A 72,089-nucleotide genomic window follows, 5' to 3' on the forward strand; every position below is an offset into this window, starting at 1 on the left:
AAATTCTAAATAACCCGTAAATAGAAGAAATTAAGTGGGAATTCCATAAATGTTTTAAAAATTCATAAAAATTATTATAATTATAATTATTAATATTTAAAAAATTTATCATTTATTTGTAATTATCTTTCAAAATTCTTTCTTAACAGTAATTTTCCCTACTAAATATGTATATATAAAAAAAATTTAAAAAAAGGTGCTAAATAAATACGTTGATTAGAATTACAATATAGGAAGATGTTAAATTTGAAAATATATTTGTACAATATTTGATTTATAATCTAATTTATCATTAGAAACCAATATAAATAAAAAAGCTTATGAAATACGAGGATTAACCAATAAATCCCATATCATGGATTTGTCATCCATTTATGTGTAATGACTAATTTGTCATTATAATCTCCTTAATTATTATTGTTTGTTGAAGTGTTGTAATTGAAAAAAAAAAAGTACGTTAAAGAGTTTTTTAACAGACCTTCTAGATGTATCCAATGTCACATCATACCTGCTACATTGAAGTGTTACATTTGAAAAAAATACATTGAAGAGTTTTTTTTGGAATATTACATTAAGAAAAAGTACATTAAGAATTTCTTTTCCTAATGTCACATTATACCCGTCACATTAGAGTGTTATATTTGAAAAAAGTACATTAAGAAGTTTTTTAACAAACATTCTAGATGTATCTAATGTCATATCATACCCATCACATTAGAGTGTCACATCATACGTGCTACATTAATAAAAGGAAAAGAAAAATCTTGATATGATATAAAATAAATCTAAAAAGATCTCATACAATACCTATTGAAAACAATAGGACTTATGTGGTTATAAGAAGGAATAAGAAAAAAACAAAAAAAAAAACCTTATAAGTATGCAAGATCCTGAGACAGGACTTTTTGATAAAATTCCCTATGAAAATAATTTTCTAAAATAAATTTTGGTAATAAGTAAAAGCATATACCAATACCCGATTGTCTGCAAATGGGTAGAGTTGGGATTAGCAAGCATGATTTAAAAGTTTTTCAAAATATATTTGGATTTTGTTTATTTAGAATTGGGTAAATTATAAGTACACCCTATGAGATTACTTAAAATATGATTTTGTGGTTTTGGAAAGCTATGTTTGGTTTTGGCTTTTTAGCTAAAAAAATACAAAAAAATAAAATTTGTTACATAAGTCAATAAGATAAAATGTCGCATCTAAATTATAATCATTACACTTTTCTTTTTCAAAAGTCAAAAAAGTTAAAAATAAAAACCAAACGAGGCTAAAAAAGTCGGCTAAAATAGTCAAAAAAAAAAAACCAAAAAATCAAACTATTTTAGCTATTCCCCAACAAAGACTAAGTCTTACTCTTTAAAATTTTTAATTTCATAACAAATAACCTATTTTATTAATAAATTATCAAGTCAATTAATAATTTTTAATGATATTAAAATTTTATTTCAATTAATATTTCAAGAAGAGCAATTAAAAATTTTATTTTTTAATTAATTCTATTAAATAAAAAATTTAAATATAGAAATATTTATAATCTTTTAAATCACTGACAACAATCTATATTTTAAACCATTTGAATTGAATTCGAAAGAAATAATCGAGTCAGTTACTAATAGAGTTTGAGTAATTTAGCCTTCGTTTAGTATAAATTAAAATGAAATTTTTTGGTTAAAATAGTTTCAAAAAGATAAAATAGACCTTTTAACCTAATAAGATAAAATGTCACATCTAAAATCATAATTATTTTATTTTTTGTCTCTCACAAAATTCAAGAAAGTCAAAAAGTCTATCCAAACGAGACTTTTTAGCCCCACGCTTAAATAATCAAAAAAAGCCAACCCACATTCCAAAATTTTGAAATAGGGATAAATTACACTTACATTTTCTGAAATTTAGATTTAATACATATTACTTCTTAACGTTTGGAAAATTATGCTATGTAACGCCCCCAAAATTATGCAATAAATACAACTCATAAGCGGAAGAATAACAGAAATAAGATACATTCATCCATCAGAGTTCAGAATTTGTTTACAAAGATTAACACATGCGACATACATTCACCAATGTTTGTCCTGAACCTATAGCATGTGTTACAATGTTGAGAGAAAAGAAACTAAACATATAGTCAGATGTCCTATAGGCTTACATCTTTTCAAGTAATTGCTTGGTTACACAAAAGTGAGTCCAGCTCAATACAATTAAAGCCCTTAGCTATACAAAAGAGTAAAAAAAACAAAATAAATAAGTTCTTACTTCCCAAAAGTCCCTCCAAGCTATTGCCTTGGCGGAGGCATGTCATCAGCACTTGAAAATATTTTTTCCAAATAGGGTGAGCCAAAGCCCAACAGGAATAATATAACACAATACATGAGATTTAGCAGAGATATAGGTACAATGTGCATACACAATGCTTGTAACAAAACATTCACATTTTTATAAGATTATAAAGTACCAAAGTTCGTATTTAAATTCATTTTCCTTCAATTCATTTCAAATTAATTTACCATTTTTAATTCATGAACCAATTTCATTATTTTTCAACTACCGAACTAAGACTACAACTCAGTGGTTTTTCCAAGTCAATACAATACCACACAAACTCTTCAATTTGCCATTTTACGAAAATTTCGTCAGCGGGATCGGCACCCATATATACACAAGATTTCGTGACTTTTACCCTGGACACTCCGGCCAACTTAATTTCAATGGAGTTCATCCCCTATCTCCTCCCAAATAATATAGTACATCCTATTTTTCCTCCCAAACATCATACATATACAATGTATTAAAACATAGTCATATTCAATGACAATCAACAATAGATTAGTTTCAATTTTCCTAATTCTCATGTAATTTCTACAACAATCATAGCTATCATCTACCGATAGCCTAGTACAGATGTTTTCTAAACTGATATATATAATCTTCTCAATAGATAAATTAATCAAGTTTTCATAGGTGAGAGACAACACGTGCCCAACTCCACCATTTATATCAACAATCCTCTAATTTTACATTACCAATGTCAATTTTTGTTAATTATACAAAATAACTTCACCCCTTTAGGGCAAAACTTCCCATTTTTTTAAATATCAACCCAAGTACCAAAATCAACAAATTTGACACAAAACAACCTTATTTACAAACTCCATAACCATTTATTTTCCGTTCATCAAAAATCCCTCTTTTTATTTCACATCCGAACCTAGGTTTGTTCAAACTACTCCCAAATCCCACCATAGTTATACAACGACAAATAACTAAGCTAAAGCCTACCTCAAAGAAAAGAAAATGAGTAAAGTAAGGTTGAAACTCCAAAGACACCGAAACCCACTTTCGTTTTGATGAAAATATAGCCCATGACGTCCTTTACCTTTTTCCCAAAGTTTCTAGGGTGAAGAACCCAATGGATCTAGGTGAAATAGTAAAGAGAAGATGAGTTTCAGAGAGAGAAACTCAAGATCTAGGATTTTGGAGAGTTTTAGAGAGAAAGAGAGAGAGGAATGAAAAGTGATGAAAAAGGTCATTTTCACAGACTGTTGTACACGCAGTCTACTTGAGTGTTAGACACAATGTTCCGCTCGAGCGTAAGAAGTGACGCTTGAGCGTTGAATACACTCTTTCAACATTTGCAGGTCTGCAAAAATATATTGAGAGTTTGTAAATCCTCTTCGAGCTGAGGAGAAAAATTGCAAAGCCCACTCGAGCGAAAGAATGACCACTCGAGCGAAGGTGTAAAAATCTGGACAACATAGATTTGGAAAATCAAGTAACCAACTTGCTCCAAACACACAACTAAAATCCAAATAACTAATCCAAGGAACAACAAGGGTAATAAGAGATGGACAACAATATTGAATTATGAAACCTGAGTCCAGAACATAATAAAATGTCAAGTCAAAATCGGAGTTACTATATATTAACTCCTCTATTATTATAATTATTTAAACAGAATAAAAATATTGAATTCACGCTCTCTTTATTTTCTTGCTTTGTTTTGTTTTGTTTTTTTTATTTTTATTTTTTTTCTTTTTCTTTGATTTACTTTATTTTTTTAATGTAATTATTTTCTATTAGAATTTATTATCTTTTATATAAGTAAAGGGTATGAAATGAGATTGTCAATCATAACAATAAAAATATAATTTTAAAAATATCAAGAAATGAAAGGTAATTAAACCAAATTTAGATAAATGCTTGGGAGCACTAATTAGTACTCCCACTAATTAGGTGGCAGTGGGTCCTGCCATTAATGATGTGATGTTTTGAATTTGGAGTTGTGTTTTTTTTTTTTTTTTACTTTTTTAATGCATTAGTGTTATTAGTGGTGATACTTTTAGTGGGATGAATCATTGTTGCCAAATTTAAGTAACGTGTCTCCACTACAAAGCCGGGTGGGACCATAGGGACCTACTGAAAAGGAAAACCACACTGTCGCCATGTGGCCGCCTCTTGTTTCACCTGCTTTGTCGAATTCATATTAAATAAATCAATAAATCAAAGCGGTTAGGGGCTTCACGTGGTCAGTCACAGAGATGAGTTTGTGGGGTCTACCCATTTAACTAATCTGCCCCCACTATCTTTCTTCTTTTTTGAACGATCCTGTCTTCTTCCGGTGAAGTTGTTTTATGAGGTCTCGGAAAATAGGTTGGGACTTAACTTATTAAAAAATAAAATAAATTAAGAAATTAATAAGATAAAATATTATATTTAAGTTATAGTTATTTTATATTTTTTATAGGGATATTTTTTTTAAGGTCCCTGATATTATGATTTTATAGTATAAAGGACATCAAATATTTTCATGATGTCTAAGGTCCCTTAACAGGATCTAGAGAAATTTCAGTTCCAGAGAAATTCTCTCCAGAGAACATTGAAATCCAGAGAAATTTTAGTTCCAGAGAAATTCTCTCCAGAGAAAATTGAAATTTCTCTGAGTACCAAATAAATCCAGAGAAAATAGTGGAAAGAAAATTTGTATGGCTATCTAGGAAATTTCTTTGACTTCGCAAATTTCTCTGGCTCTATTAACTACAATTAAACTCATGTCTAACAAACCCACAAACCCACAAATTTCTCTGGTCCAAAACCAGAGAAATTCTCTTCAAACTAGACAAACCAGAGAAATTCTCTGGATTGAAACCAGAGAAATTCTCTGGATTGACAGTAAAGTTGTATTTTTATGAACAGAACTTGGTGATTGCCCATTAATCTAAGAAATTTTTCTGACTTCACAAACCAGAGAAATTCTCATCTCCAATCCAGAGAAATTCACTTAACCCAGAGAAATTCTCCCTCTCCAACCCAAACCAGAGAAATTCTTCCTTTCCAATCCAGAGAAATTCCAATTTCTGTGATTGGGATGCCAGAGATGGAGGCAAATTTCTCTGCTTTAACATCATGGGCAATTTTGTATACATCAAGAAGATAAATAACTAACAAAAAACCTCAATTCAATTCAATGGGATTCTTAAATAAGAATCAACCATATATGTACTAACTAACAAAAAGCAATTTCTCATTTTCTTTCTGATTTTTCATTTCATTTATTTTCTTCCCCCTACCCTTCATGCTTTGTTTGGGGAATAGATTTATGTAGGGATTTGTTGATGGAAAAAGTGAAGGAAAAAAAAAAATTCTACTTCATTCACTTTTTCATTCATTTTTCTTCTCTCTCCTCAAATCCTTTCACTAATCCAAAGTTCCAAACACAAACACCTCCTTTCTTGGAGAATAGGCAAAATATGTCTTCTATTACCTTGGTAGCTGAGAAAGAGAATGCTGGAAAGGAATTTAAATTGGAGAACCAAAAATTCACAAAACTGTTCGAACCACAGAAACATGCAGTTCTTCCCAGATCAGGTTGATTTGTCTTTTGGATCCTCCTCTCCAATCAGATCGTCGTAAGTAACAGGTACCCTCATTCTATCATGAACAGATGCCCGTTTCCTCTCAGCATTGGACTGCTCAAGTTGGTTTTGGACATAAGCTTTCGGCCCTCACGTCCGCCGCGAAGAACCTCGGCAGCATCGCGCGAGAGACGAGCTCGATGTCGCGGATCTTCAGTCTGGCGTAGGAGATGAAGATGAGCACCTAGATCACGAAGGCTTCGGAGACGAAGATGTATGTGATTGCGATGAGAGGAAAGGAGAACGAGGCTGGGAATCTCCACTGGGTAAAGCTTTGGGAAGTGTTGGAAGATGAGGAGGACTAAGAGTCGGGTTGTTGGGGGTGGCAGTGGGTCAGATGATGAAGATAGTATAAAGGACTGAAATTTCTCTGATGTATGTTTAGGGACCTTAGACATCAAAAATTAAATTTTGTGGATCTCTTCCATTACGAAAAGTGGGAGAGGGACCCCACACTAATTTTTCCTTTTTTATAAAGCTATAAAAAGTTAAAAAAATTAAAAAATCAAATTAAAAAGTTTTTTCCAAACGAAATATGAGTCTCACCTATCACATTAGTGGTGTGGGTTTTGCAGTTTGAGAAAAAATTTATAATTGAAATCATGAATGGATGATTGACAAATAATTAAATTACAATTTGAGTAGTTTAGACGGTTTCAATTTACTAGTGATTGAAGAATAATTTTAAATAATTATCAAGCATATATATAATAGATGACATTAATTAAAATAATATTTTTCATATATATAACACTAATTTAAATAAATATCATATCTTAAATATTTCTCACATAGATTTTTATTTTGATATTTCATTAAAGATAATATATATGTATGTATTAACTATAGTGAATGATTTCGAAAGCGAATTATAAATTTCAAACTGTTGATCAAACTAACCCGCGATTAGCTAGTAGATCGATGCAGATTAGGTGGTTTGGTGCAAATTGGGTTGTATCTTGCACAGCTTTATTATATTCTATCACTAAAAACAATACATATTTATAAATAAATAAAAAAAGAGACACAATTTATATTTTAATTTTTTTTACCAATGTGGTATTAATTTTAAAAAATAACAATCAATTTTTTTTTTATTTTTTTTTATTAATTTAACACACTACATCAATACAATTACATCATGTACTGACCTACTAAATAATTCCTCCTTGCTTTCACATATTTGAGATTCCCCTCATGTACAAAAATATTGGTGACTCATCATCAAAAATAAAAAATAAAATAAAATAAAATAAATATTGGTGATTAATTAATAGAATCAATTAATAGTTGAACAAGATTGATCTTCTCTTCCGGATCAAGTAATTTTTATCTTACTTAGCTATTCATTGATCAAATATAAAAATGTTATTTGATATTATTATTGTATCTAAAATTCTTACTACACTTTCTCATGCTCATCTTAAATTAAAGATAAAAGAGTTATTAAGTTTTGAGTACTTTATTTTCCTAATATTTTCAATTAATATTCTCCTAATGTTATTTAATATTTTCATCAAGGTTGATCTTGATGAGGTTATTGTCTGATTTTGCTGTGTAGTTTTTTCGTTTTGGCCTTTTTCTATCTAAAAAAATAAAAAATCTCCTTCTATTTTCAATTAACTTAAAAGAAATACAATGAACTTTGTTAAATAAAATATCAACACACTTATTTGCTTTTTGTTATATAAGATCTATCCTAATTATTCCAAGCCGACTCAAAAAATACATGTATTATAAATAAAATTAAGGATAAATTACAAAATGCACTCCTGAGATTTGTTTAAAATATGGATTACTCCATATGGTTTAGAAAACTATAAATATCTCATTGTCACAATTTTTTATTTAACATAATTAATTAAAAAAATAAAATTACTAACTGCTTTTTTATACAATAAAAAAATTATCTGAATTAATAACTGAAATAAATTTCTAACATCATTAAAAACTCTTAGTTGATTTGATGATTTATTAATAAAATGAGTTATTTTTTATGAAATTAGAAATTTCAAGAGGAGGGATGTAATTTCTAAAACTACGGGGGACAATTTATACTTTAAGAAAATTTTAGAAGGTATATTTGTAATTTATTCTAAAATTTTAATTAGATCGTGTGACTCATTTGATATTTAAATATAATATCGATTATGATTTTGGCACTTGTCAATTTAATTGAAAATGACTAATAGATGATTCGACTATATGCTACTAATTAATACCTTTAAATATAAACTCCATATATTTCAATTTGCATAATGAGCACACCAGCACACAAATTTGTAGAAAAATATTTTATTTATTTTTATTAATTTCAATAGTATAATAAATCTTATGTAAAGTGTGATGAAAAGATTTTACGATTTTAATGAATAAAATAATGTATTTCTTTTGATGAGAGGTGAATAAAACCAGACTCAAAATTGTCAAGAAATATCCTATTAAATAAAATATAATCGTCAACAAAGTGGGTGACGAAACACTTTTTAAAATCAAGTTTGGCTTTCTGTTTGATTCAACTACTCCCCCATTATATGGCTAAATTTTTTGGAATATTGATAACAGGATGGCCATGATGATGGTGTTCATATCCAAATGAATATGTTCTTTGTTTTAAAATAATAATAATAATAGTAATAATAGTAATAATGGTAATAATTTATAGAGTCCGGTTTTTCGGCCGCACAATCCTACCGCCATCCTTGCGGCACCTCCAAAACGACGTCGTTTTGGGAAAAATTTCAATTAAAAAAAAAAGAACAGAAACCAGAGGAAAAATCAAAGGAGGAGAAGAAGGAAAGAAGAAGGGAGAAGAAAGGAGAAGAAGAGGGGAGAAGAAGGAAAGCAGATCCGAGCAAACCAGAGTGGGAGAAGGATGAATGAAGAAGGGAGCAAAAGGAAGGCAGCTAGCTTTCACCCACCACCATCACCGCCCACCTGCTCCTCTCTCTCTCTGCAAAAAAGACCCAAAATCATAGCCAATGAGATAATCTGGACAAAATCTAGAAATCTTGCTTTTGTTGAGAGAATCAGAGGAGATGTGGGGTTGTTTGTGTGGTTGAGAGGGAGACAAACTTCATTTGAGTTTGTGTAAAGAGTTAGGGCGGGTTTGATTTTGGCCCCCCTCCGTCCTCTCTCTTCTTCCCCTCTAGTTTCTAGGTTTGATTTTGGTCCCCCCCCTCCATCCTTTCCCTCTTCTTCCCCTTTGGTTTCTATTCTTTTTTTTTCTTTTTTTTTTAAATTGAAATTTCTCCCAAAACAACGTCGTTTTGCGGGTGCCGCAAGGATGGCAGCACGATTGTGTGGCCGAGGATCCGGACTCATAATTTATATGTCTAGTTGAGTAATGCTAGAAATTGAGTAATGCTAAAGACTCATAAATTTGACTTACAAATTCACCCACAATAATGTAGCAAGAGAATTGGACACTCAATGATTGAATGCGTAACAAATCAAAAGTTAATACCTGACATATCATTATGGGTATAATTGTAAAAGTTTTTTTGTACTCTTAAATATTTTCTTGTATAACAAATCAAAAGTTAACATATATTCTATCACATCATTGCGAATACTTTTTGAGAATCTCAAATATTTTTCCTATCTACGGTTAAAAATGAGGAAAGGGGAGTTATTAAGTGATGATTAGAATGGGTAACAAGTTATACCGTACGAATAATACTAGGGATCATAAAAAAAATATTATGAAAATAATCATGAAAGATTTTCTACCTTTAAATTATACATATAACAAAACACTACACACTAATCATATGATGAAAAATCTTCATAATGCATTTCATGATATTTTTTTCATGATTCATAATTGTAAGAGGGGCTAATTTGAGCCCACTAAATTATTTAGGCCCAATAGCCCAAGATTAGTGGGCCCGAATTTATCGCAAGTCCAAGAATCGGTGGGCCCAGATTTATCGCCATCAAACGGATTGAATCGCTGTAAGCCTCGAAAGGGTTCGGGTCCACGAACCTAGAGACTTACTCGGGCCCGGACTCGAAAGGGTATTAAGCAAGCCTAGAGATCCGAGGCACTCGGACTCGAAAGGGTTCGGATCCACGAACCTAGAGGTCCGAAACACTTGGCTTCGAACGGATTCAGACGCAATCTAGAAGTCGCTCCGTTAATGAGTCCCAGAACACTTGCGGGCTCGGAGCTTTCCGGGGTCTACGTACCAGAACCATGGGCGTAATGGAGTCCGAACAAAGGACCCGATCCCGAGGACGGTGAGTGGAGATAAATTCACTCTTCGGTTAAACTAGCCTATACCCGGGTCGAGGTGGCACGACCCCGGGGGGTCCATGAGACTCGGCAATATTTTGCGGCAGGACGTCCTCTGGGACTACTCCTGACCCTTTGGGATGATTGGGGATCATTGGTTAGGTGTGGCTAAGAAGAAGGGTTCGCCGAGGGATTGATCTCCTCTTCGGGGTTTTCTCATCCTCGGAGAAGTCACCTCCTCGGAGAAGTCACCTCCTCGGAGAGGTCACCTCCTCGGACAAAGTGGTTAGAGAGAATATCCCCCATGTGCCTTGCACATGGGCTCCATCCTACATCATGAGGTGTCTATAAATAGCACCCACCCATAGCTTTACAAGGGATGGATTTTGGAGATTTTTAACTCTTGGGAAAGAACTAATTTCCCTTCTCCATTATCGACCTTGAGAGTGAAAGTGGGAGATCAATGGGAGAGCCTTGCCATTATTCTATTCTCTAGCCATTTTGCCTTCTTCTTCACCCAATCTCTTATCTCCATCATCTCCTTTGTTGTCGTGTTCCTAAGTTGAGATTATTGAAGAATCTAAGCCTCTCATCATATTCTAGAGAATTCGAAATTGTTCTTCAAGGATCTTCGAAGATCTTCGAATTTTCCAACTCCTTTCTTGAACCCTCTCCTACATTTTGGCGACTCTGCTGGGGAGGCGGATTGGTTAATGGTCTCAACGAGATCTGGAATCCACACAACTCCAACAAGGATGGCGGGAGAAAATGAAGTTCACCAACAAGGATCCTCTAATGGTGGTGATGACAGGACCACGGCTCCAGATCAACCACTTTTGCTTGAAGCCATTCAAGGACTTCAAAATGCTCAACAAGAGATTCTTACCACTCTTCAGAATCTCACTCACACCATGATGGTGATGAGTTCTAACTTTGCACCGGCGCCAAACGGAAATCAAACTGTTGGTGGAGTTATTCCCGCCGGAACGCAAAATCAAATCCAAGGAGAAGTAGGCCCCAATCAGCCTGTGGCTCATGGCAACACGGCCACAGTAACACATGCTCAAACCACAGTAGGCGGCAGCAGTTTGCCCACACCCGGTCTCCATGGCGTGCCAAGCCAAGATCCAATGGTGACTAGGGGAGTTTCTGGTGTAATGAACGGCACTCCAACGACTGCTGGTGTCCAAGAAAACATAAGGAGCATGATGGCGCAAAAGGGAGCTATGCCCGTACCTAATCTTGTTACGCCACCAGTGAATGTTACCCAAGCACCAAGCGGGCCTCCTTTGGTGCCGACAACAAATCTGCAAGCACAACCCGGTATAGCGGCGCCGTACGGTGGACTTTACGGGCCTCAATTCAATATCCCATCACCGACTGGCTTGTCTATAGGCGCTGATGGCCAGTATCGTCAAATGTCCTCACCAATGATGAATTCGCAGCACCAGAATGGCCAAGACGCCTCTAGCTCAGTCTTCGGGTACATAAGCCAAGTCCCGGGAATACCACCATCAAACTCTCTCCCTCAACAGTTTCTCACTCTCGCCGATGTGCAGGCCATGTTCGATCTCGAACGGGGCAAGAGGACCTTACCCTCTTTGCCTGATCCAGACGTCAAGCCGCCTTACCCCATTGAGATGCTGAGCTATCCATACCCTGAGGGGTATACAGTGCCGAAGTTCATCAAGTTCGACGGCAAACAAGGAAATGCCCGAGAACATGTTGTGCGGTTCATCGAGACTCTAGGTATTCATGGTTCAAACCACGTCCTCCGACTGAGAGAATTCTCTAAGTCCCTCACCGACCGAGCATATAGTTGGTATGTTAATTTGGCCCCAAACTCTGTCCGAAGTTGGGAGGAAATGGTTAACAAATTCCACTCCAAGTTCTTTCAAGTGGCGGAGAAGGTGACCACACTTACATTGTGTAAAGAGAAGCAACAAGAAAGTGAAGACATCCTTGACTACGTCAAAAGGTTTCAGGACAAGGCCGTGGATTGTCATGAAGCAGTTGAGGAGAGTTATCTGGTTCAAATTTGTCTAGAAGGGGCATTGAGCAGGTACAAAATGTTTCTAGTTAACCACAAGCTACCCACCTTCTCGGCATTAATAGAAGCAGCTCGGAACATTAGCATCCCTCAGGCTCAGGAGTCCGGATTTAAAGCCAGTTACAAGACTAGTTTCAAGTCATCTCGTGGACCTATCGTTGCTGCTGCCTCTGCCCCGGATACCCGAAATTCACAAGGAGGAGGTCATAGGGGCCAGAAAAGAAAGCAATATAATGGTGAAAAGGGGAATGTTTCTTATCCATGTGGAATCGAAGAAGTGAAAGCTCTAGTTAAGGAATGGGTGGCTGACGGAGAGCTAAAATTGCCTTATGTTGAAGAAATGCCATCAAAAAAGGACCGTGAGAGCCCTGAATTTTGTGTCTACCATCGTACATTGAAACATCCGACAGAGAAGTGTTGGACTCTCAGGAAAATCTTCAGAGATAAAGTCGAGGCAGACGAATTGAGGTTCAAAAAGCGAGGGACTCAAGACATCCGAGAACAACCATATCCTCAACACCGAGACAAGGGCAAGAATGTTGCTATGATAGCTTATGAAGGCCCAATGATCGAGGCTATCGCTAATCTCGATGACGATGACTGTTATCTGGACGACATCCTCGAGCCAGAGGGTGAACAAGTTTACTATGGAAGTGCTCTCGATCCAGAGGGCAGAACATTTATGACTCATGGCGAAGATCCCTTTGATCTAGAAGGAGGAGAAGAATGCTATGGAAGAGGAGGACACCATGTTTATGTGGCATCTTATTTTGAGGAGACCGAGGAGATGGTTAACTACGAGCCTCCAAGAGTGGAAAAAGATCCGGATCACTATGCCAAAACCCTGCAAGACTGTGTAAAGTTCAAGCAGTTCTTTGACCAGCTTGGACTTTCCAGGGAGGCAAGAACGGAAATCACCAAGTCTATCATTAATATAGCCGAGGCACACCATGAGGAATGCATGTCGACTGAAGGGTCTATCCCGAGGAAGGCAAAAGAGCAATCTAGTGCCATTACTTTCTCCGAGGCTGATCGGAAGTATCCTTTTTCTCACAATCGCCCGCTTTATGTGACTGTTTTTATTAACGGGGTTGAGTTCAAAAGGGCCTTTCTAGATAGTGGAGCCTCTATCAACATTATGACTCGCGCTACTCTAGAAAAAGCCGGAATCTCTGAAGAACGCATTGTGAAGCAGCCGATAGTCATCACTGGCTTCGGTGGAGAAATGAGAGTTACTATCGGATGCGTAACTGTTGATTTAGCCGTTGGAGAGATTCGCTCGGCCACCAAGTTCCATATTATCGATTCTGAGGCAAATTATCACATCATTCTAGGGAGGACCTGGATGCATAGATATGGGGCTGTACCATCGAGTTATCATCAGTGTGTTAAGGCTAAATGGGGAAAGAAGACGGTGACAATTCAGGCTACAGAAAGGCCTTTCGAGATCCATGAAGCTCATTATTCTGATGCCATCTACTTCACCGAACTGGCTGTCGAAGAAGTTCCCACCACCTCTAAGCCTCGAGGGGTCAAAATTCCTCGTTGGGAGGATATCAAAGATGACAAGGAGCCGATGACAGAATCAAGTAAGCGGGCGATGTCTAGACCAGAAAGTCCGCCTATTCCTCGGAAGGTGATGAAAGTTCGAGAAGGAGGCAAGATGGTGTATTATTTATGAAGGCGCGGGGAGTCGGTTTCTTCAGTCACCGACTCCGAGTCAAAAGAAGAGCCTCCTGACAATGATATAGTAATAAAGCCTGAAGTGGCTCCAGAATGTATGCAAGATGGGCCGAAGCCTCAGCCTGAACAACTTATCGAAATAGATCTGAGTGATGGACAAGATGCACCGAGGCCGGTATTCGTAAGTTCGAGCCTTAGCCCAGAGAAGCGGGAACAGTTGTTAAAGTTGATAAGCCGATACTCAGATGTGTTTGCTTGGTCATATAAGGAAATGCCCGGACTAGATCCTGACCTAGTCTCCCACTATCTTGATGTGTTCCCAAACTCCAAGCCAATTAAGCAAGCTGCTCGAAAATATCATCCAGATCTCGAAGAGAAGATTAAGAAGGAGATTGAAAAACTTCAACAGGCTGGTTTCATCCGGCCAATACAGTACCCCACGTGGTTAGCAAACATCGTGCCAGTAAAGAAGAAGAATGGCCAAATCAGAGTATGTGTAGACTTTCGAGATTTGAACAAATCTTGCCCGAAGGATGAATTCCCTCTTCCTCACATCGACACCCTCGTGGATACTACCTCGGGACACCAGATGTTCTCATTCATGGATGGATTCAGTGGATACAATCAGATTAAGATGGCTGAAGAGGATGCAGAAAAGACCGCTTTTAGAACACCTCTCGGAAACTTCTTCTATACAGTCATGCCTTTCGGACTCAAAAATGCCGGTGCAACTTACCAAAGGGCTATGACTGCAATCTTTCATGACATGATCCATCATGAGGTGGAAGATTATGTTGATGATCTAGTGGTGAAATCCAAGAAAGAAGAAGACCATCTCCGAGACCTTGAGAAGGTATTCAAGAGGTGCCAGAAATTCAAAATGAGAATGAATCCTCTCAAATGTGCTTTCGGGGTGACGGCCGGGAAGTTCCTCGGGTTTCTTGTACATAGGCATGGTATCGAGGCAGATGAAGACAAGGTCAAATCTATCAGAGCAATGCCTCCCCCGCATTCTCAGAAGGAGTTAAAGAAGTTCCTCGGGAAGGTGTCTTATATTCGGAGGTTTATCCCAGCACTGGCAGAGATCTCTGCGCCTTTCGGCTCTTTGTTAAAAGGAGATGCCAAGTTCGAGTGGAACCAAGAGCACCAAAAGGCCTTTGAGAGAATCAAGGCGGCCTTGACCTCGCCTCAGACCATGATAGCCCCGCAGCCCGGGGTGCCTCTAATGTTGTACCTAACTTCAACCCCCAAGTCCATAGGGGCATTATTGGTCCAAGATGTAGATGGAGTAGAACGCCCGGTGTATTACATCAGTCGGAAGATTCGAGGAGCAGAAGTCCGATATACTCCAGTAGAGAGACATTGTTTAGCTTTGGTATTCACTGCCCAAAAGCTCAGACATTACTTCCTAGCACATCAGATTCAGATTGTTACTAGAAGTGATCCAATCCGATACCTCCTCAGCAAGCCTGCTCTAACCGGGAAGGTGGCAAGATGGTTGTTAGCATTGGGTGAATTCGAGATCACATGTGTAGCCCCCAAGGCGATCAAAAGCCAAGCCTTAGCTGATCTCCTTGCCCAATTTCCAAGTGGTGACTATGAACCAGTGAATGAAGAATTAAGAGGAGAGGTGCACGCAGCTATGGCTTCCGAGGAAAGCTTCTGGACATTGAGCTTTGACGGAGCAGCAGCCGGAGGGAAGGGAGGAACCGGGATAGTCCTTACAAGCAAAAGTGGGGAAAAGTTATATTTGTCTTATAAACTGGATTTCCATTGTTCGAATAACGAAGCCGAGTATGAGGCTCTTATTTTAGGCTTGATAGCAGCTGAGAAGCACAGTATCAAGAAGATTCGGATCCGGGGGGACTCAAAGCTGATAGTGAAGCAAGTTTCAGGACAGTTCGTCTTAAAGGAGCCTGCCTTGGCCACATATCGAACAACAGTCCAAAGGCTTCTTGACAAATTTCAGAAGGTCGAAATAGAGCATGTGCCTCGCTCCGACAACAAGTTTTCAGATGCCCTCGCAACATTAGGGGCAAGAGTTGACATTCCAGAGGAAGAGGCAACAATTGTTATCAAGAAGAGAACAGAACCTTCAATAATACCCGAAGACAAAGGCCTTCCGGAGGACTGGAGAGGAGAAGTCCTCGAGCAACTCAGAAGCAAAGTTGGAAAACTGACTATGGCCAAGCTCGCCCAATTCACAATTATTCAAGGTGAACTTTACTTCCGAGGAGGTACCGGATTCCTAGCCCGGTGTATTGGCCAACAAGAAGCAAGCTTCCGGCTACAACAGATCCATGAAAAGTCTTGCGGGGATGGGGATATCAGTCTGTATAGAAGAATCCAAAGACAAGGTTATTATTGGCCCGAGATGGAAAAGGACTCAAATCAATTACAGAGGGAATGCCCCAAGTGTCAGTCATACATCCGGGAGGATGAGAGTTGCTTTGAAATTGATACCCCTGACTGGAGGCAAGTCTACATTGACTATCTCAAAGAGGGAACACTACCTGAGAGCCCGAGGGACATTGCACACCTCAAGAGGAGAGCGAGGCGGTACTTTCTTGACCAGGACAAGCTGTATAGAAGAAGTATTGAGGGCACTCCCCTGAGATGTCTCTCCAAGGAGGAGTCAGATCTAGTCCTCGGAAGAGCCCACGAGATTGAACATCAAGGAGGGGCTCGGCTGTTCGAGCAACTTATACACCTTGGGTATTACTGGCCGACCATGGAGTCAGATGCATCCCATCACGTGAAGAGGTGCCAGACTTGTCAGAAACACGGAAATTTGATCCATGCTCCAGCTGTAGACCTGCATAGTATCCGAACGCCATGGCCGTTCCATACCTGGGCTTTTGATCTGATAGGGCCCATCTCCACATCTTCTAAGGGGTACAAGTGGATTCTCGCAGCCACAGAATTGAGTACAAAGTGGGTCGAAGCAATTCCTCTGAAGAACGCTACGGGGCCTGCAGTTGCGAACTTCATCAAGGAGAATATCATTTGCCGATTTGGAGTACCAAACACCATCCTCTCGGATAACGGCACTCCCTTCATAAACAAAGATGTGAAGAGCCTCCTAGAGACTTACCAAGTGAAGCATCACAAATCCACACCCTACTATCCAAAAGGGAACGGGCAGGCGGAAGCCACAAACAAGACACTGATAAGGATTCTGAGCAAGATGATGGATGAGTTTGGGGGGACTTGGTCCGAACAGTTGATAGTAGCCCTATGGGCGTATCGCACTTCGAAGAGAAAGCCAACTCAAGCAACTCCTTACTCCCTTGTGTATGGGTCCGAGGCAGTGTTACCTATAGAGTTGGAAACGCCATCTGCTCGAATGGCTCTCGCCTCGGGAATGGTATTGGAGCCTCGAACCACCAGATTGGAAGCATTAGAGGAAAAGCATGACAGAGCTGCAAAAGTCATGGAAAGGTATCATGAGTCCATCGCCCGAGCCTATAACCAGACTGTGGTACCAAGGAAGTTTGAAGAAGGTGATCTAGTATGGAAGATTGTAGACCCAATCATGCGAGGACAGCCTTTACCCAAGTTTTCTCCAAAATGGGAAGGGCCCTACAAGGTGGTTCAGGCAAGCTCAAGCGGGTACTACAAACTTGTAAGGGTTGAAGACGACTTCCGAACTGGCCCGCTCAATGCAAAGTTTATCAAGCATTACTACCCATAGTTGGACTCATCTATGTTGAAATTCATTTTCACTTTCTTACTTTGTCTAAAGGTTGTATTTCCCTTGCGTTATGAAGAAGCTGGTTTTCTCTATGGTGTATGTTTTATCCCATCACTTACAGTGAATCTATTATGCTTTTGTCAAGAAAGTTGAAGAACTAATGAGAATATTTCAGCTTTTATAAACATGTGCATATGATTGTTCTATCATTCGAAATAAATATTTTATCAAGTAGAATGAGAAAACAATGCGAAAATATCCAAACAACAAAAATTTTGTCATTTCGTTGCATTGTCCTAGATAAAACATTTTTATCGAAAGGGGCAAGAAAGTAATGATAAAAAAAAAAACTCAATCTTTCCTAAAGACACCTTCGAAGAAGCTGCCCGTCACATCTACATCTGGAGGACAAACAGTAGAGTGTGCCTCTAAAGTCTCCAAGGCCCGAGCATAACCCGACTCAAGTTCACGAAGAGTTACCTTTGTCTCATCTATAGAGGTGCGATAAGAGGCAAGCACAGACATAAGTTCCAGCCGATGACTGGCGTTCGAAGCTATATCCAGGCGCTTCCGAAGCCATGATAAGTCCACTTGGTGACGCTCCATGTCAGAGATCCCCTGATACGCCGTCTCGACTACTTTTCCATTAAGGTCACACAACCGTTGCGTGTCCAAGCTATATAAGATAGTGGCAAAAGACTCGAGAAGAGCAGTCTGAATGAGTGGACACTGGCAAGCAAATGAAGCAAAGGTCTCCGGGTAACTTGAATGCACAAGCTGTAGAACTGAAGCAAACTCAGGAGCTACCCAATAATGGAGAAATGATACTTTGCCAGAAGCTGAAGGAGGAATTGGGGCCGGAAAGCTGCTAGTCTCAGGAATCTCCCCAATGTCTATCGGGTTAGATGAACCACCCGGAGGGGTAACTCCCGGCAGAGGTCCCGAGCCTGAGAATGCCGAACGATAAGGGGAAAGACCAAAAGCATCACTATCAATGTGGAAATCACTGAGATTCAAATCCAAAATATTTGAAGGCACTGGCGATGAAGAACCTCTAGCAGTCGTCTCAAAGGCAGGTGTTCCCCCTTGAGAAGGAGAACCGTGAGGAGTTACAAAGAGAGTCGGAGTAGAGTCCGGGGCAGGTGAAGACGGGACCCCGGTAGCAGCTAACACTGGAGCAGAGTCCGAGGCAGGTGAAGGCAGGACCCCGGTAGCAGCTAACACTGGAGCAGAGTCCGAGGCAGGTGAAGGCAGGACCCCGGTAGCAGCTAACACTGGAGCAGAGTCCGAGGCAGGTGAAGGCAGGACCCCGGTAGCAGCTAACACTGGAGCAGAGTCTGAGGTAGGTGAAGGCAAGACCCCGTTAGCAGCTAACACTGAAGAAAAGATAAGAAGGCCTTATTAGAGGTAGGGAACAGGAAAGTCATTTAAGTAAAGATTTCTCACAGATATAAGTAAATGACAAACTTCAGAAAGAAAGATTACCAGAGGGAGAATCAATATGCAAAGCAGGGGCAACTGAAGGACTCCTAGCATCAACAAAGTCACTTGGTCGTGTAGAGACCACCTGATCGATCTCAATGTCTGATGAAGCCTGAACAGTAGTAGTCATCCCTGAAGAAGGAAGGAGGGCCGGAGGATGAGAATCACCATAAGTGCCAGAGCGAGTCTCAGAGATCTCTAGCACATCCACCTCCACACCATTCCCAGAGGCGCACCTCATCTCTACATCGCCTCTAGAAGCATGGCCCGCGACATCAATTTCTGTGGCATCAGTCCCTCCAGCAATCTCAACATCAGAACGGTGAGCCCCAACAAACTCGTCACCAAGGTAGTGCTCCTCCTCAGCTACGGTAGGGCGATGACGACGCGTGCGTGGAATAAGGTCACAAAAATGATCGGAGGACTCAGCCTCATCATCATCGTCATCTATAACTGCTATACGAGGGGTGCACATCTTCACAAGTCTTGCAGACAAAGGGAGGATGTCGTCCAAGTCTGAGTCCGGCCTGGGGGAGGCAGCATGGCCAGGAGCCACGGTACCGAGAACGTCAACAACCGCAGGATCCTACATAACATGGGCAAATAAAAGTTTTCATTTTAGAAGGTATAGTCGCAAGAAGGAAAGTAGCTTCAAATCAAGAATTTCGGGTACCTCACGAAGCCTTTTGGAAAGGCGAGGAGCGGAAGGACTGGCATCAGAAGTCCTCTTGTGAGCCATCTTCTTAAGGCGGGTCGTCCGAGGACCAGAGGCCTTATTCAAAGGGACTGGCTCTGGAGAAGTAATTGCCAAGCTAGAAGCAGATGCCCGAGCAGAAGGGTCAGTTGGAGCAGATGAAGTGAAGAAACCCTCGTACATGTGGTCAGATTTTCGGCTCTCGGGTAGCCGAAGAGAAGAATCCTTCTTATAAATCAGCGGAGGCAAACATACGGTCGGTCTGCTCTGGACAAATGCAATAAACGCATCGATATTCTTCTGCCAATACCGCCTGAAAGAGGGGGTGAAACCCCCTACTCGGCTCAAGCCTGGCATCGTCAAAGAGCCGGATATGGGAAGCACGGTGTGTATAAGCCGGCGACTGAAGCGCCCGTAGCTCTCTGAAAATGATAATAAATGAGGTGCTGGCCCCGGGGCACATTGATCAAACCCGAATTGACATGCTACACGGTCAGGCCTATAAACGGCACTATCAACGCCTTCCTCATGCCACACCGGTAATGAACTCGGACGGATCATAATCAGCATATCAACAAAGGGTGCAGGGATGTTCTTCGGCAAAGGAAAGGACACCGAGCGGGAGGAACCATGATAGATAAGCGGTGTGGCCACACCCATAGGTGGGCATACATACGGCTGTGCCACAAAGCGTCGGGGATCATCCACCAGAGTATTCAAGGATAAGGTGGAAATGGTACGTGACCACCGTGTAATCAACGGCTGGCAAGACTTCGCTTTCTCAAATGTCCGAGACCCATCAGTATTGAGCACGGGGATGCCATCTTTATCCACTATCTCCCGAAGAACTTCCGCCTCAAATACAGTCGGAGCAGGGGCAAATTTTGGGAACCTCTCGAAGAAGAAACATAGCAGGAACTGGCTGTGAATAAAGGAGACAGGCTCATATCGACCCACGGAGCGAACCATATCTCGATGTAGTAGATCCAGCCGATAGTAGAGATTCCCAAGAAATAGGGGAGCCAAAGGGATCCGATCTCCTCTAAAGAGCCGGACTGCCAAGGGGAAGACGAAAGGATTGAGGGAATCCGGAGGTGTGCTCGGAAGAATGAAGAATGAAAGGAAGCAAGCCAGAAATCCCAAGAAATAGAGCCTGGAGCCATACATCGGACCGGCTTCATACTCCCGAGAGTCAGGGTCAGCATCTCTGGCCAAGGGCTGAAGATCCTTGAAGAAGTGACGGATCCATGCAGTATAGGAGGCACGGTCCGTCCTTACTCGACTAGTCCTCCTCGCTGAACCATCAAAAACAGAACTCCACCGACCACAAGTTTGAAGATTTAGCTTCAGAGATTGGATCAAAGAATCATCTTCGGGGGGTGTCTGCTCAGGGTCGAAGGCATCAGGGCCGGTCACTTCCAGACGCAGCAACATGAACACATCCTCAAGGGTGGGCCCCATCTCGTGCTGGCCAAGTATAAAGGTGTGTGTCTCGGTGCTCCACCGAAGAGCCATGGCTTCCAGGCTAGCATTGTTGCGACGGATGGATAGAGATCTAGATATTTTCACCGGGATCAATAGCCGAGCCTCCTGAAGCCGTTGACAGAGGCTCTTGTCCGAGAGGACATCATCGACCCACTCTTGCCAACCGAAAGGAGGGTTTGAGAAGGCCTTGAACTGAGGATAACAGTATGGAAAGTCCCCCCGCTCAATCCGAAAGCGTAGCACCGAGGAAGGAGAAATGAGGGCCTCCTGGCCAGAGTTAGTGTCCTCAGTGAGACATAATGGAGCCCCCTTCGGAGATAGAAGAGAAGTGGTAGAGGTAGCCGCCCGCCAGAAGGGGTCCTTCCGACCAAAATAAGGAGATTTCCTCCACTCAGATACCGGAGGTACATCCCTCTCTTTCATGAGAGCCGGTTCCGATGACCCCGGGACAACGGGTTTCTTTCGAGAAGACATATGGCTGAAATAACCTGTATAAATATTAAAGAGTTGACCGTATTAAAATTCAGAATATTGTTACATGCAACATGATGGGTTTATCAACAAATTCAACTTCGGACGTCATCAACAATTCATTTTCTTGGATATTCTTCAAGCTCAACAAATTTTAATACCAATGGGTGCATCATCAACATATAGATTTTCGTCTTCTATCATCAATAAGAGGTGCAATGTCATAGGTCGCTTCATGATGAAGTTCAATTGGGTCAATTTCTTAAAGTCACTATGTTCTATATTAAAGGTCCAATTTATACGGGGTTCAAAATTTGGACAGAGTGAAGTTCAATAGTAAATTTCAGGCCCGAGATCCGAAGTATATTACATTGCTTATCAGTAGCAAGATTCAATGGATCATTATGCAAATTACAAGAATGTCCTTTCCAAAGTCCATATTCATAAGTCCAGGGTTTTCCCTCTCCATGTCAAAAATGGAGCTCAAATACTAGTCAACAAGTTATATTCGGCCTTTCCTCGGTGATAAAGTTCAACAAATTATGTTCAAGCCAAGCACCTCAATAAGGTTTCAAGTGCTAGTGCATGTTTCCATATGGCCAAAATCACGGTGTTTGAGCTAAAAAAAAAAATATCATTGGGATTGCCACAAAAATTGAGTCCATATTCAGATTCAGTTTTTATTTATTTATTTTATTTTTATTTTCATCAGATTGCTTGAGCCCTCTACATTGCCACAAAAATATATTTATATATATTTAAATATATTTATATTCGGAAGAGGGGGTCGAATGTCATACTTACAAATTTGGGCAGTTAGAGAGGTGAAGTCCGAAGCCGATACTGGAAATTTAAGCTGAAATCAGAGAGGCTTTACAGACTGTAATCAACAAGACTGGGCTAGGCTTGGGCAAGACCACACACGTTGCGTTGAGAGGGAGAACGTGCGTGGTCAACATCGGATAAGCTGAAGCCGGAAGCAGCGATGTGGAGCTAGGTTGGGCAAGACCACACACGTTGCGTTGAGAGGGCGAACGTGCGTGGTCGACATCGGATAAACTGAAGCCGGAAGCAGCGATTGATTGTGCACAAGCCAAGGCTAATGTGGTTAATCCGAGCTCTAAACAAAAAAATATATATATATGATAATCAGTATATATATATATATATATATTTGCCCAAAGTTTGTCAAGCAGCAAAGTGAAAAAAAAAAAAAAAAATGAACCACCAGCAGATTCAATATAAAGCAAGCACCAGCAGATTCGAAGCTAAAATATATATATATATATATATAATCAATATATATACTTGTCTACAGATTTTCAAGTAGCAAAATAAAAAAAAATGAAATTAGTTGAGAGGAAGACCAAGGCCCACCAAAAATGAAGCTCCAGAATATGAATTTCAGGATTTCATTTCATATGCAAGTCAAGATTCAATGGAAGCTTCAGTTATCTCAAATTCAAAATTGATATAAAACAATGCCCACAAATCTCAAAGGCCCAAATCAAAAGAAATTCAGATTTCATCAAAGCAAGAGGATCGAGAGTGGGTTTCGATAAAATACTTACAGATCTGAAGGCCACGCCCATGAGAGAGAGTGGCCAAGAACAATACAAACCGAGATCGTGATGAAGTGGCGCCGGAGTGAGCAAACATTGAAGTTGGCGAGCTGAACGGGCGATGGCTAGGATCGCGGTGTTGGCGTATTCGGAGCAAATATAATCAGTGAACAATAGCGCAGCAAAGAACAGTAGCGCAGGTTGAGGCGGCTGCTGCGGCACCTAAGGCTGTAACAAGTAACACACAAACAGTGGTGGTCTTCGGCAGAGCAAGACTGAGCTCTGTTCAGAGTTCTGAAGTGGCGTTGCTGGGCCGAAATGAAGCACCGACAGTGAGCAGCGGCTTGGGTCACAGGTGCGAGCCGAACCGTAGCGCAGTGAGGTCACAGGTGCGAGCCGAACCGTAGCGCAGCAGCGGCTGGAGCAGGACAGCAACGCAGTGTACTGACTGCCGTGAGTGAGTGTGCGCTGCCGAGTTGTTGTGTTGGCGACAAGCTGAACGGTGGCCACACACGTCGCGTTGAGTAGGGCGACGTGCGTAATCGGAGCTGGACAGCAGAGGCTGGGAAGTGGTGAAATCGCAGCAGAGAAAGTGTGCCGAAATGGGCTCTGGTATTGTAGAAACAAGTTTTTCTTAAAGAAGAAGAAAAGCTGGGTTAAAGAAAGAAAGAGAGTAGGTGTGGCGGCTGTGTAAAAGATTTTGGTGAGGCTTAGGGTTTTGGCACTTTCCTTAAATAAAAAAAAAAGGAGCATTATCCGTGTGTGCCAAACAACAAAGGCACGTGTGAGCCTAAAAAAAAAAAAAAAAAAAAAAAAAAAAAAAAAAAAGTAATGAATATAAATCAACCGAAAAATAAATAAATAAAATACAATACAGCAGTCGTGAGGACACCAAATTGTTCGGCACACCCATGCATGGAAGCATCAAATTTGTCTTTGCTATACCATCAAATTTCTCCATTCCCTACATCGAATCGGCTCGGTATCATTATTCGGCCAACATTGCTTACTCAGTGCGTAATTATCTTAATATTTGAACTTGCTTTTGAAAACATCTTGCTTCATAATTAATTATTTTCTCTCAGCAACATTGAGATTCAATGGGTTGCAATAGTAAAACTCAAAAATTGGCATTTTTTGGAGTTTATTTATATATTATACATTGCATGTATTGGTGCTAGAAACTTGTGACAGTTGCATATCTTGAGGAGCATAGTTCAAATGATAACAAATGGGTTTCCATGCTCTCTTTCTACAAGATACTTCCATAACTTATCTTAAGAAGAAAAGACTCACGAACTGCCAATAAGTGTGCACAATTTCTGATGCGAAAATAATGGAAACCAACATGTATCTCGCTAACTTTGCCAAAGTGAGACTCCGCCGAAGTAATGCTCAAGATCGAGAGGAAGCACCAGAGCCGCGTTTCGACTAGCAAAAGAAGTTGCCAACTTGCCAACTGAGAGGTTTCGGCAAGTTAAAGAAAATAATCCAACTAAGAGGCTTTGGCAAGGAAAGAAATGTAGGAGTTGTCAATTCATTGTATACTCTGCGGTATGACAACAGCAAATAACCAAATCACATCCATCAAGCCAAAGGATAACTCTACAATTCGGCAACATCATTACCAGCAACATTACTCAGTAACATCCCTTAGTCGACGTCGCCATTGGCCCATCGGCTTACCAATTCACTGAAGCTCGCCCACCACCCTCGACAGCACATTAGTTATTCGACAATGCCACAGTCATGCCACATAGCTACCAACCTATTAAAATTCGCACAAATGCCATTACGGAATTGCCGATCATAAGTTTACGAACAATGGAGCTGTTTGGCAATTCCACGAGGCTACTTGGCAGTGTTACAATGTTCAAGACCATGCAACTGCATTTTGGCACTGCTGTGACTCAACAAATTACTTGACAAATCTACAAAGTTCGGCTTTTCATTCGGCGTAGTACCAACTGATTAACATTATCAACTTTACATCTTGTCAACCGCTTATTAACATTATCAACTCCGCATATTCTCAACTCGGCTTCGGCAATTGTATTCTTCAAAACAGTACACCATAATGCTTATTTGGTTAACATTACTACTCGGTAAGATTGCTCGGCCATATTTATTATTCGGCAACACTGCTACTCGGTTTAGAATCGTCACCCGCCATGTAATGCGGCTGACCGACCAAATGCATGGTCATCAGACATGGTGCTTGGCACACTCCTGTTTTCTTCACAAGCATCGTTGGCTAGATATATTACTTGGCAGACATGTTACTCGGTACATTCTTCGACAACCCAGTATTACTCAACACATTATTTGACAACTCAGTATTATTCGGCACTAATATCTTGGCATAGAACTAGCATTTTGGCTTGCCAAAATCCATATCTGAACATACCACATGCTTCGTATTGGCTCAAAGAGTCCAAACCCACCAACCTAAGAAACAAAGTCTGCCGAAAGTTACTATACGAATCACATTTTTTGACAATTGAAATTTTCAAAGCTATCAAACTCAAGTTTTGACCATACCAGTGTGAAGTATTCATGGAGACGAGTCCAACACAACAAACTGCATCAAAATCGGAGTTCAAACGAAGCCGTACGAGCTCGTCGAAGTTTGCCCAGCCATGTCAATCTTCTACTGGAGAAGATGATTGGATTTGGAGATGGACAACTTAAGAAATTATTGTGTGCATTGCGGTTAAGTTACCTCATGTCATAGCAGCACAATCAAGTTCAAATATATAATGTGCAAAATATATACATAAGGATATGTCATGGCAAAGTGGTTTAGAATTATTATTTTACTCTAAGAATAAAAATTCAATTCTCACCAACAACAACTTTCTTTTTAATTTTTGCTAAGCCACCAACAACTTTATTTTTAATTTTCGCTAAGCCACCAAGTCAAGCCGTCTAACTCAGCAGTATAGGAGCAATTATCCAATGCTTCACGGAGCACAATTCTCAACGATCTGAGCCATCAGTTTTATTTTGGCTATAACTACGCCATCAGGAGTCCGATTATAGCAATCCCATATTCATTTCCAACTATTTGGACCCTTCTGAACACATCCATACGATCCAATTCTATAAATTCTAAGTCTCATATTGAGTTCAATACATCGGCCAATCAGGAACATTAAATACAAAATCAATGGTCAAATCATATCCAATCAGCATGCATTTTCAGCAGCAGGATCTTGGGGTTCGGAAATCCTCTGTCTTCCCCAATCATTCATTTCGTTACCTTGGCCATTTATTGCCCACTAGGACATCTTAGTCAATTTTCTGCTTTCCAATTGGGGCACATCAACCGATCATCATCTAGGTACCTTTGATATACATTCATACTCAGCCAACTTGGTACAAATATTACAATGAAATTTACTTGAGTTACAAATTCCCGGTCTTTTTCACACCGCTCCAAGAAGCGCTTATTTTGGGACAATACATTACACACTTGGCAGTCAACAGTTCGCATTTGGCAATCGGCAGTTCGCATATTTTTACACGCCGTCATTTTACCAAAGCCAAATCTACCCCGCAACATAGGGCAATGCTGCAAGTCCAATCTGCATTCCTTCCGACTAACACCTGTCATTCGAAAGCAATTGGGCAAGTCTACATTGGACTAAGCGCAAACCGAGCAATGCTAATTGGCCCAAAATTTACTCGGCAATTAAATAGTTCACCCAATATCTACTTGGCAATTCCTTACAAGCAGAGCAATATTATTTGTGATTAACACGTCTACCTCATTTGGTACGGGCCATCACTGACACATGATGCATTATTCAAAATCCTTGCAATATTGGCACTTGATCGCTACTTAAAATCAGCAAAAGTCTCCGAGTACAGCATAATCTTCGTACTTGGCATGGAGCGCCATTAGCAAAGGCCTACACCCATGCCCGGATGTTAGAATACCGCAGCTTACACCTACACCCGAAGGTTAGAATATCGCGGCCTACACCCTCACCCGGGGGTTATAATATCACAGGTCTACACCCTCACTCGGGGGTAATAATATCGTGGTCTATTTTTTGGCTAATATATCTACCTTATTTAATCTACATTATTTGGTTTAGGCAATCATTTTCGTGCTCGGCACATAGAAATATCTCTAGCTCGGCACGAAAGTCCATATTTTGAAGCGCTCTTCGCACACGGCAATATACTACACCCTCCCTCGGGGGTTAGAATACTGCGGCCTACACTCTCTCCCCGAGGTTATATTATCGCGGCATACACCCTTGCCCGGGGGTAACAATACCGTGGCCCATCGTTATGATTTGTTTGGAACTCATGTGATATAATTTCGTACTATGATCACCATCATTTATTTAACCTCTCTCCCTTATATACATATATTTGTACATGCATTCATATAGTTATCCATTCATTTATCAAAAGGCCTAACATTTATTTGAACAAGGTAACTCAGCAAGAAAAACTCTCATTCCTTCTACCATAGACAATGAAAGTTTTGGGACAATTGTGGAAGCCAGAAAAAAAATATATATATATATTAGCTTATTGGGACTAACCCAAACAAGGCCTACAAATGGGTCTAACCCAAACAAATAACAGACCCCCTCATCTATATAAAGGGGGGCATCCCAGAGAAAGAGGTAGGTGATCTCTCTGCCCCACACAACACACAAACATTCTTCATTTCTATACATTCATTCTTTTAATCAAAGGACTAACTTTACCATCGGAGTGTCTCCGGTAGGCAACCCTGGTTGCGTGCCGCTGATCATGCTCATCTTTGCAGCTACACAGGGACAAAATTTATCTCTTTCTTGGATCTCTACAATCCATGTGAGAGGATATTTTATGGTCTCACATTTTTGTATTTGCATCATAGAATTCATTTGAAATTAATCTAAATTTGTAAAATTTCTATAGAGAAATTCTAAGAGGAGAAAATAAATCACAAAATACTGGCCCATGGGACATGTTGGTTCATGGTACGTGGACCACCCTCCTACATATTTAATTCTAGCCCAACCTGAAAAATAGATGGGCTCAAGGAAAAAATCTTGAGTTTTTAGTGCGGTGTAACCTTTGTTTAGAAAAACATAAAAATAAATGTGGTGCAGCCAAAAATAATAAAAACATAAACCCGTAAGAAAAATGATAATGTCTTAAAGTTAAACACATGCTTGATCATTAATATATATTTACAAGAAGTAGATTTTCAAGGTTGTAAAAAATGAATTTCAATTCTCATTTTTATATTACTTAAGAGGTCAGACATGAATTGTTTGTTTCTCGTTATAAAATTTTATTGTATAGAATTTATTTTCACATTATGGGACTTTTATGTGTTGGTGGGTGAGATTACCTCCAGTTCAATGTAATTTTTTTTTATATATTTATAAATATATTTTTCTAAATTGACAAATATAAAATTCTGGAACAGAAAAGGATGGTAATTATTATTGCAAAAACATGAGGTTTTTGAGGAAAAGAAAATGGTCTATCCTCACCCTTCAACGTTGGGCCATCTTGCTGTGTCTTCAAATAGAAAAATTATTGGTTGGTCCAAGATACCTCGTGTCCATATCTCAAGCTAATCATAAATCTTCATGTCTTTTAATGTTCCTAATCACTTAACACAAAATCGTAAGTTCTACCCCCTCTACCAATCACAATACATGTAAAGCATCATATAATGCTATCTCAGGCTAATCACAAATCTTCATGTCTTTTAATGTTCCTAATCACTTAACACAAAATCGTAAGTTCTACCCCCTCTATCAATCACAATACATGTAAAGCATCATATAATGCTATTCTGGACCAACCCATAACTTCTCCTCCAAATGACTTTGTACAAAGGTTTAGGTAAATCAAAAATGCTAGAGGTCTCAAAAATTCTACCAAAAGTTTTACCAAATGTTTCACATGGGTGTGGGACTCACATGGGACCCACATTGTGTGGGTCCCACACCCATGTGAGATATTTGGTAAAACTTTTGATAGAATATTTGGAGTCTCTAGCATTACTTGTAAATAAATAATTACTGACTCGTAATCCAAAAATAAAGAAATTACTGAGCGTGATTCCCGAACGGCCTATGGGCTTATTTAGCAATTACAATGGTTGTTTTGAAAATTGATTTTTCATTTTTAGTAAAAAATATATTAAAAAAATAAGAAAATAATTTATTTTTTATAGTATTTTTTAACTTTTTAATTAAAAATGCAACTTTTTAAAAATAGACCTTAATAAGTGCATTAATCCTGTTTTTTTGTTTTTTTCTATTTTTTTTTTATGACAACTTGGATGCAGAGATGTGAACTGAACCGTCGACCACGTGCAGTACTATCACAACACACACACAGACCAATTCACTTTTTAAAGAGTTATTCGGATCATCTCTAATAATTTGTCCAATCTATCATTAATTTAAATTTGATTGAAAAAATTAATTTTTATTCCTTTAACAGTTCATTAAATCTATCATTAAATTCAAAATTTTATTTTTCTTTCATCAAATTATAGACCAATGTATCTTTTATTAAATTACTGTTTATTGCCCTTGAATTTTCACCACCGGATGTCCTTGAATAACCACCTCAAGGTAAAAATTTATGAAAAAATTACACTGACCGGTCGACCTGCCGTACATCCATTCGGTCGTCCGCCTAGTGTTCTGATGAAGTTACAAAAACTTTAGTTGGAGCACTTAATATCAAATGAACCTTTTACTCAAATTTGATGAAAAACTTGATATATCGTTGAAAATGCTCTCAGGAATTCTTTGGAAAGGTTCTAAAAGTACATTTATTTGAATCATATTATTTTTTTATATATATTTTTTTGTAATAAATTACAAAATGTATTAAATAAACAAATTCTAAATAACCCGTAAATAGAAGAAATTAAGTGGGAATTCCATAAATGTTTTAAAAATTCATAAAAATTATTATAATTATAATTATTAATATTTAAAAAATTTATCATTTATTTGTAATTATCTTTCAAAATTCTTTCTTAACAGTAATTTTCCCTACTAAATATGTATATATAAAAAAAATTTAAAAAAAGGTGCTAAATAAATACGTTGATTAGAATTACAATATAGGAAGATGTTAAATTTGAAAATATATTTGTACAATATTTGATTTATAATCTAATTTATCATTAGAAACCAATATAAATAAAAAAGCTTATGAAATACGAGGATTAACCAATAAATCCCATATCATGGATTTGTCATCCATTTATGTGTAATGACTAATTTGTCATTATAATCTCCTTAATTATTATTGTTTGTTGAAGTGTTGTAATTGAAAAAAAAAAAGTACGTTAAAGAGTTTTTTAACAGACCTTCTAGATGTATCCAATGTCACATCATACCTGCTACATTGAAGTGTTACATTTGAAAAAAATACATTGAAGAGTTTTTTTTGGAATATTACATTAAGAAAAAGTACATTAAGAATTTCTTTTCCTAATGTCACATTATACCCGTCACATTAGAGTGTTATATTTGAAAAAAGTACATTAAGAAGTTTTTTAACAAACATTCTAGATGTATCTAATGTCATATCATACCCATCACATTAGAGTGTCACATCATACGTGCTACATTAATAAAAGGAAAAGAAAAATCTTGATATGATATAAAATAAATCTAAAAAGATCTCATACAATACCTATTGAAAACAATAGGACTTATGTGGTTATAAGAAGGAATAAGAAAAAAACAAAAAAAAAAACCTTATAAGTATGCAAGATCCTGAGACAGGACTTTTTGATAAAATTCCCTATGAAAATAATTTTCTAAAATAAATTTTGGTAATAAGTAAAAGCATATACCAATACCCGATTGTCTGCAAATGGGTAGAGTTGGGATTAGCAAGCATGATTTAAAAGTTTTTCAAAATATATTTGGATTTTGTTTATTTAGAATTGGGTAAATTATAAGTACACCCTATGAGATTACTTAAAATATGATTTTGTGATTTTGGAAAGCTATGTTTGGTTTTGGCTTTTTAGCTAAAAAAATACAAAAAAATAAAATTTGTTACATAAGTCAATAAGATAAAATGTCGCATCTAAATTATAATCATTACACTTTTCTTTTTCAAAAGTCAAAAAAGTTAAAAATAAAAACCAAACGAGGCTAAAAAAGTCGGCTAAAATAGTCAAAAAAAAAAACCAAAAAATCAAACTATTTTAGCTATTCCCCAACAAAGACTAAGTCTTACTCTTTAAAATTTTTAATTTCATAACAAATAACCTATTTTATTAATAAATTATCAAGTCAATTAATAATTTTTAATGATATTAAAATTTTATTTCAATTAATATTTCAAGAAGAGCAATTAAAAATTTTATTTTTTAATTAATTCTATTAAATAAAAAATTTAAATATAGAAATATTTATAATCTTTTAAATCACTGACAACAATCTATATTTTAAACCATTTGAATTGAATTCGAAAGAAATAATCGAGTCAGTTACTAATAGAGTTTGAGTAATTTAGCCTTCGTTTAGTATAAATTAAAATGAAATTTTTTGGTTAAAATAGTTTCAAAAAGATAAAATAGACCTTTTAACCTAATAAGATAAAATGTCACATCTAAAATCATAATTATTTTATTTTTTGTCTCTCACAAAATTCAAGAAAGTCAAAAAGTCTATCCAAACGAGACTTTTTAGCCCCACGCTTAAATAATCAAAAAAAGCCAACCCACATTCCAAAATTTTGAAATAGGGATAAATTACACTTACATTTTCTGAAATTTAGATTTAATACATATTACTTCTTAACGTTTGGAAAATTATGCTATGTAACGCCCCCAAAATTATGCAATAAATACAACTCATAAGCGGAAGAATAACAGAAATAAGATACATTCATCCATCAGAGTTCAGAATTTGTTTACAAAGATTAACACATGCGACATACATTCACCAATGTTTGTCCTGAACCTATAGCATGTGTTACAATGTTGAGAGAAAAGAAACTAAACATATAGTCAGATGTCCTATAGGCTTACATCTTTTCAAGTAATTGCTTGGTTACACAAAAGTGAGTCCAGCTCAATACAATTAAAGCCCTTAGCTATACAAAAGAGTAAAAAAAACAAAATAAATAAGTTCTTACTTCCCAAAAGTCCCTCCAAGCTATTGCCTTGGCGGAGGCATGTCATCAGCACTTGAAAATATTTTTTCCAAATAGGGTGAGCCAAAACCCAACAGGAATAATATAACACAATACATGAGATTTAGCAGAGATATAGGTACAATGTGCATACACAATGCTTGTAACAAAACATTCACATTTTTATAAGATTATAAAGTACCAAAGTTCGTATTTAAATTCATTTTCCTTCAATTCATTTCAAATTAATTTACCATTTTTAATTCATGAACCAATTTCATTATTTTTCAACTACCGAACTAAGACTACAACTCAGTGGTTTTTCCAAGTCAATACAATACCACACAAACTCTTCAATTTGCCATTTTACGAAAATTTCGTCAGCGGGATCGGCACCCATATATACACAAGATTTCGTGACTTTTACCCTGGACACTCCGGCCAACTTAATTTCAATGGAGTTCATCCCCTATCTCCTCCCAAATAATATAGTACATCCTATTTTTCCTCCCAAACATCATACATATACAATGTATTAAAACATAGTCATATTCAATGACAATCAACAATAGATTAGTTTCAATTTTCCTAATTCTCATGTAATTTCTACAACAATCATAGCTATCATCTACCGATAGCCTAGTACAGATGTTTTCTAAACTGATATATATAATCTTCTCAATAGATAAATTAATCAAGTTTTCATAGGTGAGAGACAACACGTGCCCAACTCCACCATTTATATCAACAATCCTCTAATTTTACATTACCAATGTCAATTTTTGTTAATTATACAAAATAACTTCACCCCTTTAGGGCAAAACTTCCCATTTTTTTAAATATCAACCCAAGTACCAAAATCAACAAATTTGACACAAAACAACCTTATTTACAAACTCCATAACCATTTATTTTCCGTTCATCAAAAATCCCTCTTTTTATTTCACATCCGAACCTAGGTTTGTTCAAACTACTCCCAAATCCCACCATAGTTATACAACGACAAATAACTAAGCTAAAGCCTACCTCAAAGAAAAGAAAATGAGTAAAGTAAGGTTGAAACTCCAAAGACACCGAAACCCACTTTCGTTTTGATGAAAATATAGCCCATGACGTCCTTTACCTTTTTCCCAAAGTTTCTAGGGTGAAGAACCCAATGGATCTAGGTGAAATAGTAAAGAGAAGATGAGTTTCAGAGAGAGAAACTCAAGATCTAGGGTTTTGGAGAGTTTTAGAGAGAAAGAGAGAGAGGAATGAAAAGTGATGAAAAAGGTCATTTTCACAGACTGTTGTACACGCAGTCTACTTGAGTGTTAGACACAATGTTCCGCTCGAGCGTAAGAAGTGACGCTTGAGCGTTGAATACACTCTTTCAACATTTGCAGGTCTGCAAAAATATATTGAGAGTTTGTAAATCCTCTTCGAGCTGAGGAGAAAAATTGCAAAGCCCACTCGAGCGAAAGAATGACCACTCGAGCGAAGGTGTAAAAATCTGGACAACATAGATTTGGAAAATCAAGTAACCAACTTGCTCCAAACACACAACTAAAATCCAAATAACTAATCCAAGGAACAACAAGGGTAATAAGAGATGGACAACAATATTGAATTATGAAACCTGAGTCCAGAACATAATAAAATGTCAAGTCAAAATCGGAGTTACTATATATTAACTCCTCTATTATTATAATTATTTAAACAGAATAAAAATATTGAATTCACGCTCTCTTTATTTTCTTGCTTTGTTTTGTTTTGTTTTTTTTATTTTTATTTTTTTTCTTTTTCTTTGATTTACTTTATTTTTTTAATGTAATTATTTTCTATTAGAATTTATTATCTTTTATATAAGTAAAGGGTATGAAATGAGATTGTCAATCATAACAATAAAAATATAATTTTAAAAATATCAAGAAATGAAAGGTAATTAAACCAAATTTAGATAAATGCTTGGGAGCACTAATTAGTACTCCCACTAATTAGGTGGCAGTGGGTCCTGCCATTAATGATGTGATGTTTTGATTTTGGAGTTGTGTTTTTTTTTTTTTTTACTTTTTTAATGCATTAGTGTTATTAGTGGTGATACTTTTAGTGGGATGAATCATTGTTGCCAAATTTAAGTAACGTGTCTCCACTACAAAGCCGGGTGGGACCATAGGGACCTACTGAAAAGGAAAACCACACTGTCGCCATGTGGCCGCCTCTTGTTTCACCTGCTTTGTCGAATTCATATTAAATAAATCAATAAATCAAAGCGGTTAGGGGCTTCACGTGGTCAGTCACAGAGATGAGTTTGTGGGGTCTACCCATTTAACTAATCTGCCCCCACTATCTTTCTTCTTTTTTGAACGATCCTGTCTTCTTCCGGTGAAGTTGTTTTATGAGGTCTCGGAAAATAGGTTGGGACTTAACTTATTAAAAAATAAAATAAATTAAGAAATTAATAAGATAAAATATTATATTTAAGTTATAGTTATTTTATATTTTTTATAGGGATATTTTTTTTAAGGTCCCTGATATTATGATTTTATAGTATAAAGGACATCAAATATTTTCATGATGTCTAAGGTCCCTTAACAGGATCTAGAGAAATTTCAGTTCCAGAGAAATTCTCTCCAGAGAACATTGAAATCCAGAGAAATTTTAGTTCCAGAGAAATTCTCTCCAGAGAAAATTGAAATTTCTCTGAGTACCAAATAAATCCAGAGAAAATAGTGGAAAGAAAATTTGTATGGCTATCTAGGAAATTTCTTTGACTTCGCAAATTTCTCTGGCTCTATTAACTACAATTAAACTCATGTCTAACAAACCCACAAACCCACAAATTTCTCTGGTCCAAAACCAGAGAAATTCTCTTCAAACTAGACAAACCAGAGAAATTCTCTGGATTGAAACCAGAGAAATTCTCTGGATTGACAGTAAAGTTGTATTTTTATGAACAGAACTTGGTGATTGCCCATTAATCTAAGAAATTTTTCTGACTTCACAAACCAGAGAAATTCTCATCTCCAATCCAGAGAAATTCACTTAACCCAGAGAAATTCTCCCTCTCCAACCCAAACCAGAGAAATTCTTCCTTTCCAATCCAGAGAAATTCCAATTTCTGTGATTGGGATGCCAGAGATGGAGGCAAATTTCTCTGCTTTAACATCATGGGCAATTTTGTATACATCAAGAAGATAAATAACTAACAAAAAACCTCAATTCAATTCAATGGGATTCTTAAATAAGAATCAACCATATATGTACTAACTAACAAAAAGCAATTTCTCATTTTCTTTCTGATTTTTCATTTCATTTATTTTCTTCCCCCTACCCTTCATGCTTTGTTTGGGGAATAGATTTATGTAGGGATTTGTTGATGGAAAAAGTGAAGGAAAAAAAAAAATTCTACTTCATTCACTTTTTCATTCATTTTTCTTCTCTCTCCTCAAATCCTTTCACTAATCCAAAGTTCCAAACACAAACACCTCCTTTCTTGGAGAATAGGCAAAATATGTCTTCTATTACCTTGGTAGCTGAGAAAGAGAATGCTGGAAAGGAATTTAAATTGGAGAACCAAAAATTCACAAAACTGTTCGAACCACAGAAACATGCAGTTCTTCCCAGATCAGGTTGATTTGTCTTTTGGATCCTCCTCTCCAATCAGATCGTCGTAAGTAACAGGTACCCTCATTCTATCATGAACAGATGCCCGTTTCCTCTCAGCATTGGACTGCTCAAGTTGGTTTTGGACATAAGCTTTCGGCCCTCACGTCCGCCGCGAAGAACCTCGGCAGCATCGCGCGAGAGACGAGCTCGATGTCGCGGATCTTCAGTCTGGCGTAGGAGATGAAGATGAGCACCTAGATCACGAAGGCTTCGGAGACGAAGATGTATGTGATTGCGATGAGAGGAAAGGAGAACGAGGCTGGGAATCTCCACTGGGTAAAGCTTTGGGAAGTGTTGGAAGATGAGGAGGACTAAGAGTCGGGTTGTTGGGGGTGGTAGTGGGTCAGATGATGAAGATAGTATAAAGGACTGAAATTTCTCTGATGTATGTTTAGGGACCTTAGACATCAAAAATTAAATTTTGTGGATCTCTTCCATTACGAAAAGTGGGAGAGGGACCCTACACTAATTTTTCCTTTTTTATAAAGCTATAAAAAGTTAAAAAAATTAAAAAATCAAATTAAAAAGTTTTTTCCAAACGAAATATGAGTCTCACCTATCACATTAGTGGTGTGGGTTTTGCAGTTTGAGAAAAAATTTATAATTGAAATCATGAATGGATGATTGACAAATAATTAAATTACAATTTGAGTAGTTTAGACGGTTTCAATTTACTAGTGATTGAAGAATAATTTTAAATAATTATCAAGCATATATATAATAGATGACATTAATTAAAATAATATTTTTCATATATATAACACTAATTTAAATAAATATCATATCTTAAATATTTCTCACATAGATTTTTATTTTGATATTTCATTAAAGATAATATATATGTATGTATTAACTATAGTGAATGATTTCGAAAGCGAATTATAAATTTCAAACTGTTGATCAAACTAACCCGCGATTAGCTAGTAGATCGATGCAGATTAGGTGGTTTGGTGCAAATTGGGTTGTATCTTGCACAGCTTTATTATATTCTATCACTAAAAACAATACATATTTATAAATAAATAAAAAAAGAGACACAATTTATATTTTAATTTTTTTTACCAATGTGGTATTAATTTTAAAAAATAACAATCAATTTTTTTTTTATTTTTTTTTATTAATTTAACACACTACATCAATACAATTACATCATGTACTGACCTACTAAATAATTCCTCCTTGCTTTCACATATTTGAGATTCCCCTCATGTACAAAAATATTGGTGACTCATCATCAAAAATAAAAAATAAAATAAAATAAAATAAATATTGGTGATTAATTAATAGAATCAATTAATAGTTGAACAAGATTGATCTTCTCTTCCGGATCAAGTAATTTTTATCTTACTTAGCTATTCATTGATCAAATATAAAAATGTTATTTGATATTATTATTGTATCTAAAATTCTTACTACACTTTCTCATGCTCATCTTAAATTAAAGATAAAAGAGTTATTAAGTTTTGAGTACTTTATTTTCCTAATATTTTCAATTAATATTCTCCTAATGTTATTTAATATTTTCATCAAGGTTGATCTTGATGAGGTTATTGTCTGATTTTGCTGTGTAGTTTTTTCGTTTTGGCCTTTTTCTATCTAAAAAAATAAAAAATCTCCTTCTATTTTCAATTAACTTAAAAGAAATACAATGAACTTTGTTAAATAAAATATCAACACACTTATTTGCTTTTTGTTATATAAGATCTATCCTAATTATTCCAAGCCGACTCAAAAAATACATGTATTATAAATAAAATTAAGGATAAATTACAAAATGCACTCCTGAGATTTGTTTAAAATATGGATTACTCCATATGGTTTAGAAAACTATAAATATCTCATTGTCACAATTTTTTATTTAACATAATTAATTAAAAAAATAAAATTACTAACTGCTTTTTTATACAATAAAAAAATTATTTGAATTAATAACTGAAATAAATTTCTAACATCATTAAAAACTCTTAGTTGATTTGATGATTTATTAATAAAATGAGTTATTTTTTATGAAATTAGAAATTTCAAGAGGAGGGATGTAATTTCTAAAACTACGGGGGACAATTTATACTTTAAGAAAATTTTAGAAGGTATATTTGTAATTTATTCTAAAATTTTAATTAGATCGTGTGACTCATTTGATATTTAAATATAATATCGATTATGATTTTGGCACTTGTCAATTTAATTGAAAATGACTAATAGATGATTCGACTATATGCTACTAATTAATACCTTTAAATATAAACTCCATATATTTCAATTTGCATAATGAGCACACCAGCACACAAATTTGTAGAAAAATATTTTATTTATTTTTATTAATTTCAATAGTATAATAAATCTTATGTAAAGTGTGATGAAAAGATTTTACGATTTTAATGAATAAAATAATGTATTTCTTTTGATGAGAGGTGAATAAAACCAGACTCAAAATTGTCAAGAAATATCCTATTAAATAAAATATAATCGTCAACAAAGTGGGTGACGAAACACTTTTTAAAATCAAGTTTGGCTTTCTGTTTGATTCAACTACTCCCCCATTATATGGCTAAATTTTTTGGAATATTGATAACAGGATGGCCATGATGATGGTGTTCATATCCAAATGAATATGTTCTTTGTTTTAAAATAATAATAATAATAGTAATAATAGTAATAATGGTAATAATTTATAGAGTCCGGTTTTTCGGCCGCACAATCCTACCGCCATCCTTGCGGCACCTCCAAAACGACGTCGTTTTGGGAAAAATTTCAATTAAAAAAAAAAGAACAGAAACCAGAGGAAAAATCAAAGGAGGAGAAGAAGGAAAGAAGAAGGGAGAAGAAAGGAGAAGAAGAGGGGAGAAGAAGGAAAGCAGATCCGAGCAAACCAGAGTGGGAGAAGGATGAATGAAGAAGGGAGCAAAAGGAAGGCAGCTAGCTTTCACCCACCACCATCACCGCCCACCTGCTCCTCTCTCTCTCTGCAAAAAAGACCCAAAATCATAGCCAATGAGATAATCTGGACAAAATCTAGAAATCTTGCTTTTGTTGAGAGAATCAGAGGAGATGTGGGGTTGTTTGTGTGGTTGAGAGGGAGACAAACTTCATTTGAGTTTGTGTAAAGAGTTAGGGCGGGTTTGATTTTGGCCCCCCTCCGTCCTCTCTCTTCTTCCCCTCTAGTTTCTAGGTTTGATTTTGGTCCCCCCCCCCTCCATCCTTTCCCTCTTCTTCCCCTTTGGTTTCTATTCTTTTTTTTTCTTTTTTTTTTAAATTGAAATTTCTCCCAAAACAACGTCGTTTTGCGGGTGCCGCAAGGATGGCAGCACGATTGTGTGGCCGAGGATCCGGACTCATAATTTATATGTCTAGTTGAGTAATGCTAGAAATTGAGTAATGCTAAAGACTCATAAATTTGACTTACAAATTCACCCACAATAATGTAGCAAGAGAATTGGACACTCAATGATTGAATGCGTAACAAATCAAAAGTTAATACCTGACATATCATTATGGGTATAATTGTAAAAGTTTTTTTGTACTCTTAAATATTTTCTTGTATAACAAATCAAAAGTTAACATATATTCTATCACATCATTGCGAATACTTTTTGAGAATCTCAAATATTTTTCCTATCTACGGTTAAAAATGAGGAAAGGGGAGTTATTAAGTGATGATTAGAATGGGTAACAAGTTATACCGTACGAATAATACTAGGGATCATAAAAAAAATATTATGAAAATAATCATGAAAGATTTTCTACCTTTAAATTATACATATAACAAAACACTACACACTAATCATATGATGAAAAATCTTCATAATGCATTTCATGATATTTTTTTCATGATTCATAATTGTAAGAGGGGCTAATTTGAGCCCACTAAATTATTTAGGCCCAATAGCCCAAGATTAGTGGGCCCGAATTTATCGCAAGTCCAAGAATCGGTGGGCCCAGATTTATCGCCATCAAACGGATTGAATCGCTGTAAGCCTCGAAAGGGTTCGGGTCCACGAACCTAGAGACTTACTCGGGCCCGGACTCGAAAGGGTATTAAGCAAGCCTAGAGATCCGAGGCACTCGGACTCGAAAGGGTTCGGATCCACGAACCTAGAGGTCCGAAACACTTGGCTTCGAACGGATTCAGACGCAATCTAGAAGTCGCTCCGTTAATGAGTCCCAGAACACTTGCGGGCTCGGAGCTTTCCGGGGTCTACGTACCAGAACCATGGGCGTAATGGAGTCCGAACAAAGGACCCGATCCCGAGGACGGTGAGTGGAGATAAATTCACTCTTCGGTTAAACTAGCCTATACCCGGGTCGAGGTGGCACGACCCCGGGGGGTCCATGAGACTCGGCAATATTTTGCGGCAGGACGTCCTCTGGGACTACTCCTGACCCTTTGGGATGATTGGGGATCATTGGTTAGGTGTGGCTAAGAAGAAGGGTTCGCCGAGGGATTGATCTCCTCTTCGGGGTTTTCTCATCCTCGGAGAAGTCACCTCCTCGGAGAAGTCACCTCCTCGGAGAGGTCACCTCCTCGGACAAAGTGGTTAGAGAGAATATCCCCCATGTGCCTTGCACATGGGCTCCATCCTACATCATGAGGTGTCTATAAATAGCACCCACCCATAGCTTTACAAGGGATGGATTTTGGAGATTTTTAACTCTTGGGAAAGAACTAATTTCCCTTCTCCATTATCGACCTTGAGAGTGAAAGTGGGAGATCAATGGGAGAGCCTTGCCATTATTCTATTCTCTAGCCATTTTGCCTTCTTCTTCACCCAATCTCTTATCTCCATCATCTCCTTTGTTGTCGTGTTCCTAAGTTGAGATTATTGAAGAATCTAAGCCTCTCATCATATTCTAGAGAATTCGAAATTGTTCTTCAAGGATCTTCGAAGATCTTCGAATTTTCCAACTCCTTTCTTGAACCCTCTCCTACATTTTGGCGACTCTGCTGGGGAGGCGGATTGGTTAATGGTCTCAACGAGATCTGGAATCCACACAACTCCAACAAGGATGGCGGGAGAAAATGAAGTTCACCAACAAGGATCCTCTAATGGTGGTGATGACAGGACCACGGCTCCAGATCAACCACTTTTGCTTGAAGCCATTCAAGGACTTCAAAATGCTCAACAAGAGATTCTTACCACTCTTCAGAATCTCACTCACACCATGATGGTGATGAGTTCTAACTTTGCACCGGCGCCAAACGGAAATCAAACTGTTGGTGGAGTTATTCCCGCCGGAACGCAAAATCAAATCCAAGGAGAAGTAGGCCCCAATCAGCCTGTGGCTCATGGCAACACGGCCACAGTAACACATGCTCAAACCACAGTAGGCGGCAGCAGTTTGCCCACACCCGGTCTCCATGGCGTGCCAAGCCAAGATCCAATGGTGACTAGGGGAGTTTCTGGTGTAATGAACGGCACTCCAACGACTGCTGGTGTCCAGGAAAACATAAGGAGCATGATGGCGCAAAAGGGAGCTATGCCCGTACCTAATCTTGTTACGCCACCAGTGAATGTTACCCAAGCACCAAGCGGGCCTCCTTTGGTGCCGACAACAAATCTGCAAGCACAACCCGGTATAGCGGCGCCGTACGGTGGACTTTACGGGCCTCAATTCAATATCCCATCACCGACTGGCTTGTCTATAGGCGCTGATGGCCAGTATCGTCAAATGTCCTCACCAATGATGAATTCGCAGCACCAGAATGGCCAAGACGCCTCTAGCTCAGTCTTCGGGTACATAAGCCAAGTCCCGGGAATACCACCATCAAACTCTCTCCCTCAACAGTTTCTCACTCTCGCCGATGTGCAGGCCATGTTCGATCTCGAACGGGGCAAGAGGACCTTACCCTCTTTGCCTGATCCAGACGTCAAGCCGCCTTACCCCATTGAGATGCTGAGCTATCCATACCCTGAGGGGTATACAGTGCCGAAGTTCATCAAGTTCGACGGCAAACAAGGAAATGCCCGAGAACATGTTGTGCGGTTCATCGAGACTCTAGGTATTCATGGTTCAAACCACGTCCTCCGACTGAGAGAATTCTCTAAGTCCCTCACCGACCGAGCATATAGTTGGTATGTTAATTTGGCCCCAAACTCTGTCCGAAGTTGGGAGGAAATGGTTAACAAATTCCACTCCAAGTTCTTTCAAGTGGCGGAGAAGGTGACCACACTTACATTGTGTAAAGAGAAGCAACAAGAAAGTGAAGACATCCTTGACTACGTCAAAAGGTTTCAGGACAAGGCCGTGGATTGTCATGAAGCAGTTGAGGAGAGTTATCTGGTTCAAATTTGTCTAGAAGGGGCATTGAGCAGGTACAAAATGTTTCTAGTTAACCACAAGCTACCCACCTTCTCGGCATTAATAGAAGCAGCTCGGAACATTAGCATCCCTCAGGCTCAGGAGTCCGGATTTAAAGCCAGTTACAAGACTAGTTTCAAGTCATCTCGTGGACCTATCGTTGCTGCTGCCTCTGCCCCGGATACCCGAAATTCACAAGGAGGAGGTCATAGGGGCCAGAAAAGAAAGCAATATAATGGTGAAAAGGGGAATGTTTCTTATCCATGTGGAATCGAAGAAGTGAAAGCTCTAGTTAAGGAATGGGTGACTGACGGAGAGCTAAAATTGCCTTATGTTGAAGAAATGCCATCAAAAAAGGACCGTGAGAGCCCTGAATTTTGTGTCTACCATCGTACATTGAAACATCCGACAGAGAAGTGTTGGACTCTCAGGAAAATCTTCAGAGATAAAGTCGAGGCAGACGAATTGAGGTTCAAAAAGCGAGGGACTCAAGACATCCGAGAACAACCATATCCTCAACACCGAGACAAGGGCAAGAATGTTGCTATGATAGCTTATGAAGGCCCAATGATCGAGGCTATCGCTAATCTCGATGACGATGACTGTTATCTGGACGACATCCTCGAGCCAGAGGGTGAACAAGTTTACTATGGAAGTGCTCTCGATCCAGAGGGCAGAACATTTATGACTCATGGCGAAGATCCCTTTGATCTAGAAGGAGGAGAAGAATGCTATGGAAGAGGAGGACACCATGTTTATGTGGCATCTTATTTTGAGGAGACCGAGGAGATGGTTAACTACGAGCCTCCAAGAGTGGAAAAAGATCCGGATCACTATGCCAAAACCCTGCAAGACTGTGTAAAGTTCAAGCAGTTCTTTGACCAGCTTGGACTTTCCAGGGAGGCAAGAACGGAAATCACCAAGTCTATCATTAATATAGCCGAGGCACACCATGAGGAATGCATGTCGACTGAAGGGTCTATCCCGAGGAAGGCAAAAGAGCAATCTAGTGCCATTACTTTCTCCGAGGCTGATCGGAAGTATCCTTTTTCTCACAATCGCCCGCTTTATGTGACTGTTTTTATTAACGGGGTTGAGTTCAAAAGGGCCTTTCTAGATAGTGGAGCCTCTATCAACATTATGACTCGCGCTACTCTAGAAAAAGCCGGAATCTCTGAAGAACGCATTGTGAAGCAGCCGATAGTCATCACTGGCTTCGGTGGAGAAATGAGAGTTACTATCGGATGCGTAACTGTTGATTTAGCCGTTGGAGAGATTCGCTCGGCCACCAAGTTCCATATTATCGATTCTGAGGCAAATTATCACATCATTCTAGGGAGGACCTGGATGCATAGATATGGGGCTGTACCATCGAGTTATCATCAGTGTGTTAAGGCTAAATGGGGAAAGAAGACGGTGACAATTCAGGCTACAGAAAGGCCTTTCGAGATCCATGAAGCTCATTATTCTGATGCCATCTACTTCACCGAACTGGCTGTCGAAGAAGTTCCCACCACCTCTAAGCCTCGAGGGGTCAAAATTCCTCGTTGGGAGGATATCAAAGATGACAAGGAGCCGATGACAGAATCAAGTAAGCGGGCGATGTCTAGACCAGAAAGTCCGCCTATTCCTCGGAAGGTGATGAAAGTTCGAGAAGGAGGCAAGATGGTGTATTATTTATGAAGGCGCGGGGAGTCGGTTTCTTCAGTCACCGACTCCGAGTCAAAAGAAGAGCCTCCTGACAATGATATAGTAATAAAGCCTGAAGTGGCTCCAGAATGTATGCAAGATGGGCCGAAGCCTCAGCCTGAACAACTTATCGAAATAGATCTGAGTGATGGACAAGATGCACCGAGGCCGGTATTCGTAAGTTCGAGCCTTAGCCCAGAGAAGCGGGAACAGTTGTTAAAGTTGATAAGCCGATACTCAGATGTGTTTGCTTGGTCATATAAGGAAATGCCCGGACTAGATCCTGACCTAGTCTCCCACTATCTTGATGTGTTCCCAAACTCCAAGCCAATTAAGCAAGCTGCTCGAAAATATCATCCAGATCTCGAAGAGAAGATTAAGAAGGAGATTGAAAAACTTCAACAGGCTGGTTTCATCCGGCCAATACAGTACCCCACGTGGTTAGCAAACATCGTGCCAGTAAAGAAGAAGAATGGCCAAATCAGAGTATGTGTAGACTTTCGAGATTTGAACAAATCTTGCCCGAAGGATGAATTCCCTCTTCCTCACATCGACACCCTCGTGGATACTACCTCGGGACACCAGATGTTCTCATTCATGGATGGATTCAGTGGATACAATCAGATTAAGATGGCTGAAGAGGATGCAGAAAAGACCGCTTTTAGAACACCTCTCGGAAACTTCTTCTATACAGTCATGCCTTTCGGACTCAAAAATGCCGGTGCAACTTACCAAAGGGCTATGACTGCAATCTTTCATGACATGATCCATCATGAGGTGGAAGATTATGTTGATGATCTAGTGGTGAAATCCAAGAAAGAAGAAGACCATCTCCGAGACCTTGAGAAGGTATTCAAGAGGTGCCAGAAATTCAAAATGAGAATGAATCCTCTCAAATGTGCTTTCGGGGTGACGGCCGGGAAGTTCCTCGGGTTTCTTGTACATAGGCATGGTATCGAGGCAGATGAAGACAAGGTCAAATCTATCAGAGCAATGCCTCCCCCGCATTCTCAGAAGGAGTTAAAGAAGTTCCTCGGGAAGGTGTCTTATATTCGGAGGTTTATCCCAGCACTGGCAGAGATCTCTGCGCCTTTCGGCTCTTTGTTAAAAGGAGATGCCAAGTTCGAGTGGAACCAAGAGCACCAAAAGGCCTTTGAGAGAATCAAGGCGGCCTTGACCTCGCCTCAGACCATGATAGCCCCGCAGCCCGGGGTGCCTCTAATGTTGTACCTAACTTCAACCCCCAAGTCCATAGGGGCATTATTGGTCCAAGATGTAGATGGAGTAGAACGCCCGGTGTATTACATCAGTCGGAAGATTCGAGGAGCAGAAGTCCGATATACTCCAGTAGAGAGACATTGTTTAGCTTTGGTATTCACTGCCCAAAAGCTCAGACATTACTTCCTAGCACATCAGATTCAGATTGTTACTAGAAGTGATCCAATCCGATACCTCCTCAGCAAGCCTGCTCTAACCGGGAAGGTGGCAAGATGGTTGTTAGCATTGGGTGAATTCGAGATCACATGTGTAGCCCCCAAGGCGATCAAAAGCCAAGCCTTAGCTGATCTCCTTGCCCAATTTCCAAGTGGTGACTATGAACCAGTGAATGAAGAATTAAGAGGAGAGGTGCACGCAGCTATGGCTTCTGAGGAAAGCTTCTGGACATTGAGCTTTGACGGAGCAGCAGCCGGAGGGAAGGGAGGAACCGGGATAGTCCTTACAAGCAAAAGTGGGGAAAAGTTATATTTGTCTTATAAACTGGATTTCCATTGTTCGAATAACGAAGCCGAGTATGAGGCTCTTATTTTAGGCTTGATAGCAGCTGAGAAGCACAGTATCAAGAAGATTCGGATCCGGGGGGACTCAAAGCTGATAGTGAAGCAAGTTTCAGGACAGTTCGTCTTAAAGGAGCCTGCCTTGGCCACATATCGAACAACAGTCCAAAGGCTTCTTGACAAATTTCAGAAGGTCGAAATAGAGCATGTGCCTCGCTCCGACAACAAGTTTTCAGATGCCCTCGCAACATTAGGGGCAAGAGTTGACATTCCAGAGGAAGAGGCAACAATTGTTATCAAGAAGAGAACAGAACCTTCAATAATACCCGAAGACAAAGGCCTTCCGGAGGACTGGAGAGGAGAAGTCCTCGAGCAACTCAGAAGCAAAGTTGGAAAACTGACTATGGCCAAGCTCGCCCAATTCACAATTATTCAAGGTGAACTTTACTTCCGAGGAGGTACCGGATTCCTAGCCCGGTGTATTGGCCAACAAGAAGCAAGCTTCCGGCTACAACAGATCCATGAAAAGTCTTGCGGGGATGGGGATATCAGTCTGTATAGAAGAATCCAAAGACAAGGTTATTATTGGCCCGAGATGGAAAAGGACTCAAATCAATTACAGAGGGAATGCCCCAAGTGTCAGTCATACATCCGGGAGGATGAGAGTTGCTTTGAAATTGATACCCCTGACTGGAGGCAAGTCTACATTGACTATCTCAAAGAGGGAACACTACCTGAGAGCCCGAGGGACATTGCACACCTCAAGAGGAGAGCGAGGCGGTACTTTCTTGACCAGGACAAGCTGTATAGAAGAAGTATTGAGGGCACTCCCCTGAGATGTCTCTCCAAGGAGGAGTCAGATCTAGTCCTCGGAAGAGCCCACGAGATTGAACATCAAGGAGGGGCTCGGCTGTTCGAGCAACTTATACACCTTGGGTATTACTGGCCGACCATGGAGTCAGATGCATCCCATCACGTGAAGAGGTGCCAGACTTGTCAGAAACACGGAAATTTGATCCATGCTCCAGCTGTAGACCTGCATAGTATCCGAACGCCATGGCCGTTCCATACCTGGGCTTTTGATCTGATAGGGCCCATCTCCACATCTTCTAAGGGGTACAAGTGGATTCTCGCAGCCACAGAATTGAGTACAAAGTGGGTCGAAGCAATTCCTCTGAAGAACGCTACGGGGCCTGCAGTTGCGAACTTCATCAAGGAGAATATCATTTGCCGATTTGGAGTACCAAACACCATCCTCTCGGATAACGGCACTCCCTTCATAAACAAAGATGTGAAGAGCCTCCTAGAGACTTACCAAGTGAAGCATCACAAATCCACACCCTACTATCCAAAAGGGAACGGGCAGGCGGAAGCCACAAACAAGACACTGATAAGGATTCTGAGCAAGATGATGGATGAGTTTGGGGGGACTTGGTCCGAACAGTTGATAGTAGCCCTATGGGCGTATCGCACTTCGAAGAGAAAGCCAACTCAAGCAACTCCTTACTCCCTTGTGTATGGGTCCGAGGCAGTGTTACCTATAGAGTTGGAAACGCCATCTGCTCGAATGGCTCTCGCCTCGGGAATGGTATTGGAGCCTCGAACCACCAGATTGGAAGCATTAGAGGAAAAGCATGACAGAGCTGCAAAAGTCATGGAAAGGTATCATGAGTCCATCGCCCGAGCCTATAACCAGACTGTGGTACCAAGGAAGTTTGAAGAAGGTGATCTAGTATGGAAGATTGTAGACCCAATCATGCGAGGACAGCCTTTACCCAAGTTTTCTCCAAAATGGGAAGGGCCCTACAAGGTGGTTCAGGCAAGCTCAAGCGGGTACTACAAACTTGTAAGGGTTGAAGACGACTTCCGAACTGGCCCGCTCAATGCAAAGTTTATCAAGCATTACTACCCATAGTTGGACTCATCTATGTTGAAATTCATTTTCACTTTCTTACTTTGTCTAAAGGTTGTATTTCCCTTGCGTTATGAAGAAGCTGGTTTTCTCTATGGTGTATGTTTTATCCCATCACTTACAGTGAATCTATTATGCTTTTGTCAAGAAAGTTGAAGAACTAATGAGAATATTTCAGCTTTTATAAACATGTGCATATGATTGTTCTATCATTCGAAATAAATATTTTATCAAGTAGAATGAGAAAACAATGCGAAAATATCCAAACAACAAAAATTTTGTCATTTCGTTGCATTGTCCTAGATAAAACATTTTTATCGAAAGGGGCAAGAAAGTAATGATAAAAAAAAAAACTCAATCTTTCCTAAAGACACCTTCGAAGAAGCTGCCCGTCACATCTACATCTGGAGGACAAACAGTAGAGTGTGCCTCTAAAGTCTCCAAGGCCCGAGCATAACCCGACTCAAGTTCACGAAGAGTTACCTTTGTCTCATCTATAGAGGTGCGATAAGAGGCAAGCACAGACATAAGTTCCAGCCGATGACTGGCGTTCGAAGCTATATCCAGGCGCTTCCGAAGCCATGATAAGTCCACTTGGTGACGCTCCATGTCAGAGATCCCCTGATACGCCGTCTCGACTACTTTTCCATTAAGGTCACACAACCGTTGCGTGTCCAAGCTATATAAGATAGTGGCAAAAGACTCGAGAAGAGCAGTCTGAATGAGTGGACACTGGCAAGCAAATGAAGCAAAGGTCTCCGGGTAACTTGAATGCACAAGCTGTAGAACTGAAGCAAACTCAGGAGCTACCCAATAATGGAGAAATGATACTTTGCCAGAAGCTGAAGGAGGAATTGGGGCCGGAAAGCTGCTAGTCTCAGGAATCTCCCCAATGTCTATCGGGTTAGATGAACCACCCGGAGGGGTAACTCCCGGCAGAGGTCCCGAGCCTGAGAATGCCGAACGATAAGGGGAAAGACCAAAAGCATCACTATCAATGTGGAAATCACTGAGATTCAAATCCAAAATATTTGAAGGCACTGGCGATGAAGAACCTCTAGCAGTCGTCTCAAAGGCAGGTGTTCCCCCTTGAGAAGGAGAACCGTGAGGAGTTACAAAGAGAGTCGGAGTAGAGTCCGGGGCAGGTGAAGACGGGACCCCGGTAGCAGCTAACACTGGAGCAGAGTCCGAGGCAGGTGAAGGCAGGACCCCGGTAGCAGCTAACACTGGAGCAGAGTCCGAGGCAGGTGAAGGCAGGACCCCGGTAGCAGCTAACACTGGAGCAGAGTCCGAGGCAGGTGAAGGCAGGACCCCGGTAGCAGCTAACACTGGAGCAGAGTCTGAGGTAGGTGAAGGCAAGACCCCGTTAGCAGCTAACACTGAAGAAAAGATAAGAAGGCCTTATTAGAGGTAGGGAACAGGAAAGTCATTTAAGTAAAGATTTCTCACAGATATAAGTAAATGACAAACTTCAGAAAGAAAGATTACCAGAGGGAGAATCAATATGCAAAGCAGGGGCAACTGAAGGACTCCTAGCATCAACAAAGTCACTTGGTCGTGTAGAGACCACCTGATCGATCTCAATGTCTGATGAAGCCTGAACAGTAGTAGTCATCCCTGAAGAAGGAAGGAGGGCCGGAGGATGAGAATCACCATAAGTGCCAGAGCGAGTCTCAGAGATCTCTAGCACATCCACCTCCACACCATTCCCAGAGGCGCACCTCATCTCTACATCGCCTCTAGAAGCATGGCCCGCGACATCAATTTCTGTGGCATCAGTCCCTCCAGCAATCTCAACATCAGAACGGTGAGCCCCAACAAACTCGTCACCAAGGTAGTGCTCCTCCTCAGCTACGGTAGGGCGATGACGACGCGTGCGTGGAATAAGGTCACAAAAATGATCGGAGGACTCAGCCTCATCATCATCGTCATCTATAACTGCTATACGAGGGGTGCACATCTTCACAAGTCTTGCAGACAAAGGGAGGATGTCGTCCAAGTCTGAGTCCGGCCTGGGGGAGGCAGCATGGCCAGGAGCCACGGTACCGAGAACGTCAACAACCGCAGGATCCTACATAACATGGGCAAATAAAAGTTTTCATTTTAGAAGGTATAGTCGCAAGAAGGAAAGTAGCTTCAAATCAAGAATTTCGGGTACCTCACGAAGCCTTTTGGAAAGGCGAGGAGCGGAAGGACTGGCATCAGAAGTCCTCTTGTGAGCCATCTTCTTAAGGCGGGTCGTCCGAGGACCAGAGGCCTTATTCAAAGGGACTGGCTCTGGAGAAGTAATTGCCAAGCTAGAAGCAGATGCCCGAGCAGAAGGGTCAGTTGGAGCAGATGAAGTGAAGAAACCCTCGTACATGTGGTCAGATTTTCGGCTCTCGGGTAGCCGAAGAGAAGAATCCTTCTTATAAATCGGCGGAGGCAAACATACGGTCGGTCTGCTCTGGACAAATGCAATAAACGCATCGATATTCTTCTGCCAATACCGCCTGAAAGAGGGGGTGAAACCCCCTACTCGGCTCAAGCCTGGCATCGTCAAAGAGCCGGATATGGGAAGCACGGTGTGTATAAGCCGGCGACTGAAGCGCCCGTAGCTCTCTGAAAATGATAATAAATGAGGTGCTGGCCCCGGGGCACATTGATCAAACCCGAATTGACATGCTACACGGTCAGGCCTATAAACGGCACTATCAACGCCTTCCTCATGCCACACCGGTAATGAACTCGGACGGATCATAATCAGCATATCAACAAAGGGTGCAGGGATGTTCTTCGGCAAAGGAAAGGACACCGAGCGGGAGGAACCATGATAGATAAGCGGTGTGGCCACACCCACAGGTGGGCATACATACGGCTGTGCCACAAAGCGTCGGGGATCATCCACCAGAGTATTCAAGGATAAGGTGGAAATGGTACGTGACCACCGTGTAATCAACGGCTGGCAAGACTTCGCTTTCTCAAATGTCCGAGACCCATCAGTATTGAGCACGGGGATGCCATCTTTATCCACTATCTCCCGAAGAACTTCCGCCTCAAATACAGTCGGAGCAGGGGCAAATTTTGGGAACCTCTCGAAGAAGAAACATAGCAGGAACTGGCTGTGAATAAAGGAGACAGGCTCATATCGACCCACGGAGCGAACCATATCTCGATGTAGTAGATCCAGCCGATAGTAGAGATTCCCAAGAAATAGGGGAGCCAAAGGGATCCGATCTCCTCTAAAGAGCCGGACTGCCAAGGGGAAGACGAAAGGATTGAGGGAATCCGGAGGTGTGCTCGGAAGAATGAAGAATGAAAGGAAGCAAGCCAGAAATCCCAAGAAATAGAGCCTGGAGCCATACATCGGACCGGCTTCATACTCTCGAGAGTCAGGGTCAGCATCTCTGGCAAAGGGCTGAAGATCCTTGAAGAAGTGACGGATCCATGCAGTATAGGAGGCACGGTCCGTCCTTACTCGACTAGTCCTCCTCGCTGAACCATCAAAAACAGAACTCCACCGACCACAAGTTTGAAGATTTAGCTTCAGAGATTGGATCAAAGAATCATCTTCGGGGGGTGTCTGCTCAGGGTCGAAGGCATCAGGGCCGGTCACTTCCAAACGCAGCAACATGAACACATCCTCAAGGGTGGGCCCCATCTCGTGCTGGCCAAGTATAAAGGTGTGTGTCTCGGTGCTCCACCGAAGAGCCATGGCTTCCAGGCTAGCATTGTTGCGACGGATGGATAGAGATCTAGATATTTTCACCGGGATCAATAGCCGAGCCTCCTGAAGCCGTTGACAGAGGCTCTTGTCCGAGAGGACATCATCGACCCACTCTTGCCAACCGAAAGGAGGGTTTGAGAAGGCCTTGAACTGAGGATAACAGTATGGAAAGTCCCCCCGCTCAATCCGAAAGCGTAGCACCGAGGAAGGAGAAATGAGGGCCTCCTGGCCAGAGTTAGTGTCCTCAGTGAGACATAATGGAGCCCCCTTCGGAGATAGAAGAGAAGTGGTAGAGGTAGCCGCCCGCCAGAAGGGGTCCTTCCGACCAAAATAAGGAGATTTCCTCCACTCAGATACCGGAGGTACATCCCTCTCTTTCATGAGAGCCGGTTCCGATGACCCCGGGACAACGGGTTTCTTTCGAGAAGACATATGGCTGAAATAACCTGTATAAATATTAAAGAGTTGACCGTATTAAAATTCAGAATATTGTTACATGCAACATGATGGGTTTATCAACAAATTCAACTTCGGACGTCATCAACAATTCATTTTCTTGGATATTCTTCAAGCTCAACAAATTTTAATACCAATGGGTGCATCATCAACATATAGATTTTCGTCTTCTATCATCAATAAGAGGTGCAATGTCATAGGTCGCTTCATGATGAAGTTCAATTGGGTCAATTTCTTAAAGTCACTATGTTCTATATTAAAGGTCCAATTTATACGGGGTTCAAAATTTGGACAGAGTGAAGTTCAATAGTAAATTTCAGGCCCGAGATCCGAAGTATATTACATTGCTTATCAGTAGCAAGATTCAATGGATCATTATGCAAATTACAAGAATGTCCTTTCCAAAGTCCATATTCATAAGTCCAGGGTTTTCCCTCTCCATGTCAAAAATGGAGCTCAAATACTAGTCAACAAGTTATATTCGGCCTTTCCTCGGTGATAAAGTTCAACAAATTATGTTCAAGCCAAGCACCTCAATAAGGTTTCAAGTGCTAGTGCATGTTTCCATATGGCCAAAATCACGGTGTTTGAGCTAAAAAAAAAAATATCATTGGGATTGCCACAAAAATTGAGTCCATATTCAGATTCAGTTTTTATTTATTTATTTTATTTTTATTTTCATCAGATTGCTTGAGCCCTCTACATTGCCACAAAAATATATTTATATATATTTAAATATATTTATATTCGGAAGAGGGGGTCGAATGTCATACTTACAAATTTGGGCAGTTAGAGAGGTGAAGTCCGAAGCCGATACTGGAAATTTAAGCTGAAATCAGAGAGGCTTTACAGACTGTAATCAACAAGACTGGGCTAGGCTTGGGCAAGACCACACACGTTGCGTTGAGAGGGCGAACGTGCGTGGTCAACATCGGATAAGCTGAAGCCGGAAGCAGCGATGTGGAGCTAGGTTGGGCAAGACCACACACGTTGCGTTGAGAGGGCGAACGTGCGTGGTCGACATCGGATAAACTGAAGCCGGAAGCAGCGATTGATTGTGCACAAGCCAAGGCTAATGTGGTTAATCCGAGCTCTAAACAAAAAAATATATATATATGATAATCAGTATATATATATATATATATATTTGCCCAAAGTTTGTCAAGCAGCAAAGTGAAAAAAAAAAAAAAAAAATGAACCACCAGCAGATTCAATATAAAGCAAGCACCAGCAGATTCGAAGCTAAAATATATATATATATATAATCAATATATATACTTGTCTACAGATTTTCAAGTAGCAAAATAAAAAAAAATGAAATTAGTTGAGAGGAAGACCAAGGCCCACCAAAAATGAAGCTCCAGAATATGAATTTCAGGATTTCATTTCATATGCAAGTCAAGATTCAATGGAAGCTTCAGTTATCTCAAATTCAAAATTGATATAAAACAATGCCCACAAATCTCAAAGGCCCAAATCAAAAGAAATTCAGATTTCATCAAAGCAAGAGGATCGAGAGTGGGTTTCGATAAAATACTTACAGATCTGAAGGCCACGCCCATGAGAGAGAGTGGCCAAGAACAATACAAACCGAGATCGTGATGAAGTGGCGCCGGAGTGAGCAAACATTGAAGTTGGCGAGCTGAACGGGCGATGGCTAGGATCGCGGTGTTGGCGTATTCGGAGCAAATATAATCAGTGAACAATAGCGCAGCAAAGAACAGTAGCGCAGGTTGAGGCGGCTGCTGCGGCACCTAAGGCTGTAACAAGTAACACACAAACAGTGGTGGTCTTCGGCAGAGCAAGACTGAGCTCTGTTCGGAGTTCTGAAGTGGCGTTGCTGGGCCGAAATGAAGCACCGACAGTGAGCAGCGGCTTGGGTCACAGGTGCGAGCCGAACCGTAGCGCAGTGAGGTCACAGGTGCGAGCCGAACCGTAGCGCAGCAGCGGCTGGAGCAGGACAGCAACGCAGTGTACTGACTGCCGTGAGTGAGTGTGCGCTGCCGAGTTGTTGTGTTGGCGACAAGCTGAACGGTGGCCACACACGTCGCGTTGAGTAGGGCGACGTGCGTAATCGGAGCTGGACAGCAGAGGCTGGGAAGTGGTGAAATCGCAGCAGAGAAAGTGTGCCGAAATGGGCTCTGGTATTGTAGAAACAAGTTTTTCTTAAAGAAGAAGAAAAGCTGGGTTAAAGAAAGAAAGAGAGTAGGTGTGGCGGCTGTGTAAAAGATTTTGGTGAGGCTTAGGGTTTTGGCACTTTCCTTAAATAAAAAAAAAAGGAGCATTATCCGTGTGTGCCAAACAACAAAGGCACGTGTGAGCCTAAAAAAAAAAAAAAAAAAAAAAAAAAAAAAAAAAAAAAAAGTAATGAATATAAATCAACCGAAAAATAAATAAATAAAATACAATACAGCAGTCGTGAGGACACCAAATTGTTCGGCACACCCATGCATGGAAGCATCAAATTTGTCTTTGCTATACCATCAAATTTCTCCATTCCCTACATCGAATCGGCTCGGTATCATTATTCGGCCAACATTGCTTACTCAGTGCGTAATTATCTTAATATTTGAACTTGCTTTTGAAAACATCTTGCTTCATAATTAATTATTTTCTCTCAGCAACATTGAGATTCAATGGGTTGCAATAGTAAAACTCAAAAATTGGCATTTTTTGGAGTTTATTTATATATTATACATTGCATGTATTGGTGCTAGAAACTTGTGACAGTTGCATATCTTGAGGAGCATAGTTCAAATGATAACAAATGGGTTTCCATGCTCTCTTTCTACAAGATACTTCCATAACTTATCTTAAGAAGAAAAGACTCACGAACTGCCAATAAGTGTGCACAATTTCTGATGCGAAAATAATGGAAACCAACATGTATCTCGCTAACTTTGCCAAAGTGAGACTCCGCCGAAGTAATGCTCAAGATCGAGAGGAAGCACCAGAGCCGCGTTTCGACTAGCAAAAGAAGTTGCCAACTTGCCAACTGAGAGGTTTCGGCAAGTTAAAGAAAATAATCCAACTAAGAGGCTTTGGCAAGGAAAGAAATGTAGGAGTTGTCAATTCATTGTATACTCTGCGGTATGACAACAGCAAATAACCAAATCACATCCATCAAGCCAAAGGATAACTCTACAATTCGGCAACATCATTACCAGCAACATTACTCAGTAACATCCCTTAGTCGACGTCGCCATTGGCCCATCGGCTTACCAATTCACTGAAGCTCGCCCACCACCCTCGACAGCACATTAGTTATTCGACAATGCCACAGTCATGCCACATAGCTACCAACCTATTAAAATTCGCACAAATGCCATTACGGAATTGCCGATCATAAGTTTACGAACAATGGAGCTGTTTGGCAATTCCACGAGGCTACTTGGCAGTGTTACAATGTTCAAGACCATGCAACTGCATTTTGGCACTGCTGTGACTCAACAAATTACTTGACAAATCTACAAAGTTCGGCTTTTCATTCGGCGTAGTACCAACTGATTAACATTATCAACTTTACATCTTGTCAACCGCTTATTAACATTATCAACTCCGCATATTCTCAACTCGGCTTCGGCAATTGTATTCTTCAAAACAGTACACCATAATGCTTATTTGGTTAACATTACTACTCGGTAAGATTGCTCGGCCATATTTATTATTCGGCAACACTGCTACTCGGTTTAGAATCGTCACCCGCCATGTAATGCGGCTGACCGACCAAATGCATGGTCATCAGACATGGTGCTTGGCACACTCCTGTTTTCTTCACAAGCATCGTTGGCTAGATATATTACTTGGCAGACATGTTACTCGGTACATTCTTCGACAACCCAGTATTACTCAACACATTATTTGACAACTCAGTATTATTCGGCACTAATATCTTGGCATAGAACTAGCATTTTGGCTTGCCAAAATCCATATCTGAACATACCACATGCTTCGTATTGGCTCAAAGAGTCCAAACCCACCAACCTAAGAAGCCAAAAAGTAACCAAAGTCTGCCGAAAGTTACTATACGAATCACATTTTTTGACAATTGAAATTTTCAAAGCTATCAAACTCAAGTTTTGACCATACCAGTGTGAAGTATTCATGGAGACGAGTCCAACACAACAAACTGCATCAAAATCGGAGTTCAAACGAAGCCGTACGAGCTCGTCGAAGTTTGCCCAGCCATGTCAATCTTCTACTGGAGAAGATGATTGGATTTGGAGATGGACAACTTAAGAAATTATTGTGTGCATTGCGGTTAAGTTACCTCATGTCATAGCAGCACAATCAAGTTCAAATATATAATGTGCAAAATATATACATAAGGATATGTCATGGCAAAGTGGTTTAGAATTATTATTTTACTCTAAGAATAAAAATTCAATTCTCACCAACAACAACTTTCTTTTTAATTTTTGCTAAGCCACCAACAACTTTATTTTTAATTTTCGCTAAGCCACCAAGTCAAGCCGTCTAACTCAGCAGTATAGGAGCAATTATCCAATGCTTCACGGAGCACAATTCTCAACGATCTGAGCCATCAGTTTTATTTTGGCTATAACTACGCCATCAGGAGTCCGATTATAGCAATCCCATATTCATTTCCAACTATTTGGACCCTTCTGAACACATCCATACGATCCAATTCTATAAATTCTAAGTCTCATATTGAGTTCAATACATCGGCCAATCAGGAACATTAAATACAAAATCAATGGTCAAATCATATCCAATCAGCATGCATTTTCAGCAGCAGGATCTTGGGGTTCGGAAATCCTCTGTCTTCCCCAATCATTCATTTCGTTACCTTGGCCATTTATTGCCCACTAGGACATCTTAGTCAATTTTCTGCTTTCCAATTGGGGCACATCAACCGATCATCATCTAGGTACCTTTGATATACATTCATACTCAGCCAACTTGGTACAAATATTACAATGAAATTTACTTGAGTTACAAATTCCCGGTCTTTTTCACACCGCTCCAAGAAGCGCTTATTTTGGGACAATACATTACACACTTGGCAGTCAACAGTTCGCATTTGGCAATCGGCAGTTCGCATATTTTTACACGCCGTCATTTTACCAAAGCCAAATCTACCCCGCAACATAGGGCAATGCTGCAAGTCCAATCTGCATTCCTTCCGACTAACACCTGTCATTCGAAAGCAATTGGGCAAGTCTACATTGGACTAAGCGCAAACCGAGCAATGCTAATTGGCCCAAAATTTACTCGGCAATTAAATAGTTCACCCAATATCTACTTGGCAATTCCTTACAAGCAGAGCAATATTATTTGTGATTAACACGTCTACCTCATTTGGTACGGGCCATCACTGACACATGATGCATTATTCAAAATCCTTGCAATATTGGCACTTGATCGCTACTTAAAATCAGCAAAAGTCTCCGAGTACAGCATAATCTTCGTACTTGGCATGGAGCGCCATTAGCAAAGGCCTACACCCATGCCCGGATGTTAGAATACCGCAGCTTACACCTACACCCGAAGGTTAGAATATCGCGGCCTACACCCTCACCCGGGGGTTATAATATCACAGGTCTACACCCTCACTCGGGGGTAATAATATCGTGGTCTATTTTTTGGCTAATATATCTACCTTATTTAATCTACATTATTTGGTTTAGGCAATCATTTTCGTGCTCGGCACATAGAAATATCTCTAGCTCGGCACGAAAGTCCATATTTTGAAGCGCTCTTCGCACACGGCAATATACTACACCCTCCCTCGGGGGTTAGAATACTGCGGCCTACACTCTCTCCCCGAGGTTATATTATCGCGGCATACACCCTTGCCCGGGGGTAACAATACCGTGGCCCATCGTTATGATTTGTTTGGAACTCATGTGATATAATTTCGTACTATGATCACCATCATTTATTTAACCTCTCTCCCTTATATACATATATTTGTACATGCATTCATATAGTTATCCATTCATTTATCAAAAGGCCTAACATTTATTTGAACAAGGTAACTCAGCAAGAAAAACTCTCATTCCTTCTACCATAGACAATGAAAGTTTTGGGACAATTGTGGAAGCCAGAAAAAAAAATATATATATATATATTAGCTTATTGGGACTAACCCAAACAAGGCCTACAAATGGGTCTAACCCAAACAAATAACAGACCCCCTCATCTATATAAAGGGGGGCATCCCAGAGAAAGAGGTAGGTGATCTCTCTGCCCCACACAACACACAAACATTCTTCATTTCTATACATTCATTCTTTTAATCAAAGGACTAACTTTACCATCGGAGTGTCTCCGGTAGGCAACCCTGGTTGCGTGCCGCTGATCATGCTCATCTTTGCAGCTACACAGGGACAAAATTTATCTCTTTCTTGGATCTCTACAATCCATGTGAGAGGATATTTTATGGTCTCACATTTTTGTATTTGCATCATAGAATTCATTTGAAATTAATCTAAATTTGTAAAATTTCTATAGAGAAATTCTAAGAGGAGAAAATAAATCACAAAATACTGGCCCATGGGACATGTTGGTTCATGGTACGTGGACCACCCTCCTACATATTTAATTCTAGCCCAACCTGAAAAATAGATGGGCTCAAGGAAAAAATCTTGAGTTTTTAGTGCGGTGTAACCTTTGTTTAGAAAAACATAAAAATAAATGTGGTGCAGCCAAAAATAATAAAAACATAAACCCGTAAGAAAAATGATAATGTCTTAAAGTTAAACACATGCTTGATCATTAATATATATTTACAAGAAGTAGATTTTCAAGGTTGTAAAAAATGAATTTCAATTCTCATTTTTATATTACTTAAGAGGTCAGACATGAATTGTTTGTTTCTCGTTATAAAATTTTATTGTATAGAATTTATTTTCACATTATGGGACTTTTATGTGTTGGTGGGTGAGATTACCTCCAGTTCAATGTAATTTTTTTTTATATATTTATAAATATATTTTTCTAAATTGACAAATATAAAATTCTGGAACAGAAAAGGATGGTAATTATTATTGCAAAAACATGAGGTTTTTGAGGAAAAGAAAATGGTCTATCCTCACCCTTCAACGTTGGGCCATCTTGCTGTGTCTTCAAATAGAAAAATTATTGGTTGGTCCAAGATACCTCGTGTCCATATCTCAAGCTAATCATAAATCTTCATGTCTTTTAATGTTCCTAATCACTTAACACAAAATCGTAAGTTCTACCCCCTCTACCAATCACAATACATGTAAAGCATCATATAATGCTATCTCAGGCTAATCACAAATCTTCATGTCTTTTAATGTTCCTAATCACTTAACACAAAATCGTAAGTTCTACCCCCTCTATCAATCACAATACATGTAAAGCATCATATAATGCTATTCTGGACCAACCCATAACTTCTCCTCCAAATGACTTTGTACAAAGGTTTAGGTAAATCAAAAATGCTAGAGGTCTCAAAAATTCTACCAAAAGTTTTACCAAATGTTTCACATGGGTGTGGGACTCACATGGGACCCACATTGTGTGGGTCCCACACCCATGTGAGATATTTGGTAAAACTTTTGATAGAATATTTGGAGTCTCTAGCATTACTTGTAAATAAATAATTACTGACTCGTAATCCAAAAATAAAGAAATTACTGAGCGTGATTCCCGAACGGCCTATGGGCTTATTTAGCAATTACAATGGTTGTTTTGAAAATTGATTTTTCATTTTTAGTAAAAAATATATTAAAAAAATAAGAAAATAATTTATTTTTTATAGTATTTTTTAACTTTTTAATTAAAAATGCAACTTTTTAAAAATAGACCTTAATAAGTGCATTAATCCTGTTTTTTTGTTTTTTTCTATTTTTTTTTTATGACAACTTGGATGCAGAGATGTGAACTGAACCGTCGACCACGTGCAGTACTATCACAACACACACACAGACCAATTCACTTTTTAAAGAGTTATTCGGATCATCTCTAATAATTTGTCCAATCTATCATTAATTTAAATTTGATTGAAAAAATTAATTTTTATTCCTTTAACAGTTCATTAAATCTATCATTAAATTCAAAATTTTATTTTTCTTTCATCAAATTATAGACCAATGTATCTTTTATTAAATTACTGTTTATTGCCCTTGAATTTTCACCACCGGATGTCCTTGAATAACCACCTCAAGGTAAAAATTTATGAAAAAATTACACTGACCGGTCGACCTGCCGTACATCCATTCGGTCGTCCGCCTAGTGTTCTGATGAAGTTACAAAAACTTTAGTTGGAGCACTTAATATCAAATGAACCTTTTACTCAAATTTGATGAAAAACTTGATATATCGTTGAAAATGCTCTCAGGAATTCTTTGGAAAGGTTCTAAAAGTACATTTATTTGAATCATATTATTTTTTTATATATATTTTTTTGTAATAAATTACAAAATGTATTAAATAAACAAATTCTAAATAACCCGTAAATAGAAGAAATTAAGTGGGAATTCCATAAATGTTTTAAAAATTCATAAAAATTATTATAATTATAATTATTAATATTTAAAAAATTTATCATTTATTTGTAATTATCTTTCAAAATTCTTTCTTAACAGTAATTTTCCCTACTAAATATGTATATATAAAAAAAATTTAAAAAAAGGTGCTAAATAAATACGTTGATTAGAATTACAATATAGGAAGATGTTAAATTTGAAAATATATTTGTACAATATTTGATTTATAATCTAATTTATCATTAGAAACCAATATAAATAAAAAAGCTTATGAAATACGAGGATTAACCAATAAATCCCATATCATGGATTTGTCATCCATTTATGTGTAATGACTAATTTGTCATTATAATCTCCTTAATTATTATTGTTTGTTGAAGTGTTGTAATTGAAAAAAAAAAAGTACGTTAAAGAGTTTTTTAACAGACCTTCTAGATGTATCCAATGTCACATCATACCTGCTACATTGAAGTGTTACATTTGAAAAAAATACATTGAAGAGTTTTTTTTGGAATATTACATTAAGAAAAAGTACATTAAGAATTTCTTTTCCTAATGTCACATTATACCCGTCACATTAGAGTGTTATATTTGAAAAAAGTACATTAAGAAGTTTTTTAACAAACATTCTAGATGTATCTAATGTCATATCATACCCATCACATTAGAGTGTCACATCATACGTGCTACATTAATAAAAGGAAAAGAAAAATCTTGATATGATATAAAATAAATCTAAAAAGATCTCATACAATACCTATTGAAAACAATAGGACTTATGTGGTTATAAGAAGGAATAAGAAAAAAACAAAAAAAAAAACCTTATAAGTATGCAAGATCCTGAGACAGGACTTTTTGATAAAATTCCCTATGAAAATAATTTTCTAAAATAAATTTTGGTAATAAGTAAAAGCATATACCAATACCCGATTGTCTGCAAATGGGTAGAGTTGGGATTAGCAAGCATGATTTAAAAGTTTTTCAAAATATATTTGGATTTTGTTTATTTAGAATTGGGTAAATTATAAGTACACCCTATGAGATTACTTAAAATATGATTTTGTGGTTTTGGAAAGCTATGTTTGGTTTTGGCTTTTTAGCTAAAAAAATACAAAAAAATAAAATTTGTTACATAAGTCAATAAGATAAAATGTCGCATCTAAATTATAATCATTACACTTTTCTTTTTCAAAAGTCAAAAAAGTTAAAAATAAAAACCAAACGAGGCTAAAAAAGTCGGCTAAAATAGTCAAAAAAAAAAACCAAAAAATCAAACTATTTTAGCTATTCCCCAACAAAGACTAAGTCTTACTCTTTAAAATTTTTAATTTCATAACAAATAACCTATTTTATTAATAAATTATCAAGTCAATTAATAATTTTTAATGATATTAAAATTTTATTTCAATTAATATTTCAAGAAGAGCAATTAAAAATTTTATTTTTTAATTAATTCTATTAAATAAAAAATTTAAATATAGAAATATTTATAATCTTTTAAATCACTGACAACAATCTATATTTTAAACCATTTGAATTGAATTCGAAAGAAATAATCGAGTCAGTTACTAATAGAGTTTGAGTAATTTAGCCTTCGTTTAGTATAAATTAAAATGAAATTTTTTGGTTAAAATAGTTTCAAAAAGATAAAATAGACCTTTTAACCTAATAAGATAAAATGTCACATCTAAAATCATAATTATTTTATTTTTTGTCTCTCACAAAATTCAAGAAAGTCAAAAAGTCTATCCAAACGAGACTTTTTAGCCCCACGCTTAAATAATCAAAAAAAGCCAACCCACATTCCAAAATTTTGAAATAGGGATAAATTACACTTACATTTTCTGAAATTTAGATTTAATACATATTACTTCTTAACGTTTGGAAAATTATGCTATGTAACGCCCCCAAAATTATGCAATAAATACAACTCATAAGCGGAAGAATAACAGAAATAAGATACATTCATCCATCAGAGTTCAGAATTTGTTTACAAAGATTAACACATGCGACATACATTCACCAATGTTTGTCCTGAACCTATAGCATGTGTTACAATGTTGAGAGAAAAGAAACTAAACATATAGTCAGATGTCCTATAGGCTTACATCTTTTCAAGTAATTGCTTGGTTACACAAAAGTGAGTCCAGCTCAATACAATTAAAGCCCTTAGCTATACAAAAGAGTAAAAAAAACAAAATAAATAAGTTCTTACTTCCCAAAAGTCCCTCCAAGCTATTGCCTTGGCGGAGGCATGTCATCAGCACTTGAAAATATTTTTTCCAAATAGGGTGAGCCAAAGCCCAACAGGAATAATATAACACAATACATGAGATTTAGCAGAGATATAGGTACAATGTGCATACACAATGCTTGTAACAAAACATTCACATTTTTATAAGATTATAAAGTACCAAAGTTCGTATTTAAATTCATTTTCCTTCGATTCATTTCAAATTAATTTACCATTTTTAATTCATGAACCAATTTCATTATTTTTCAACTACCGAACTAAGACTACAACTCAGTGGTTTTTCCAAGTCAATACAATACCACACAAACTCTTCAATTTGCCATTTTACGAAAATTTCGTCAGCGGGATCGGCACCCATATATACACAAGATTTCGTGACTTTTACCCTGGACACTCCGGCCAACTTAATTTCAATGGAGTTCATCCCCTATCTCCTCCCAAATAATATAGTACATCCTATTTTTCCTCCCAAACATCATACATATACAATGTATTAAAACATAGTCATATTCAATGACAATCAACAATAGATTAGTTTCAATTTTCCTAATTCTCATGTAATTTCTACAACAATCATAGCTATCATCTACCGATAGCCTAGTACAGATGTTTTCTAAACTGATATATATAATCTTCTCAATAGATAAATTAATCAAGTTTTCATAGGTGAGAGACAACACGTGCCCAACTCCACCATTTATATCAACAATCCTCTAATTTTACATTACCAATGTCAATTTTTGTTAATTATACAAAATAACTTCACCCCTTTAGGGCAAAACTTCCCATTTTTTTAAATATCAACCCAAGTACCAAAATCAACAAATTTGACACAAAACAACCTTATTTACAAACTCCATAACCATTTATTTTCCGTTCATCAAAAATCCCTCTTTTTATTTCACATCCGAACCTAGGTTTGTTCAAACTACTCCCAAATCCCACCATAGTTATACAACGACAAATAACTAAGCTAAAGCCTACCTCAAAGAAAAGAAAATGAGTAAAGTAAGGTTGAAACTCCAAAGACACCGAAACCCACTTTCGTTTTGATGAAAATATAGCCCATGACGTCCTTTACCTTTTTCCCAAAGTTTCTAGGGTGAAGAACCCAATGGATCTAGGTGAAATAGTAAAGAGAAGATGAGTTTCAGAGAGAGAAACTCAAGATCTAGGGTTTTGGAGAGTTTTAGAGAGAAAGAGAGAGAGGAATGAAAAGTGATGAAAAAGGTCATTTTCACAGACTGTTGTACACGCAGTCTACTTGAGTGTTAGACACAATGTTCCGCTCGAGCGTAAGAAGTGACGCTTGAGCGTTGAATACACTCTTTCAACATTTGCAGGTCTGCAAAAATATATTGAGAGTTTGTAAATCCTCTTCGAGCTGAGGAGAAAAATTGCAAAGCCCACTCGAGCGAAAGAATGACCACTCGAGCGAAGGTGTAAAAATCTGGACAACATAGATTTGAAAAATCAAGTAACCAACTTGCTCCAAACACACAACTAAAATCCAAATAACTAATCCAAGGAACAACAAGGGTAATAAGAGATGGACAACAATATTGAATTATGAAACCTGAGTCCAGAACATAATAAAATGTCAAGTCAAAATCGGAGTTACTATATATTAACTCCTCTATTATTATAATTATTTAAACAGAATAAAAATATTGAATTCACGCTCTCTTTATTTTCTTGCTTTGTTTTGTTTTGTTTTTTTTATTTTTATTTTTTTTCTTTTTCTTTGATTTACTTTATTTTTTTAATGTAATTATTTTCTATTAGAATTTATTATCTTTTATATAAGTAAAGGGTATGAAATGAGATTGTCAATCATAACAATAAAAATATAATTTTAAAAATATCAAGAAATGAAAGGTAATTAAACCAAATTTAGATAAATGCTTGGGAGCACTAATTAGTACTCCCACTAATTAGGTGGCAGTGGGTCCTGCCATTAATGATGTGATGTTTTGATTTTGGAGTTGTGTTTTTTTTTTTTTTTACTTTTTTAATGCATTAGTGTTATTAGTGGTGATACTTTTAGTGGGATGAATCATTGTTGCCAAATTTAAGTAACGTGTCTCCACTACAAAGCCGGGTGGGACCATAGGGACCTACTGAAAAGGAAAACCACACTGTCGCCATGTGGCCGCCTCTTGTTTCACCTGCTTTGTCGAATTCATATTAAATAAATCAATAAATCAAAGCGGTTAGGGGCTTCACGTGGTCAGTCACAGAGATGAGTTTGTGGGGTCTACCCATTTAACTAATCTGCCCCCACTATCTTTCTTCTTTTTTGAACGATCCTGTCTTCTTCCGGTGAAGTTGTTTTATGAGGTCTCGGAAAATAGGTTGGGACTTAACTTATTAAAAAATAAAATAAATTAAGAAATTAATAAGATAAAATATTATATTTAAGTTATAGTTATTTTATATTTTTTATAGGGATATTTTTTTAAGGTCCCTGATATTATGATTTTATAGTATAAAGGACATCAAATATTTTCATGATGTCTAAGGTCCCTTAACAGGATCTAGAGAAATTTCAGTTCCAGAGAAATTCTCTCCAGAGAACATTGAAATCCAGAGAAATTTTAGTTCCAGAGAAATTCTCTCCAGAGAAAATTGAAATTTCTCTGAGTACCAAATAAATCCAGAGAAAATAGTGGAAAGAAAATTTGTATGGCTATCTAGGAAATTTCTTTGACTTCGCAAATTTCTCTGGCTCTATTAACTACAATTAAACTCATGTCTAACAAACCCACAAACCCACAAATTTCTCTGGTCCAAAACCAGAGAAATTCTCTTCAAACTAGACAAACCAGAGAAATTCTCTGGATTGAAACCAGAGAAATTCTCTGGATTGACAGTAAAGTTGTATTTTTATGAACAGAACTTGGTGATTGCCCATTAATCTAAGAAATTTTTCTGACTTCACAAACCAGAGAAATTCTCATCTCCAATCCAGAGAAATTCACTTAACCCAGAGAAATTCTCCCTCTCCAACCCAAACCAGAGAAATTCTTCCTTTCCAATCCAGAGAAATTCCAATTTCTGTGATTGGGATGCCAGAGATGGAGGCAAATTTCTCTGCTTTAACATCATGGGCAATTTTGTATACATCAAGAAGATAAATAACTAACAAAAAACCTCAATTCAATTCAATGGGATTCTTAAATAAGAATCAACCATATATGTACTAACTAACAAAAAGCAATTTCTCATTTTCTTTCTGATTTTTCATTTCATTTATTTTCTTCCCCCTACCCTTCATGCTTTGTTTGGGGAATAGATTTATGTAGGGATTTGTTGATGGAAAAAGTGAAGGAAAAAAAAAAATTCTACTTCATTCACTGTTTCATTCATTTTTCTTCTCTCTCCTCAAATCCTTTCACTAATCCAAAGTTCCAAACACAAACACCTCCTTTCTTGGAGAATAGGCAAAATATGTCTTCTATTACCTTGGTAGCTGAGAAAGAGAATGCTGGAAAGGAATTTAAATTGGAGAACCAAAAATTCACAAAACTGTTCGAACCACAGAAACATGCAGTTCTTCCCAGATCAGGTTGATTTGTCTTTTGGATCCTCCTCTCCAATCAGATCGTCGTAAGTAACAGGTACCCTCATTCTATCATGAACAGATGCCCGTTTCCTCTCAGCATTGGACTGCTCAAGTTGGTTTTGGACATAAGCTTTCGGCCCTCACGTCCGCCGCGAAGAACCTCGGCAGCATCGCGCGAGAGACGAGCTCGATGTCGCGGATCTTCAGTCTGGCGTAGGAGATGAAGATGAGCACCTAGATCACGAAGGCTTCGGAGACGAAGATGTATGTGATTGCGATGAGAGGAAAGGAGAACGAGGCTGGGAATCTCCACTGGGTAAAGCTTTGGGAAGTGTTGGAAGATGAGGAGGACTAAGAGTCGGGTTGTTGGGGGTGGCAGTGGGTCAGATGATGAAGATAGTATAAAGGACTGAAATTTCTCTGATGTATGTTTAGGGACCTTAGACATCAAAAATTAAATTTTGTGGATCTCTTCCATTACGAAAAGTGGGAGAGGGACCCTACACTAATTTTTCCTTTTTTATAAAGCTATAAAAAGTTAAAAAAATTAAAAAATCAAATTAAAAAGTTTTTTCCAAACGAAATATGAGTCTCACCTATCACATTAGTGGTGTGGGTTTTGCAGTTTGAGAAAAAATTTATAATTGAAATCATGAATGGATGATTGACAAATAATTAAATTACAATTTGAGTAGTTTAGACGGTTTCAATTTACTAGTGATTGAAGAATAATTTTAAATAATTATCAAGCATATATATAATAGATGACATTAATTAAAATAATATTTTTCATATATATAACACTAATTTAAATAAATATCATATCTTAAATATTTCTCACATAGATTTTTATTTTGATATTTCATTAAAGATAATATATATGTATGTATTAACTATAGTGAATGATTTCGAAAGCGAATTATAAATTTCAAACTGTTGATCAAACTAACCCGCGATTAGCTAGTAGATCGATGCAGATTAGGTGGTTTGGTGCAAATTGGGTTGTATCTTGCACAGCTTTATTATATTCTATCACTAAAAACAATACATATTTATAAATAAATAAAAAAAGAGACACAATTTATATTTTAATTTTTTTTACCAATGTGGTATTAATTTTAAAAAATAACAATCAATTTTTTTTTTATTTTTTTTTATTAATTTAACACACTACATCAATACAATTACATCATGTACTGACCTACTAAATAATTCCTCCTTGCTTTCACATATTTGAGATTCCCCTCATGTACAAAAATATTGGTGACTCATCATCAAAAATAAAAAATAAAATAAAATAAAATAAATATTGGTGATTAATTAATAGAATCAATTAATAGTTGAACAAGATTGATCTTCTCTTCCGGATCAAGTAATTTTTATCTTACTTAGCTATTCATTGATCAAATATAAAAATGTTATTTGATATTATTATTGTATCTAAAATTCTTACTACACTTTCTCATGCTCATCTTAAATTAAAGATAAAAGAGTTATTAAGTTTTGAGTACTTTATTTTCCTAATATTTTCAATTAATATTCTCCTAATGTTATTTAATATTTTCATCAAGGTTGATCTTGATGAGGTTATTGTCTGATTTTGCTGTGTAGTTTTTTCGTTTTGGCCTTTTTCTATCTAAAAAAATAAAAAATCTCCTTCTATTTTCAATTAACTTAAAAGAAATACAATGAACTTTGTTAAATAAAATATCAACACACTTATTTGCTTTTTGTTATATAAGATCTATCCTAATTATTCCAAGCCGACTCAAAAAATACATGTATTATAAATAAAATTAAGGATAAATTACAAAATGCACTCCTGAGATTTGTTTAAAATATGGATTACTCCATATGGTTTAGAAAACTATAAATATCTCATTGTCACAATTTTTTATTTAACATAATTAATTAAAAAAATAAAATTACTAACTGCTTTTTTATACAATAAAAAAATTATCTGAATTAATAACTGAAATAAATTTCTAACATCATTAAAAACTCTTAGTTGATTTGATGATTTATTAATAAAATGAGTTATTTTTTATGAAATTAGAAATTTCAAGAGGAGGGATGTAATTTCTAAAACTACGAGGGACAATTTATACTTTAAGAAAATTTTAGAAGGTATATTTGTAATTTATTCTAAAATTTTAATTAGATCGTGTGACTCATTTGATATTTAAATATAATATCGATTATGATTTTGGCACTTGTCAATTTAATTGAAAATGACTAATAGATGATTCGACTATATGCTACTAATTAATACCTTTAAATATAAACTCCATATATTTCAATTTGCATAATGAGCACACCAGCACACAAATTTGTAGAAAAATATTTTATTTATTTTTATTAATTTCAATAGTATAATAAATCTTATGTAAAGTGTGATGAAAAGATTTTACGATTTTAATGAATAAAATAATGTATTTCTTTTGATGAGAGGTGAATAAAACCAGACTCAAAATTGTCAAGAAATATCCTATTAAATAAAATATAATCGTCAACAAAGTGGGTGACGAAACACTTTTTAAAATCAAGTTTGGCTTTCTGTTTGATTCAACTACTCCCCCATTATATGGCTAAATTTTTTGGAATATTGATAACAGGATGGCCATGATGATGGTGTTCATATCCAAATGAATATGTTCTTTGTTTTAAAATAATAATAATAATAGTAATAATAGTAATAATGGTAATAATTTATAGAGTCCGGTTTTTCGGCCGCACAATCCTACCGCCATCCTTGCGGCACCTCCAAAACGACGTCGTTTTGGGAAAAATTTCAATTAAAAAAAAAAGAACAGAAACCAGAGGAAAAATCAAAGGAGGAGAAGAAGGAAAGAAGAAGGGAGAAGAAAGGAGAAGAAGAGGGGAGAAGAAGGAAAGCAGATCCGAGCAAACCAGAGTGGGAGAAGGATGAATGAAGAAGGGAGCAAAAGGAAGGCAGCTAGCTTTCACCCACCACCATCACCGCCCACCTGCTCCTCTCTCTCTCTGCAAAAAAGACCCAAAATCATAGCCAATGAGATAATCTGGACAAAATCTAGAAATCTTGCTTTTGTTGAGAGAATCAGAGGAGATGTGGGGTTGTTTGTGTGGTTGAGAGGGAGACAAACTTCATTTGAGTTTGTGTAAAGAGTTAGGGCGGGTTTGATTTTGGCCCCCCTCCGTCCTCTCTCTTCTTCCCCTCTAGTTTCTAGGTTTGATTTTGGTCCCCCCCCCCTCCATCCTTTCCCTCTTCTTCCCCTTTGGTTTCTATTCTTTTTTTTTCTTTTTTTTTTAAATTGAAATTTCTCCCAAAACAACGTCGTTTTGCGGGTGCCGCAAGGATGGCAGCACGATTGTGTGGCCGAGGATCCGGACTCATAATTTATATGTCTAGTTGAGTAATGCTAGAAATTGAGTAATGCTAAAGACTCATAAATTTGACTTACAAATTCACCCACAATAATGTAGCAAGAGAATTGGACACTCAATGATTGAATGCGTAACAAATCAAAAGTTAATACCTGACATATCATTATGGGTATAATTGTAAAAGTTTTTTTGTACTCTTAAATATTTTCTTGTATAACAAATCAAAAGTTAACATATATTCTATCACATCATTGCGAATACTTTTTGAGAATCTCAAATATTTTTCCTATCTACGGTTAAAAATGAGGAAAGGGGAGTTATTAAGTGATGATTAGAATGGGTAACAAGTTATACCGTACGAATAATACTAGGGATCATAAAAAAAATATTATGAAAATAATCATGAAAGATTTTCTACCTTTAAATTATACATATAACAAAACACTACACACTAATCATATGATGAAAAATCTTCATAATGCATTTCATGATATTTTTTTCATGATTCATAATTGTAAGAGGGGCTAATTTGAGCCCACTAAATTATTTAGGCCCAATAGCCCAAGATTAGTGGGCCCGAATTTATCGCAAGTCCAAGAATCGGTGGGCCCAGATTTATCGCCATCAAACGGATTGAATCGCTGTAAGCCTCGAAAGGGTTCGGGTCCACGAACCTAGAGACTTACTCGGGCCCGGACTCGAAAGGGTATTAAGCAAGCCTAGAGATCCGAGGCACTCGGACTCGAAAGGGTTCGGATCCACGAACCTAGAGGTCCGAAACACTTGGCTTCGAACGGATTCAGACGCAATCTAGAAGTCGCTCCGTTAATGAGTCCCAGAACACTTGCGGGCTCGGAGCTTTCCGGGGTCTACGTACCAGAACCATGGGCGTAATGGAGTCCGAACAAAGGACCCGATCCCGAGGACGGTGAGTGGAGATAAATTCACTCTTCGGTTAAACTAGCCTATACCCGGGTCGAGGTGGCACGACCCCGGGGGGTCCATGAGACTCGGCAATATTTTGCGGCAGGACGTCCTCTGGGACTACTCCTGACCCTTTGGGATGATTGGGGATCATTGGTTAGGTGTGGCTAAGAAGAAGGGTTCGCCGAGGGATTGATCTCCTCTTCGGGGTTTTCTCATCCTCGGAGAAGTCACCTCCTCGGAGAAGTCACCTCCTCGGAGAGGTCACCTCCTCGGACAAAGTGGTTAGAGAGAATATCCCCCATGTGCCTTGCACATGGGCTCCATCCTACATCATGAGGTGTCTATAAATAGCACCCACCCATAGCTTTACAAGGGATGGATTTTGGAGATTTTTAACTCTTGGGAAAGAACTAATTTCCCTTCTCCATTATCGACCTTGAGAGTGAAAGTGGGAGATCAATGGGAGAGCCTTGCCATTATTCTATTCTCTAGCCATTTTGCCTTCTTCTTCACCCAATCTCTTATCTCCATCATCTCCTTTGTTGTCGTGTTCCTAAGTTGAGATTATTGAAGAATCTAAGCCTCTCATCATATTCTAGAGAATTCGAAATTGTTCTTCAAGGATCTTCGAAGATCTTCGAATTTTCCAACTCCTTTCTTGAACCCTCTCCTACATTTTGGCGACTCTGCTGGGGAGGCGGATTGGTTAATGGTCTCAACGAGATCTGGAATCCACACAACTCCAACAAGGATGGCGGGAGAAAATGAAGTTCACCAACAAGGATCCTCTAATGGTGGTGATGACAGGACCACGGCTCCAGATCAACCACTTTTGCTTGAAGCCATTCAAGGACTTCAAAATGCTCAACAAGAGATTCTTACCACTCTTCAGAATCTCACTCACACCATGATGGTGATGAGTTCTAACTTTGCACCGGCGCCAAACGGAAATCAAACTGTTGGTGGAGTTATTCCCGCCGGAACGCAAAATCAAATCCAAGGAGAAGTAGGCCCCAATCAGCCTGTGGCTCATGGCAACACGGCCACAGTAACACATGCTCAAACCACAGTAGGCGGCAGCAGTTTGCCCACACCCGGTCTCCATGGCGTGCCAAGCCAAGATCCAATGGTGACTAGGGGAGTTTCTGGTGTAATGAACGGCACTCCAACGACTGCTGGTGTCCAGGAAAACATAAGGAGCATGATGGCGCAAAAGGGAGCTATGCCCGTACCTAATCTTGTTACGCCACCAGTGAATGTTACCCAAGCACCAAGCGGGCCTCCTTTGGTGCCGACAACAAATCTGCAAGCACAACCCGGTATAGCGGCGCCGTACGGTGGACTTTACGGGCCTCAATTCAATATCCCATCACCGACTGGCTTGTCTATAGGCGCTGATGGCCAGTATCGTCAAATGTCCTCACCAATGATGAATTCGCAGCACCAGAATGGCCAAGACGCCTCTAGCTCAGTCTTCGGGTACATAAGCCAAGTCCCGGGAATACCACCATCAAACTCTCTCCCTCAACAGTTTCTCACTCTCGCCGATGTGCAGGCCATGTTCGATCTCGAACGGGGCAAGAGGACCTTACC

General features: G+C 38.4%; 2 protein-coding genes across 2 annotated transcripts; both read right to left on the reverse strand.

The window, feature by feature from the left end:
* Positions 1-17,796: 17,796 nt before the first annotated feature.
* On the reverse strand, positions 17,797-19,564 carry LOC145802978 (uncharacterized). Its single transcript, XM_082895992.1, has 2 exons — positions 19,072-19,564; positions 17,797-18,962 (listed from the first exon to the last, which is right to left on the reverse strand). The coding sequence occupies exons 1-2, from the start codon at positions 19,541-19,543 to the stop codon at positions 17,938-17,940; spliced, it is 1,497 nt and encodes a 498-aa protein (XP_082752118.1). The 5' UTR covers positions 19,544-19,564; the 3' UTR covers positions 17,797-17,937.
* A 28,189-nt stretch (positions 19,565-47,753) lies between these two features.
* LOC145802979 (uncharacterized) lies at positions 47,754-49,723 on the reverse strand. Its single transcript, XM_082895993.1, has 2 exons — positions 49,231-49,723; positions 47,754-49,121 (listed from the first exon to the last, which is right to left on the reverse strand). Exons 1-2 carry the CDS (start codon positions 49,700-49,702, stop codon positions 48,097-48,099), a joined length of 1,497 nt encoding a protein of 498 aa, XP_082752119.1. The 5' UTR covers positions 49,703-49,723; the 3' UTR covers positions 47,754-48,096.
* Positions 49,724-72,089: the final 22,366 nt, after the last annotated feature.

This window comes from Camellia sinensis, chromosome 11, assembly GCF_055761805.1.
Source record: "Camellia sinensis isolate YWXY chromosome 11, ASM5576180v1, whole genome shotgun sequence".
NCBI classification, from domain to species: domain Eukaryota; kingdom Viridiplantae; phylum Streptophyta; class Magnoliopsida; order Ericales; family Theaceae; genus Camellia; species Camellia sinensis.

Bases quoted from the DNA above. Each gene is read 5' to 3' on its own strand.
- LOC145802979 (XM_082895993.1), bottom strand. From the start codon at position 49,702: ATGTGCACCCCTCGTATAGCAGTTATAGATGACGATGATGATGAGGCT. The intron at 49,122-49,230 runs GTAATCTTTCTT...TCTTTTCTTCAG, and splicing joins GCATATTGATTCTCCCTCTG to TGTTAGCTGCTAACGGGGTC.
- LOC145802978 (XM_082895992.1), bottom strand. From the start codon at position 19,543: ATGTGCACCCCTCGTATAGCAGTTATAGATGACGATGATGATGAGGCT. The intron at 18,963-19,071 runs GTAATCTTTCTT...TCTTTTCTTCAG, and splicing joins GCATATTGATTCTCCCTCTG to TGTTAGCTGCTAACGGGGTC.